Genomic DNA, 60,948 nt, shown 5'->3' with positions numbered 1-60,948 from the left:
TTTAATGATAATTACGTAACTGATATCATTCAATACACGCTCGTGCCCCCCCCTAACTCTTCTAGCACGTGCCCCAGCTGTCCCTTTTTAATACGCCCTTGTTACGTCTTCTGGTACTGTCTGCTTTCATGTACCCGATGTGCCATGATTGATAAAAAGAGGAAGCCCCTGAATAAATTGTCATGAGGGCGAAGTGACTTTAGATAAGGCGCTAGGATTATGTGTTTCCGTGATAAATCATGCGTAGTTAAAAAAAATAAAACTATTATCGCTCTCGGTATTGCACTTCCTGGATTGAAAAAAGATATGGGAACCCCATAATGTCTTACATAATATAACTTTTAATAGTCATATGATTTCTGTATGAAAATATCATCCAATAATTATCCAATTGCGAAAATTTATCTGGGGTGCTATTGGATCCCATATTCATATACGTATGCATGAATTTAATTCTTCTGACTCATTCCACTATTTCTCCTTTATCCATGTACAGAAGGCCCGGGTTTGAATCTGTGCCGCCGCATCCAGTATTAGCTTGATGACTGTTTCTGGAGCTCAATTGTAAATAAGCAATTTGAAGGGGGTTTCGGGTGATACCTTTAAAACCGAGGTATTCATTTGGAATAAAGAGTAAAACGGTTCTCCGTATTTAAATGACTCAGATCAATAGATAAACTTGTAGAAAGTGTGGCCAATATAATTCAGTAGATACCTAACTATACACAGGAATGGAGCAGTGGATGATTTTTGTGGTATTAACAACTCAAACACTTGCATTTTTACCATCCCAAGAAAGTACCAATGGGCGTCCAGATTTCACTCATGCCAGTATAACACAGGCTGGGATATACTATGCAGCTGCAGATGTCATAACGAATGTATTATCCCCTGGAAAATTCAACGCATCAGATCCAGATTCAGTCATCATCGGTTTCTTTGGTAATTACATTTCTTCAGTATTTAATTAACTTTGTTTGTAAAAGCATTGATATCGGGGTAGCCAATCTATTTGTTATTGTGTTAGAAATTGTGTATGGGGAAACGAGAAGGTTTTCTATTATTCCTTAGGTAGAATAATCCTTATTGGTCAAATGTATAAACGCTTTGAATGAATATTAAATATCCTTTATATCAAGGTGTTTAAAAATGCAACCCTTCAAAACTACTGACCGCCGTGATCTATCAACCCTTCAAAACTACTGACCGCCCAAAACTACTAACCGCCGTGACCTATCAACCCTTCAAAACTACTGACCACCCAAAACTACTGACCTCCATGACCTAATAGTTCGGACCTTTTCCCCCACATCTGGGATGTCCCGGGGTTGATCCTGCAATAAGATAAATATAAAGTGACTGTTCTTCCACTAAACGCACTGCATTAGAAATACTACGATGTTTCCATTCAAAACTCAAAATATGTGGCACTTCATGTACATTGAACAGCTGGTGACGACTCCATATGAGTGAAGAAATGCATCTAATCGGACATAAACATCACGCTATCGTATCACGAAAACCGGATGGGTTCATTTATCTTGTTATAATATGCTAGTACCACGTATAGTGAGTTGCTATCTCGAGAGTCGTAAGTTTTATTTAACTAGATAATTATCTCGTTATTTTGACAAGATATTTAAAATAGATAATTGCCAACATTCGATCGTGAATCTATAAACATCGGCTGGGGAATTATAACAGATCAACCCCAGTACTGACCAGATCTTGACAAAAAAAAAACTACAGTAAACTATATTTAACTTTTCTTTTCAGTAGTATCACTGTATTAAAAAATTAAAAGTTTTTACTATAGTAAATCAAAGTAAATTATCCCAAAGAGGAAATCAAAGTAATGTAATCCCGCAGTCAAAGCAAGAATATCGATTATTCATACAACATATCACGTATCAAAGACCACAATCAATTTGTACGGCACACAAAACCTGTGCTCTAGAAAATGCAAAAATCCGCTCGGACAAAAATCACGCGACGCGACAGAGAGAATCTGCGCGATCCGCACTCTACCGCCACTGCTATAGAGCGGTACCCCAGATGGATTGCGCCAACACATATTACCCTCCCCAATCACTAAGCTACCCCTTATTTTGTAAAAGGAGAAATGTATTAATTAATCTCGATAATTACCCAGAACGCTCTTCACACAAAACTGAAGTTACAAAAGACCATGTATACACGTACTTTAGACTATAATTTAAATAAAAAAATTTCTTTTATTTTCTCGCTATAACATAAAACATTTAAACAGGTCATGAAATTACAGCCCATAAGCAATTCACATCACATGTTATGTATTATACAACATCACATCAACCGTGCATGGGTAGGAGAGTAACATCAAAGAACAGTTACAGATCAGTGGAACGGCACGCCATATCAACGCCACGTCACGTGTCATAAGGAACTGGTATCCAAATGTTCCACCATCAGTATATAGAAAATAAATAACTCACAAAATGTGGAAATACTCTACATTAACCAAGGTAGAATCCATAAATCTTTATATAGACGGACAAAGAGACCACCAATCAAAACTTCTGTACCGAAACATACATCCAAGCAATGCCCTGAACATGATCCACATAACCTCCCCTGCTACGCGAAAGGACGCGACATTAACACGCACTCATTTCAATTACTGGACCTGGTCCGCCCTTGGTTCACTGTCACGTGACACACACAAGTATACAAACTATCCAAAAACAAGTCAGAACTTGAAAAGGCTAAGATATCCATACCCTCATTAAATTTTTACAAAGTTTGTCGGGGGACGCTTCTTGGTCTGAGAGATAACACTCTTATGAATAAGTAAATATAATGAATAGTGATTTAACTCTGGCAACATGGACTCCTGGACATACCAGAGGTGGGATCAAATGCCTAGGAGGAGAAAACACCCCCCTGTCAACCGGTAACACTCGCCGATATCCCTATATCTTGATCAGGTAAACAGTAATCCGTACTCACAATCAGCATGTAAAGAATGGTCCAACATTGGTACGAAACACGTCAGACAGCATTCGACCAATGACATTTTGTAATTACAAATTAGATCATGGAATTGGCAACCACAGAATTTGCGAAATGCAGATTTTGAACAAGATTGTTGAACTTATTTGTCAGTACCTTGCATCGATTTAAAAATTGGTCATACGCAAATCGTCCTTTGCATATCGAGTCAATTGGGAGATACATACAGCTGATAGTGGAATACTGCCATACAAATACGGGAAGTTGACGATGGAGAAGTCATGTTCGTTTATCATAAAGGTGTGTTGTTAGTTTGTCTTTTGACATTTATGTTTGATAAAATATCCATATTATCTTGAATTCAAATAAATGAAATTCCATGATCTCCGTGATGTTGTGCTATTGGCAAGCAACTGAAACATAGATTGGAAGTAACGTAAAACAAAGCTGCTAATTATATGTTAAACATTGGTCAAAGTGTCAGCATTCATTGTGACATCTTAGACTCTTTCGGCATGTTAAAGTACCTAAAACAGTTTTCTCCATAAACCTGAGAGATCATTGTATCTTTAGACATGGCTGAGGGACCCGATATGGTAAGACAGCACCTCATGGCAAACGTTTTCATCACAACCATTAAAATATTCACACTATGAATCTAGCACCAGTGCATAAATACCATGCCTTTTTTGTGATAAATCACGCTCGCTTACATGATACTCTAAACATTTTCGCTACAAGACTCATCCTCTGCATTAAAGAACTGACCATTCGTTGGATCAGTGGATGCCAGAAGGGAGTCTGTGTGATCTCTACCCTCCGTTGCCCCGTTCCAATGATCTGATCATCCAATTCACACCGGTCTGAACAACATACGATGTTAGCTGGAATTTGTTTTTTAAAACAACATACAGAATATTTGCAGAGCTGCATGTAATGTAATATGAATATTAAATTATATGTAATTTTTAAAATATGTCATAAATTATATCAAGAAAACCCGCGTCTTTCATCACTTTCGACAAGGTATCGCACTCTTGCTGTAAACAAAGCCGACAAAAATTTCTAGATTCGATGATTTAAATTATTTATTCACATAATAAAACAATTACCGACACTTTCTCAGTCGATAAGATGATTAACCTGCCATCGAGGTACAATATGAAATACTTCTTAAGTAGCTAAATCATCGCATTACCCCAAAAATATCAACTGTTATTAATCATTTATTAATTACACGTGTATATCATTTAGCCATCTATTTGTTTCGGTAAATTTTAAAAATCAAGTGTTGATTAAGTTGTAGTTTTATTGCTTTAAGGATAAAAATTCCTCATTATTAATCATGCATTGACACATTCAGAGTCTTTTAGGTTAAAACTGTTGCCATTTTTGTTTGTCGATGTTTCGTAACGATTATCAATACCCTTATATTTAATCCCACTTTGTTCTACAGGTCAAGATGCCTTGATATACTTCGCGAACGTTGTCGTGTATATTGTCACGCAGAACAATTTGGCTCAGAAGACTTACAGCGAAGTTGCATCAAGAACGATGAATAGTGAACAAATTCATGCAGGTGAACATACTTTTATATGAAAAACTGTTTAGCTGAGAAACATTTGCAATTCCATAATGAAATCCTTCTTAGGGTGAAACCGGCACGCTGCAGATATTCTCCATCACCAGGAGACTACATGACAACGTGTAACATTATCAAAATATTATAACATTTGTAGAAAAATTGTGGTGGATTCACCTTAATTTTTAGTATGACATCATTTGAAACCAAACGATGGTTGAAATGCGCATTTTGAAATTAAAACCAACATTGATTGATAAAAAACGTAAGAATGTGATAGGGATCATTAAAGAAAACATAAACTAGTAAATTGATACATCAGCAACTTCGCATAAATAAATGTACGCATGATTTGCTTATTTCGTATATATTAGCATTTAGTCCAATGAAATAAATGATGCATCTAGTTGAGGATGTGGAATTTGTCACCTTTTGCAGCGCTTCATTTGACAATAGCTCTGTAAGGATGTCGATTTCATACGTTATTCTCAACTACATGCAAGGTACGTCAATACAAAGACGGAACAAAACAATTAGTTAAAACTTCATCATTTCTTATTTTGCAACTCTAAACTTCACGATGAATAGATGTATCGTAGACAATTCTCATTATCATGCGAAAACATCACATTACAGATGTACATTGTATCAATCTAACTAAATAAATCAAGAATATTTAGTATTTTTAGACACTGTAATAAATTTGTTTTCATCCGATTAGGGAATATTGAGCTACATAATTTAAGGAAAAATATCATAATGGAAGCAAAGAAAGCTTCTCCAAACTGGAATGCTAAAAGAGAATTTGTCGGCGAGTATTTGTTCACTCTTCAGGAATTCTACAGCAATACCAACTGGGTTGAAATGTTTAGAAATCAAAGCTGTAAAGAACTAGGTAAGTCTTATTCTCTGGTTTGGTGTTTCTTCAAAAGAAGAATACTTTTTAAGGTGTCATGATTATAAAGACGAGGTTAAACCGAATGCTAGGAGGGGAGTCAACTTAAGCATGCACAAGTGTACGTTTCCAACGGAGCAAATCGGAACATCGGTCGGCCTTTTAAATTTCTTCTCGACTTGGCGGAAAATGCCGATCGATGTTCTGATTGCACTGGACAATTTTTGACGCGACCATTATTTATAGACTGGGGCCTAGGGTAAAACACTATCGTACATATGTGTGTGAGGGTGAGGTCAGCTTTGTCATGCAGTTTCATATGTTTATCGGATTCAGTATTGAATTCAGCTGTGAGCTCGAAATAAAAGACACCACAAAGTCCAGTGGCGTAGCTACATTGTAGCACTGTATGCACGTGCTTACAAATATTTTCGTTAAATTTTTATTACATATTAAGAAAAATGTCATCAGCTTCTTGGGAGGGGGGGGGGGGGGCTTCCGCCCCCAGTTGGGATCGTCCACTTTTGCTTCATACATGTACTTATATATTTTATTGAAAGTAGACATTGACGGCAGGATGACAACTCAACTGTATGACAAACGGGATGATTTCAGCTTCTCCATTGTCGACTTCCCATATTCATGTAGCAATGCTCCATAATAGCCTGCATATGGTGTTTATAACTCTCAAATGATTCGATACGCAAGAGCTTGTCTTGCGTGTGGTCAGTTTTGAAATCGAGGCAAGCTACTGACAAACAAGTTGATGGTACAGGGGTTTCAACAGTCTCGATTGAAATCAGCATTTCGCAAATTATATGGTCGTTATAACGATCTAGTTCGTCAATACAGTCTATCATTGGGTCAAATACTGTCTGACGTGTTTCATGCCGATTGTTAGGTCGTTCTTGGCACACTGATTTTGACCACTGTCATTGACTACAGATAACTCCGTTTACCTGATCATGAGATAGGGCTCACGGCGGTTGTGACAGATCGACAGAGGATGCTTACTCCTCCTAGGCACCTGATCCCACCTCTGGTATATCCAGGGGTCCGTGTTTGCCCAACTATCTATTTTGTATTGCTTATAGGAGTTATGAGATTGATCACTGCTCGTTTTCTTCACCTTTCATTCATAAACAAGAGAATTTTAAAAACTGTTCTTTATGGTAAGTGAAAAGCAGTTTTCTATTCTTAATAAAAACGATTAATGGTATAGAGTCTAAATTCATTTATACATAGCTCCATGGCAACATATTCACCTCAGCAACCTTCAGCGAAGGAAGTAATATATTGTTCATATCATTTGTGACTCAGCTTTTGAATTGAAAAACGAGTCAAGCTTTTTGTTGCCAGATTTATATCATTGGATTAAGGTATTTTGTTGCCGTATCTATATCATTTCTTTAAGGTATGGAACTCAAACCTAATTATTTAGATCAAATTGTGCCCCATGTTGAATTTGAACTTTAAGGTCCAGACCAAATACAAGGGCGATTCTTAATTCTGAGATTAAATGTCGAAGGTATACATATTCCATGTCTATTAAGTCTATATGTCATTACAGCTGTAGCAGTAGGACTGTTGATGAAATATTTGCATGTTTCAAATTAAAAATAGAATATGTTTCAAAACACATTATATAACCAAGAATATTAACGGTATTTGTTAGAAACACGTGCCTATGATTGACGTATTGCAATCCTTTATTAAAGGATAGCAAGTTGTTTATTTATCTTGTTGTGAAATAATTCCTTAAACAAATTTTATATTCTTTAATATCAAAAACTAAATGTAAGTTTGGTGGTTATATTAAATAAAAATGAATGAAATGATAAGCAAAATATTCATAGATGTCACAAAATCGATATTTTGATAGAAACCTATCAGATCTTATCTTCAGCAAATCAATTTTTGATAGCAATTCATCGGAAATATTAGGTGTTTTTCAAAATCTTGATATCCGATGTCAGAAGTTGAATTCTGATATTACAAAATTGCTTCATACACAGTAATATGACCCTCTGTAGTAACACATGCAAGTACCTTTACAGGGATATCTGGAAGGTCTTTACCTATTCCAGTTGCCAATGGCTACATAGTAACCTGTGTGGATTGTGATTATACGGTGCAGGCGTAAGTATAAATACACTGAGGATCATGGTTAAAAGCGATATTATTTTAATCTTTGTTCTCATTCATGATGATATATGTGAATAATTTAATTCTTATTGTATCCTTGTCTCTGATTGGTCAAATTCCAATTGAGGAACGCATGTTATTTTTTATAACCTGGTTTGGTATGGGGACACACCCCCTTGACAACCAGATGCCGGAACTATTTTTTTATCTCTAAATTTACATCGCAGCACTGTTTTCAGCCTTCTATGGAATAGAGTCCCGTGGGGACCCGGGTTAGAATACATATGTAAGTCCTCAGTACCCTTTGCTTGTCGTAAGAGGCGACTAAATGGGGCGGTCCTCCGGACGAGACCGCAAAAACTGAGGCCCCGTGTCACAGCAGGTGTGTCACGATAAAGATCCCTTCCTGCTCAAAGACCGTAAGCGCCGAGCATAGACCTAAATTTTGCAGCCCTTCACCGGAAGTGGTGACGTCTCCATATGAGTGAAAGATTCTCGAGAGGGACGTTAAACAATATTTAATCAATCAATCTATGGAATAGAAGGTCAACGTGTACAATCAGATACTTCGGTTTGAGTTGTATTTTTTCCGAATTTATGTACATTTTGATAAACGAAGGTTAGTATTTTTGTCTTCTGTATTAAATTATAAGGAATGACTCTAATTCTGGTGCAAATGATTCGAGTATAACCTGGTTTGGGTCCGTTTACGTTTTTTATACTCCGCTTCGCGGAATTAAAGTCATTCCTTAAATCTAATATTACTTTTATTTGTCTTCACACTACAGAATCAAACAGCTTTCGTGTGCTCACAACATAAAGCTAGATGGCCGTGTTCTCACAAGTGGCTACACAAGTTATCAACATATTCCTAAACCTTTAGGTAAACTGTCAGAAGACAATTGAAATCCTCTTTATTAACGCTTTAATAATTACACTGTCTGTGGAGCATCGTGACATCAAACACAGAATGTACTCCTTTCAAATATTCAAAGAAAAACAATTAATTTATATATCAATGTAATTCTGCTGGTTTTTAAAAATTCTAATATTGATCATTGTTCGTTATCTTCACCTTTCATTTTCACTAAATTTACGCAGTTAACATTGGTTCTTCATTCATCTACTATATTCAATTTTGTTCGATTAGCATTTTCATTCATATGTTGAGTCGATATATCCCTTCTACTTCGTACTTAGATATTTATTGAAAATAGATATTAACAGCAAACTAACAACCCATATTTATGACAAACGGAATGATTTCACTTCTCCATCGCCAACTTCCCATATTCGTGTAGCAATATTCCATTATCCCCTGTATATGATGTTTATATTTCTCAGCTGATTCGATACGTAAGACCTTGTTCTGCGTGTAATCAATTTTTAAGTTAAGGCAGGCTATTGAGAAACAAGTTGATATTACAGAGTGTTGGAACAACAGTCTCCTTTAAAGTCAGCATTTCACAAATTCTATGGTCGTTATAATGATCTAATTTGACAATACAGCCTATCATTGAGTCAAATGCTGTCTGATGTTTTTCATACCGATTGTTAGGCCGTTCTTGGTACACTGATTTTGAATACAGATTACTCCCCTTACCTAACCAAGACATAGGGCTCAGGGCGGGTGTTACCGGTCAACAGAGGATGCTTACTCGACCTAAACTTCTCTGGTATGTCAAGGAATTCGTGTTTGCCCAACTCTTTATTTTGCATTGCTTATAGGAGTTGTGAGATTGATCACTGCTCGTTATCTTTAATCCAGATGCAAACTTTCCCAAATTGTGTGCGTTCAAGGTTTTTTTTTATGTCCATGCGAATGTAATCGAGAGCATATTGTTTTGTCCTGACTGTTAGCTTGTCCGAAAGTTTAACCTTTCTTATAACTTTTGAATTCTGGGTGATGGGACTTTCATATTTCCTTGTGACAAAATCTTACTTTAGAGGGTTACCAAAATTTTAACCTTCTGACCGTGACCTTGGAATTTGACCTACTTTAAAGAAAACCTAATATATCAAATATCTGCTTAAATACATGTAATGGTATCATGTGTGAATTCTGTAAATGAGGTCATGGAAAATAGTTGGCTATTCTCTGTGCCTCCTGAGCATCACAAAAGATTAGATGGTCTCGTGTATGAATTCTGTAGATGAGACCATAGGAGCTCTTTGGACGAATAAGGCATGTCCTAATTCGCTCCACTTTTAATATTGATTGGCAAGCCTAAAGACCAAAAACATGTAGTCTGCGTTGCAAATACGTTTGTAGATTAGTGTAGTTGTAGTGCTAGATGTATTTATATGTAGTTTTTGTTATTATGCTCTGTTGATATTGACCACATTATGTAATTCTTTTCGTTTGTCCTGAAGAAGGGACGGGGCGTCCCGAAAATTTGACAATCTCGCTGTTCGTGTCGTTGGTCTTTTTAATGCTTTCTATAATTTTTTGTATTTGACCTTATATCCATGTTGTGGATCCGACAATTTGAGGTATCGGGTGTTGTTGGAACTTTAATGGTTTATATATATATATAAATCACATAAATAGCAATAAACTCTTAAATGAACATAACTGCCCTAAGTGAAGTAATAATTAATAAAAAGCACAGAAAATTTCACTTTATTTGGATACCCACTTCCGCCCCTACCCGGAGTTGAACTCACATACACACACATACACACACACACACTTATATATATATATATATATATATATATATATATATATATAATGAATGTAGAGAGAGAGTAAGAGAGTATACAAAGTGAAAATTTTAACGCAATTCCCTAAAAGTTGTTCTCCGATAGGTTCCTTGCTTCGCTAACAAAGGTACATATTCTTCTGACGTTTTGTGTGTCTTGGATGCGAGGACGAAAAGTGTAAATACTATTGAGTGTCCGGGTGTTTGTAAAAAATATCTCTAATTATTTTTATCCCCCCTTTTGATAACAGAAACTTCTAGGAATGGTATACAAGATGTACTGTAATCCATTGTGAAATGCGTTTAAATTTTAACATGGTATACTGTTTATTTTATTTCTTTTAATACTAAGTAACTTATACGGGACACTGTGATCTTTCTTTAAAATTTATATATATATATATATATATATATATATATTATATATTATATATTATATATATATATATATATATATATATATATATATATGCATATATGCAAAGTGAAGATAACGAACAGTGATCAATCTCATAATTCCCATAAGAAGCAATACAAAATAGTTAGTTGGGCAAACACGGACCCTATATATATATATTGGGTTTAAATAAAAAGAAAGAACAGACTTGGGATGCAACGTTTATTATTTGTTCGGTCTGCCTTTTGCACTCTTGCTTTTTTCTACCTCTTTTATAATGTTATGACCGCATATCTGGAAATCCCAATTCAGTATTCTCTGCCATCTGTTCCAAGTAATTCATACTATTTCTGTTTTCCGTTTTGCACAGTTACAATTTGTACCTTTGCAGTTTTTGGAAATTTGTCTCTCTGTAAAGACGAGAAAAATACATTTCAAGATTCTTTATCTATTTACATTAATAAATATTCCGGTATTAAAGAATGAATATGGCTTTAGATAGTGAGTAATTGATAGTCACCTTTATTCATGGTAGCATCTGGCAGCATTTTTCATTTAAAATGATTTTTAAGCGATGTTTGATACTGAACTGTCCAATCGTTTTATTCCTTCAACAACGAGGCATTTGTAGGGTGTAACATTTACCTTTTCACAGAAATTACGCAATTCATAAATAACATAAAACCTAGTGGATTGTTGAGGAATAGTTTGTATACGTTTTGGCATCTCTAATCGATGTCAGATCCACTGGTTTTCTTTTTGTTTATGAAATGTGTAACTTCTACGAAAAGTTATTTAACAAAAAAAAACTCTTCCTCCTAAATATCCATAGTGTCTAGTATAGATTAAATCGGCGGTTCATAGATTAAATCGGCGGTTCTCTACCTGGCCCATGAGTAATGAATGTTTATTTGTACTCATTCTGAGTTGCGTTAAATCGATTGTACTCTCTTGAGTTTTGATTAAATGAAGTATGGCATGAATGTTGACTCAACTCAACAGTGTAACAAAATTCGCAATAAAACTCAACTTTTTGTGTTTTATATGCAACCTCGTTAGCAAACCACAATAAAATTGTTCATTCAACTTTGATTTAATTAACTCCTAAGTCTACATTGATATACACCCATATTTAGGAGCCTCTGCTGGTAATTTAGATGTGCGAGATTCGATCAAATGTCATCATAACAAATGCAAGATCTGATTCAGAACCTTGTTCCCGACAATAGCTTGCCTTTATCTTATTTTTCTATGCACCAGAAGTAATATACTCGACATTTTTGTTTTAAACTTCCTCTGTAACCTCGTTTTGTAACTTAATCTACGATCACAAGCTAGCAATTTTTTTTTGGTCAGAAAAGACATGCTTCTGGGTGAAGGCTTATATATGTTCTGCCTGCTGCCCAATCCTATTATGTTACACATGATAAAATATGATTAAATTATTATTTCAATTCATACTCTGTAATTTCTATAAAATACAAATTTTAGTTTTGATTTTCAATTTTCAACATCCGGAAACAAATTCTCAGGCGATACCCTAGTTTGCGGAGCAACCAGAAAACATTTTCAATCAATAGACTGCACCTTGGATGAACTTTTTCTGCCCCCAAGAAGGCGGCTATATCAACCATCATGGGGCAATACAATAGCTTATTAGTAATAGAAAGGGAAATCATCCCCAGAACCCCCTCAAACCCACTAGTGCATTGTACAATCATTGAGAAATTGAAAAGACAGAAAGTTTTGATAAGTGGAATTCGAAAGATATTGAGGTATTAGAAACATTTACACCACTGCGTGATAATTTTAAGAATTGCACAGATGTTTTATAAGCTGTATACATGTAAGTTGCACTGTGTTTGACCAATCAAATCATCGGATATCAACTTGTACATAAAAACAATTCACAGCGGATATCTAATCTGGTATGCTGAAAAATCTTGACTTCAGACAAAACGTTTTATCTAGCAGAACGATATCTCATGGCAGCCATTTGGGTCTTGAAATTACTTCTCAGACAAATATTTAGCAAACTCATCTTTTCTGAGAAAAACCCAAGCCTTTTTCCAACTTGAGTAAGACTTAAATTTTGTGGTACACATTATTAAGTTCAACTCAACCATTTGAGATAAATTCTCAGATTTGAGTCAAAAACTGAGGTGAGTTCAACTCGAGACAGTCGTGGCCTCGGGGCCTGACCTAGATTTCTCGGTTGGGGTAGGGGAACTTTAGTTAATACTTGGACTCAAGTCTCAAGTCTTAGATTTACTCAGATGTTGACTGTATGGTCAAAAGAAAGAAAACTAAAATTTAAATTTTACAATTTTTTGAGAAATCCAAGCCTGGCGTCGTTTCTCTTTGATTAAAAACTTAACAAATATGATGTAAAACAGCTAGCAAACAATTAGGATCTGGGCACGATTCACATTTCATGTGCGTTCTTTCCTTACATCGCATTATATATTGTTAGAAAATACGTGAATTGGTCGAACTATTTAGGACGCCATGGAACTGCTCAATCATATGGTGGCAATGATGAGTAAGTGAAACAAGTGAAAAATGTTTGCATGACAGACGTAATCTTTGATATTTGTTCCCGACTTCATTTATGAACAGAAGTACATTTTAGATACACTACAAGTTAACCCTGTGTTATGAATTCAACTAAACAGTGTTTTCAGGTCTAGAATTATTCGCAAGTGGGAGTCAAATTGGCCTCTAATTGTACCTTGTCCTTCATATATATAGCTATGATTACAAAGGCATGAACCTTCGTTTATATCTGTAGAAGACAACTGCATTCAGAGAATGGGACTACTCCTTTCCAGGGAGGAAAATACCATAGAAATGTTAATTTAAAAGGATATTATATATTTATTGAATTTCATGAGACATATTCTGGAAAAACAATACTTGATCGATTGTTGTTGTTCGTTTCCTAAATGAGCAGATTACTTTTATTTCTAAATTTATTTTGATAGGAATTCATTGTGAGCATTCGTGGCATTGTAAACGGTACCGATTTCACACGTGAAAAATTGGATCAAGTTATTCCAGCCTCAGGCAGATTGGAATTTGTGTCCCAACCAGGTTGAATGAATTAGATATCATTAATGATTATTATAATTATCGAGAAACAAAACTAAGATTACCATTACGTTAAAATATTTTCTTGGTAATAATGTATATGTATTTGTTGCAATATTGTATTAATCATTTTATTTCGATGAACATGTATCTATTTATTTATGTGTTATTGTTTAAATCAAATTATTCAACGATTGAATATTGATCAAATGAAAAGAATTCATTCCCGAAAAAAAATACTCTTCTTAAAGGAAACGAATACATTTTTTATGAATTCAGAAAAATTGGTTCCGATGACAGAGACACAAATTCTGATTAATGTTACGAACACCGGAGACAAAAATCAAACGTTTCATGTCGAGCTCTTTGACTCTAGTGGATATCTAGTGGAAATTGTGGATAAAGATTTGTTACTCAAAGGTCAAGAAAGCAGAGAAATAAATGTCATTATGAATGCAACATCTTCTGAATTAACGTACGTATCTTAATTAACATTCATTTCTTAATAAAGTAGCAAACATAGATATAAAAGTCGTAGATCCAACAACAAAATCTTTTTTATATATTCTTAGAAATAGCTTACAAAATTATTTGTTCTATGCATCTTTACGAAATAATACATTTCTTAATACACTTTGAATTCCTTAAGCTATGACATGATGTATTTTGTATTACAGGAAACTTGCAGTGACACTGTCCCTGTCTGGAAAAGCTCTGCAGACAATAACAAGGACCTTCATGGTACATACCAACACTGTACATATATGTATGCATTTTAATGTGCCAATCAAAAGCGAGATATGAACACGTCACATTCTCAATAAAAAAACTAAATAGATATCTTAATCATGATTAATGAGAATATTGATCCATTTACTTCTGTCTCAAGCTTCAAACTGAAGGGGCAAGTGAATAAATTTTTATGATACTTCGGTCTCACCATCTTCTTAAGTCAACGGTTATTGATTCGTTACCTCGCACTAACCCTTGACATCAGTCACCATTCAAAACATGTTTTTGGGACGGGGATGACGCAATAAGCTAAAATTAAACCATCCAATGAGATTCCTTGTTTAAGATGCAAGTTTGATAAGAGGAAAAACAGAAAGTAAACAATGGTTTTCGTGGGATACCTCTCAACATCATAAACATTGTGTGTTGATTTTATACGTAACGTAATTGATAATTCATATTTTTGTCCCTTAAATGTTGTAGCTATTTATTAATCTATTTCAAATTTAAATAACTTTAATTTGTTGAAACACAATTGAAAAACGTACTTGGGCAATCCATCGTTTTCATGCGACTCTTATTCTAAAACTTGTTTCTTTGAAAAAAATAAATTTTCGTAAATCAATCGACATTCACAAATTCTACACCATGTTTCCGATGCCGCGCCATGCATGTTTAGTTTCGTTTTCGACCGATTATAAAAGACGTTGTCTGATTGGATCCACGCTATAGGCTGCAAACCAATCATATACTCCGTCTCAAACCCATGTTTTGAATGGTGACTGACATCAAGGGTTAGTGCGAGGTAAAGAATCAATAACCCTTGACTTATGACGATGTTAGTGCGAGGAAAACAATCAATAACCCTTGACTTGTAAGAAAGTGGTCCCACGGCATTTTTTCTCTCTAGATTTATCTATACACTGTACGACGATGGTGTAGACTGCCCAGTAGGGGCCCTGCTACACTAGTATATACTGTACACACACATACCGTCTTCATATAGACATTCCAAAACACGTACATATTTTCGAAGGGTCTTATTTACACTCAAATACAGACATCCAATAACTTGGTCCATTTGTTTTAAAGCTACGAACTTTTGAGCCCGTAAACATTAGCGATCATACAGAACATGTAACCTTTTTTTCTCAGGTAACCGAAGTTTTCCCGCCATCTGTGACTATAGATCATAAAACCAGTGATTGTGCAGCAGAGATTATGAAATATTACAACTGCTCGCAGCAACAATGGGAAGCGCAGATAACAATTGTCCTCCCCGTTAACAAGCAAGATTTATATGTTACACCAAATCTACCGGGTATTCAATTTAACTATACTAAGAAGAGCGCTGATGGAATGACTCTGAGTGCGATTTTGAAGTATTCTCTCTCTCTCTCTCTCTCTCTCTCTCTCTCTCTCTCTGTGTGTGTGTGTGTGTGTGTGTGTGTGTGTGTGTGTGTGTGTGTGTGTGTGTGTGTGTGTGTGAAGCAACTAATGTATACGTACAAGGTTTTCAATCATCTTTCTTCTTGCAGAGGCAATTGTTGCTTCTACAGAGTATCTCTCCTGGCAACTGACGTGCGTGAAAACATCATAAGGAAGACCTTTGATTTCTCTGGAGGAGCCGTTTTCAATACGACAGATGTTGATTTAGCGCTGCTTACTAAACCTAATATTAAGCAGGTTTGTAGGTGCTACTATGTTTAACTATTCATACCTCAATATTATTTGTTGATACGGTATTCTAAATAATTATACATTCCGATTTTATTTTTACCTGATAAAATTATTAGTTCATCAACGTCGAATGCTTAATTCGATGACCTTTCCTAATCGAAAACTGTTCATTTTAGTTACTTTCTACCGTCTGTGTATTAATGTGCATGTAGTTCAAGGACGAATGTTTGATGGCTTGGTGTAAAATGCTGACTCTGGAGGTCTGGAACTCCAAAAATGGAGAGAGGGTGGAGCTTCTTGTCATTACAGATTTTCAGGGATGGAGCTTCTAAAGTGAATTTCAATACATAGCTTATTCTATCTCAGTATCAAAGTAGACTGGTTCGCAGATTAGCAGTATAGAGTTAGTCCAATGTATCAAACCACATGGTGACTGAAATTGACGTATACTTTACATCATATAACAGAAATTTTCTGTATTATTTACTGAGCTGAAATTCAAGATTTTTTTCAAGTTCATAATGCACCATAAAATACATTGGGGATGATAATTAAAAAGCAAAACACTTTTTTATATAAAATTCTTGTACATGCATGTATTTAATAAATGTTCGTGTTAAAAACAATTCAAACCATACGTTCAACATGTGATCAATATTATCATAAGAAATTATATACAAACCTTTACTTAACATACCAAAAATTCTCGGTGTGTACCAGGTATGTGTTAAATATGAGAAACAACAAACATGCCCTTTAAAACTGCCCAGTTTGTGTTTTAGAGTTCATTTCTTTAAATATCAGAGTATGACTAAACTAAGCCCAAACTTGAGAGATGTATAACCATAGTTGCCTGAAAAAGATATTCAATGAATTGAAACCTAAGGTCGGAATATTCTTATATCAAATAGACAAAGCTAGGAAGTCTACTTCGATGAATGCTAAGTTCTTATAAAAGATGTCACGTTTGATTCACTTTTACCTTACGTCAACAGGCAATTAGGTCCACATCATATTCGTACAAACCTTTACTCTGTTACATTGAGAGTTTTACATACGTTATTTGAAGAAATTACAACTAGCGTATACTTGGATTTTTCAACACCTGAATATAGACTGAACTCTATGATTATGGATGTTGCCTATCACAGGCTCTTTAAACCAGCACGGGTCATGAGTGATATTCCTTCCAAATCATGCCGCCAGTTCCTTAAGCTCAAATTTACAAACAAAGGAATAGATGCCGTCAACATAAGCAACATTCTTCGTTATAAAAGGGTTCAGTCGTGTATTCTTATACGTAATCCATCAACGTGTTCTTGTTCATCGTCTTGCAAATATAGTCCAGCTGGACATGTCATTACTGGTAATGTTGATATAGTTGAAAATGAAGATCTCAAATTACTTATTCTAATGGGTTCAAAATACAGAGAACGTTGTTCTTTCAATTGGCGACAGAACTTCATCTCTATAATGAATTTTGTAAAAGATAATGCCACACGATGGGCTAAATATGAAGAAGAACTTGACACATTTTCAAAATGGGTTAAAAGCAAAAGAGGAATATTAAAATCCCGCATTAAACATATTAAAACAAAAGTACGTACCATCTATCCTTCTGTGTTTAGTAAATCAGAAGTGATAAAAGAATTAGATAGGTTAAATGAGGAATATGTTTTGGTTCCAGCTGACAAAGCTTGTAACATTGTCTTTGTTTGTAAGGCTCATTATTACAACTGTATTTCAAACTAACTTTGCATTAATTCCACTTTTGGTAATAGTGCTTATACTCCAACTGCTCTATCGAAAGATGAAAGTCTTCAAAACCATGCTTCAGTTTTTGACACATCTAATGTCCCAGTCAATGGGTCGAATGAATATGAGTTAACGTACCTATACTGGATTCCTAAACTACATAAATACCCTTACAAAGATACATTGCTGGATTCAGTAAGTGCTCTACCAAGCCCTACCTTTGCTCCTCACGAAAATAGTAACAGCTGTGAATGAGAAACTTCAAACTTACTGTACGACTACATATTCCAGAAGTGGTGTTAATCAAATGTGGATTCTACAATATTCTAAAGAACTTTTAGTAAACTTGAAATCGCAAAACTTTTCCCAAATCAATGAATCAAAACCTATGACTTTTCAACACTTTACATCAGCATTCCTCGCAATAAATTAAAGACTAGACTTTTTGACATCATAGACAGTTGCTTCTTTAACAAAAATGGAAAACGGAAATATTCATATCTAGTGATCAGTCATCCAAAAAATCCCTTTGTTAAACATCACTCTGATTCCACGCACAAGTACTCTGAAGTTGAAATAAAAAATATGCTTGAGTTCCTCAATGGCAATATTTTCGTGGTCTTTGGTGATCAGGTCTTCCAACAGTCTATTGGAATTCCCATGGGCACGAATTGTGCTCCTTTGTTAGCTGACCTGTTTTTATATTCATATGAAGCAGAATTTATTCAAAAACTTTTACGTGATAAGAAAAAATCTCTTGCTGTGGCCTTGAATTCGACATTTAGATATATCGACGACGTTTTGTCTATTAATAATAACTGTCATTCATATGTCGATTCGATATATCACTGTGAGCTCGAAATAAAAGACACCACAGAGTCGTCCACTTCTACTTCATTCTTAGATATTTTATTGAAAGTAGACATTAACGGCAAACTGACAACTCAACAATGCAACAAACGGGATGATTTCAGCCTCTCCATCGTAAACTTCCCATATTCATGTAGCAATATTCCATTATAACCAGCATATGGTGTTTATCATCTGATTCGATACGGAAGAGCTTGCGCTGCGTATGGTCATTTTTTTTTTAATCGCGGCAAGATACAGACAAACAAGTTGATGGTACAGGGATTTTTTCAACAGTCTCGATGAAAGTCAGCATTTCGCCAATTCTATGGTCGTTATAACGATTTAGTTTGCCATTACAACCTATCATTGGGTCAAATGCTGTCTGACGTGTTTCATACCGATTGTTACACCGTTCTTGGCACACTGGTTTTGACCACTGATGGCTCCGTGTGCCTGATCAGTATATGGGGTTCACGGCAGGTTTGACCGGTCGACAGGGGATGCTTACTCCTCCTAGGCACCTGATCCCATCTCTGGTATGTCCAGAGGTCCGTGTTTGCCCAACTCTCTATTTTGTATTGCTTATAGGAGTTATCAGATTCGTTATCTTCACCTTTCATAGATAGATAAATAATGTTATTAACCCTATACAAATCATTAAAATTAAGTTTACCATTTCAGTTACAATACTTGTGATAATGTGATAGGGATATGGGACATAAATCTATTTAGTGTAAATGCGTTCAGTCTCTGTTATATGAAAACAAGAGGCCCACGTCGGTCACCTGCGTATTAGTTAAAACTATCACAAGTCCCAAGGGCTAAAAATTTAGGGGGGGGGGGATCCTGTTCTGAATATCTAAGCTAAATTCCAATATTCAGCAACAGAGTAAAACAAGATATGTTCTTAAAAACTTCAATGCCCTCAAAAGTGCATTTACCGATGAAAGGCGTAACATAATACGATATGTGTATTATCATTAAACGATATCGCTAATTTGGACCCACCCTAAAATCAAAACCCTGGGGTTCCGAAATTCACCATTTTTGTACATGATCTTTTCTCTTTTTCCTAAATATGCATTTAGTTTTTTATACTGTATGAGTAAACTTAAAGAAGTCCTTCAAATGATAAAGAAAATAATCACTATAATAATTTTGGATCTACCCTGAAACCAAACCCTTACCCTTAGGATCATGAATTTTTCAATTTTGGTAAAGGACTACCTACTCCTTGTAAATATTCATTTTGTTTAGTATCAATGTCATTAAAGCAAATATCATTTACATGTTTACACATATACACTATATTTACCAAGTTTGGCCTCTACCAAAATTTTATGCAATTATAGAGAATACTTTTGAAAAATTGTCTATTTTTGGCCGTTTCTGCCCCGCCCCTAAGACCCCATGAGTCCTGAAATTTATTATTTATGTCCTCCTTGTTCCAAAGATGCTTCATACCGAATTTGAAAATAATTTGAAAAGCAGTTATAAAGAAAGAGCTAAAAATGTTCTATTGTTCACACATTTATTAACTGACCATTCTGGCTCCACTCTGATACCAAAACCCCTACCACTGGTATCATCAAATTCATAATTTTGAAAAAGGACTACCTGTTCTTTTCTAAATATCTATTTAGTATCAATAGCACTAAAGATGATGTTATTTTACTGTTTTACACATAAACACTATGTACCAAGTTTGGCTCCGCTCTCGGGTCAGAACTTCTACCCCTTGGGATCATGAAATTTACAATTTTGGTAGAGGCCTTTCTGCTTCATATCACTATACATTTAGTTTTTCTTACACATGTGTGGTTCTAGAGAGGAAACGTTTTGAAATATTTGTCAATTTTGGTAGTTTATACCCCGCCCCTTAGGCCCCTGGAGTGCAGGAGACTTGATATTTACAATTGATGTCAGCCTTCCCCTAAAGCTGCTTCATACCAAATCTGAAAATGATTGGAATGGTAGTTATCAAGAGGAAGTTAAAAATGTGTTCCATTGTTAACACACGACAGAAGACGCACAACGATAGACACAGACCAATGCAATAGGTCACCTAGTGACTCGGGTGAGCTAAAAAAAAATCAACCTGCTTTTAGTTTATATGGAGCTTCAAAGGACGATGTTTTGTTTGGATAACTTTATAATTTAGCAAAAACATTCCATTCCAGCCAAAATGCTGGAAATTGAAATGACAGAATAAGCTGTGTGTTGAAATTCACTCCTAAAGCTCCAACCCTGATAAACTCTTATGACAAGAAGCTCCACCCTCTCTCCATTTTTGGAGTTCCAATTTGGAGCTCCAGAGTCAGCATTTTACACTAAGCCATATTTGATTCGACACTAGAATTTAATGAGCACACAGTGTCAGCATTACAAATTGGCATTACTAGCATCAATAGAGTTATATTATTCACAGCATTCAACAGCATTGAAACATTGCTGAAACGTAATAAAACAGAAACTGATATTATTTTAGATATAGGCAAGGTCACGTTTTCTTATGTGGATATTAATGACATAATAGATTAATTGTGACAAACAAAGAAGAACGTGGCTGATTGATCAAAATATTTTAAATACAAAGAATCTTTAAACATATCAGCAAGAACATAAAGAGCTCAAGTTGTAAACAAGAAATCTTCTAGAGAAATACCTCCGTGGCAACATTGAAAATAGTTAACTTTAAACTTATCTATGATTACAGTGAACAATTTGGTATAACTAAGTTTGGTGTCTGTCAAGGTACTGAGTGGACAAAACTTGGTCTACCGACCAACCGGTGGAAACCAATGCGCCCACTTTATCATGCCAATATGCATAATAAGTGCAGTCATCAGCACATTGTATGAACGTTTATATGTTTGATTTTGATTTCTCAGTATGATTGAGTTGTTATTCATGAGTCTCTTGTTTTACCCTGGTTTTCTAATCTTCTTTAGAGCAAAACACCACAAACATTAAAGACAAGCAACTTCCTGTTGTATATTGGAATCGGCACGGGAGTCTGCTGTCTAATTTTGGCAGTGGTACTCATTATCGTCATTGCCAGAAGAACAAAGTCTAAGAAAGTCTAAGAAGACCCCATCCATTTACAAAGTACGAAATGTAGTAATGAAGAACGAATTGTGTTTGGTATTAAAACACTCTAATGATTCTAGACACAATGTAAAGTTTTCTGATGTATAGATATTACCTTATTTTGATGAAGAATGTTAAACTCTCTGATATACATGTACATGTAATGTTATCTATTGAAAAGCAGATGACTTCAAAAATCTACGCCTTGTCAGGATTTTGGAATTTTGATGAAAAGGTGCATATTTTCACCCTGTCCATAAATATAAGCTAGAGCGCCACTATGAAAAAGATTCAGACTGTTAATATGTATTAGTATCGATATTTCAAAAATATATGTTATTGATTTTTAGTTTGGTTTTTTTTGTTTGTTTTTTTTGACAATTTCTTTGTAAATAAAGTGCACTGCAAATGTGGTTTTCTTTAAAAATAAAACACAAAACGGATACAGTGATAAAAACCCGGCATAATGTCGTGTGTGGGGGTGGGGGTGCGTGTGTGGACGTGCAGGTGGGTGGATGTCTGTGTGTGTGTGTGTGTGTGTGTGTGTGTGTGTGTGTGTGTGTGTGTGTGTGTGTGTGTGTGTGTCCTACCGCTCAGAAAAAAACGGGAATATGAGGTCATGTACCCTGCCGAGAACAGATGGAATACAAATGGCTTCCATAGATCTATATACATGTGTACGTTTTGTAAAAAAAACATTTTTAATTGATCGCTCTGCAGTGGACCATATATATTAGTTATATGGATTATTAGACTCGCATTCCCTGTAAAAGTATATTTTTCCATACGTAACGGCTCTGGAGAATACCTAACGCGCGTACACACCGTTGCAGCTATGAGACTGCAGCTTTAAAAAAAAATACTAATTCATTGCTTGATTAACTGAATAATATACGAACTCGCTGTCTCGTGCGTTGGGTATGTGAGATGATTAATTATTTAATGGAAAACGTGAAAAAGTATCATGTTTTTCACTGTAGTTAATTACTCATATACCCAGCAAACAGAACGATCTATATCCGAAATAAAAATAAATAATATATAAAATCGACGTATCATTGTATAGCACATAGAAACTATTTGTAATTTTCCGCTTTATGAATGAATAAAATAATAATGATATCAAAGAAATTGAGATACAGATAGCATTCCATGTTAATTCACATATAGTACCCACCCATTCACGTCATTCATTTGCATGCAAAGGGAAATTCACATCCAATTGTGTACATGTATCTGGAGAAATTAGCACACTGGAGCACATTGAATGGGTATCAAGAGACTGACATCCTAGAGCCAACATCCGTGCATCAAAGAACATCATTGGAAGTAAGCGTGCATGGGGTATCCTTCATATGAACCTATATCTGTGTGTACCGAGTAAACCTTCATCATATCCCTCACAAACAAAGTCTGGGGTATATTGGAATCAGTATGTCCGTCTGTCCGACTGTCTGTAGACATGTTTTTGTCCGTGCATGTTATAAGAAATTAATAGATAGATTTTTCTGAAAATTTGTAAATTCATTACTCACCACATGAAAATGTGCACCTGGTACTGTCATATTGATTGAACAAAGTTTCTTCAATTGCAGGCTTCTTTCTATTAGAAAGTTATGTTAATTTCTATTTTGTTTAAAGGGGGGGGGGGTCTCTTTGGCTGGAGAATATTTCAAAAACAAATTAAAAGGTTTGAATCAGACCTTTTACATATACCTTACATTTTGATTTAAAGTGAATTAATGAATATTTCCATTTTCTATATATCCATTTTCTGTTGGCGTAGGAGGGGTGTTGGGGGTGTGTGTTCATACTCTCGAGCAATTTTTAAACCATGTACCCAATTACGAGAAATGGTAATAAACAATCAAATTCTCTGAAAATCCTATTCATTGGTATATATATAGTGTAAATATTAAGGATTACCAGAAATATTTGAATATTTGATTGATTTATTGCTATATTTTTAAAGCACCATTTTCAATTTTTTTTAAAAAGATATTTATACTAGATGACCATTTGATTGGACAACTTTTGGTTTGATCTGGGGAAGTCTGATTTTATCCATTATATAGTTATTAATCCCGAAAGGACAGCTCTAGTTTATTTAGAAAACAATTGAAAATGCACATGTATGGATACATGTACCAATGGTTTGGGGAATATATTCCCTGGTAGCATCCATTCAACTTAGTTAGAACCAATACTTTCAGAATTAATTCCAATGTACACTGGGGTGTGTATATTTCAGAAAAATAAAATGTTGGGAAATAGGCCTAATGTTTTACTGACATTATGTCCTTATTTCTCGGTACATCGGACCTGACCAGTAGCAGTGAAGACCTTAGTAAGAAGCGCGTCACATTGCTCTAATGATTCACCAGGCGAAAAACTTCCACAAAAATATTTATAATGTGATGCATGTGGTTTGATGAGGAATATACGGAACTCATGTGGGACTGTCGACAAAGATTTCCGGAATCGGACAATCTGCAGTGCGTGACTTCATCACTAGTTTTCTCACACGCTGCCTCTCAGCCGTGTCTGTGTGTTATACACTCAGATTGTAATACCACCTTAATGATTCTGCTACTGGCATTGGTGTACGAGGGATGTATTGATATCAAATGCTAAAGGTAAGTTTGTAAATCATTAACTTCAAACTACTTCTACGTATGAATATGTATTTTAATCATAAGGGAACTACTAGAGGACCCAGTAACCTTGACAATGTCTATAGGTACAGATATTTAGGAATAACCTTCTTTGTTTCTGGTACTTCCTCCCAGGCCATGCATTGATTTCCTGTGAAAGGTCGAAAAGCGTATTTAAGGCTACAGAAACATTTCTATATCTCAATTCTAATGTATAAATAAATTTTCTTGTATTTAGCAATGAAATTCTTGATTTGAACATATTTTATTGCATATAATATATACAGAAGGATCAGAAGCAAGTTCGTAGAACTTACACGTTCTTCTCCTTAAACCCTATCCAAGCAACATTTAGAAAAGAACACAATATATTATATTGTTGATATACACAATGAATAACTATGTGAAGCATTTCGCACCTTAGCTTGTAAGATATTTAGGAATACTTCAGGAAAGCAGAGTTTACAGTATTTTCTTATCAAAATCAGGACACCCCCCCCCCCTCTTTTTTTTTTTTTTTTTTTTTTTTTTTTTTTAGCGTTTTGAAGCAAATGTTAAAATACCAGCACATATTGGAACATTTACCAAACACTGAAGGCGTAATCTTATTGAATGTTGCATAGTATCTTACCTCATGATACAGCTCTGTTGAATATACATGAATATTTCTACAACATGGAGAACATTCACAGCTTTATGTAAATCTTAACGATGAAATGAATTCTTTCTTTTTTCCTATAAAATTGCATGGGGAAACATTCGATAAATAAAATAAAGGTAAGTGATACTATTTCTTTGAAACCAAAAACGTATTTTGTATTGCATTGTACTTTATTTGAAAATATTTTGATAGAGGACGAACAATAAGCCCACTACGTATCTCCTCACATAAACAAAACATTGAATACGCCGGTTTCGAGATACACCCGAGTTATTTCCCTTTGGAGAATTATCTTACATAGTGAGGTGCGAAACAATTTGTTTACACGCGGGAATGGGACTAATATTCATCACAGCGTAAGTGAATGTACACAGTGGGTTTCTCATACACTGTTAGATTACCCGAATTCGACTGATACACAAACTGAGTAAGTTATAAGTATTTAGGGAGTAATTAAATACATAGAATTCTTATCATATCACGTTATTTCGATGCTCATAAATACGATATCTAAGATATTACTTGCAAATACGACATTGTTTTTATGTTTCCACTTTAGTAAAACATTTCTTTCGATAGTATTTTGTATTTCCCACATTTACATATCAAAAGAGAAGCCACTTTTATTACATTTCATCGTCTTCCTCGTTGACTGTAAGTCCATTCTGTCCCACTTAGTCAATCAAAGTTCCACTAAATGCACCTCCTACACAGAAGAGTTCGTATCTCGAAACCGGCGTATTAGGGCAATATGACACTATACCGAGAGAAACAGGGACGTGTCAGGAGGGCTACTCGTGAGTGGTCAGACATCATTTCCGGTCCTCTTGAATATTGTCAATAATCTATGTTCAAAATAAAATGTAATTCAAATGCAGTACAAATGATATTATCAATGTCTGACGTGTAGAACATATAATAGCAGGTGAATAGAATAGCTTCATGCATGTATATTCTAAATACTAGTACCCAGATGCATATATTACGAAATCACAGTTGAACGTGGGGTTAACTTTTTGTGAATACGAAAGAGATTTTTTTCCTTTATCAATCAATATGGCATTAAACAGTTGTGTGTAAAAATGATTTTAAAATTATCAGATTAAACACTTCTTCACAACCAACACTAGCCTCTATTTATATACATGTATAATTATTATCCATTTACAACATTGTTGCTGTACAATTTGCTGTCTAGAATGTTGTATTGTAATGGGGCCAAATTTGAATCAGACATCTTATTATATAAGTACTTAGCGGGACTAACAGTAACAATTGTGAAGATGGAGTATACATACTGACATAAAAACACAGGAAATGTCAGATTCGTAAAGTGGCGGACTCTCCACACATACAGGACTACTCAAAAGACCGAGACAGTTTTACTATTGAAGTGATTTGAACTAATTCAATTGAAAATAACATTTTTCCATACCTTATACATTATTTCAAAACAGAAGCATTCATAACAAATTATATGGGGAAATGTAATAATTTATGGTACTTAATGTAAGCAAAGCACCATCTACAGTGTACAGTGTATAGGGAAGTCACAAATATTTAAAGTGAAAATGAAGATTGTTGTTTAAGTTCTCTGTTTATTTGTATTTTGTCCCGTTTGGTTTAGCACGATTAGATTAATCTCGTGAAGGAGACAAAATACCAGTTGAGTGGGTGAGGGAATATATTTGTTGTCCTTATGAATGATACCTAGTATCTCAGGAAATATATTCGTAAAATTGATCAGATATACATGTACCATTATCAACGTGGAAGCTTTCCACACGAAATCACTGTTTTGCAGACGGAAGCATGTGGTACTTCTATCGTACTTTCTGCTTCTTCCTGGAGGGAAATATTGAGGTAAATTCCGACGCAGTGCAGTCAATTCTTTAATATTAACTCTTGAATGAAAAGGTTTGCAACTAAAGCTTTGATATTTTTGGTAAACCACGAGTAGCTCTATTGACTGCACCTCCGCACAGGAAACCTGTAGTAGATACATGAACAGTGTTCTTACTGGATTTGAGATAAAGCTTTTAGAGCTTTTATCATTCCTAAAACGTACTCATTTGGTGATTTTTTTCCTTTCAATCTATCCTTATCTTTTGAATTTTTCGTCCATATAGCTAGATCTTCACATTTCTATCCTGTGATAAATTCGGTAAAAACTAAAACAAAAAAGAAATAAAAACTGTCCTCTGAATTTGAAATCGATATCTTTGATTTACATTGTGAAGACACCCGGCATGTGATTGTAACAAAATTCTCTCAGGGTTTTTTTTTTTCTATTGTATCATGTGATGAAAACGTACATATGTATTTAACAGTGCAAATCAAGACATCCCTGAATCGAGAATCTCGTGGCATTTTCCCATCAATAGCTTCTTGACCCAAATTTATATAAGTTATCCCAAAGCCATGACTTAACTTATTAAATACATGTCTGTAAATACACATGAGCATGTAATCTTGAGTGCACATTTGTCATACTCGAACACGTAACAAACTAATCAGGGAATTTCAACTGTCAGCGTTAAATATACTATATTTGGGGGAAACCACAAGATGCTTCATATAACCATTCCCAATAAATATTGTATTGTTCAATGGTGTGATAAAGACATGAGGGTAAGTTGATGTCACACATTTCCACATCATGATCAGACGCTCTTTCTTTTATTATGAATATTGACGAACCCCAGTACACTAATTTCAAGTGAAAATATAAATGGAAACATATCAGCTGTAAGCACTGCTATACATCTTTAAAAGAGGGTGTAGACGCATACACACATGATTACTTCTTTTTATTCTTCAGTTTTATTCATTTGCATTTATATTTCAGGAACCATCCAGAAGAGATGGATTATAACTATACAAATGGAACGGATGCTCTGTTCACTAACTTATCGATGTTTTCCAACGGAACAAGAAATAATTCTGATAGTGGGCGATCATATACAATATCGAATCCACACTTTATATCATCTGGTCCGGTGTTTGATGACGTAAATTGCAAATATTTGACGTCAGTGTTGTTGCCATCCCTGGTTTACGTCAGTATTCTGCTTCTTGTAGGCATTCCGGGGAATCTTATGGTTATTTACGTGTACTCATGCAGATGGAGTGCGAGCACGTCTCGAGTGTTTATCTTGGCCTTAGGATCGTATGATTTCATCAACTGTTTATCGTCTCTGACCACAGAAATTGTCCTCCTATCCCGCTTTCTGAATTTTGACTTTCCAATCTGGTGTAAGGTATCCAGATTTGTGACAGCTTCCATCAACAGCGGTTCCACCTTCATTCTGGTTGCCATCGCGACAGATCGTTTCCTTAGAATCTGTAGGATACACAAAGACCCAATATCTGTGGAACTGTCACGAAGTCTCGTTATCATTTCTGTGTTCTTTGCGGCCATGACGTCATGGCCTACATTATTACTGTACGGGACATACACTGTAATTATCCCACTGAAACCGCCGATTTATCTAAAAGGGAAAACATGTCTGATCACAGACAGTATGGTGGACACAAAATACCCGTTAGAATTTGTTATTTTTCTGTTTTCCTCTCACTTCATGGTGTACTTGGTGCTGATCGTTTTATACTCTTTTGTGGGCCGAGCTATCTGCCACCAACAAACTTATAGAAAGTCTCTAAGACCGACATCCAAGGCAAAGAATGTCCCCAAAACAGAAGTTGACAATAAGACAGAAGGTTCGCAGACAAGTACGGAAGAGGACCCTCGACGGACTCCGATGAGGCCCAGAACTGCATCGTCAAACAGGTTCTCTTTTGTGTTTTGGAAAAACTTATCTTTAAAATCTAAGACAGCAACTGTAAAGAAGAAATCCACCGGATCTGACAAGAAATTAATGAAGGAACTGAAGCAATCTTTGAAAACGCGTTCGTCATCAGACTCAAAAGTCCCCAAATCCCGGAGGAATATTCACGCTGGCAAGACCACGTTAATGCTATTTCTGGTCACCCTCCTCTTTAATCTATCATTTTTACCTTACTTGATCATCGTTATTCTCCGTTACACTGACCCATATTTCTACACGCGCCTGACTTCCGGTGGTAAAGCGGTGTATAATGTAGTCCTTCGGTCGTATTTTCTAAACTCAGTAGTGAATCCCATTGTTTATTGCTTCATGAGCAAGCATTTCAGAAAACTCAGCAAAGAAGCGCTCCAGTCATTAATCTGTTGTGCACGTGATTAATGATAAACACATCTCAGCAAACATGCTCACCAATCGTTTTGATATGGTGTGTACATTGTGATTGATTAATTAAAAGCTGGAATTTACAATTACATGTAGAGATTGTTATTTTATTATACGTGTTGATTTATTTTCGCTGTTTTTCATGGTACCTCCAAGAGAACAAATTACATTCAAAATCTGACATGACAATAGTTAGCTTATTACATGTCATTGTTCTAAATTAAGATAAATATATATTCCTTGAGAAGTGACCACTTGTGTTTACATTGTTTTTCAGTATCCGTTTACATCCAGACTCGAGAAGATTCCAAGTAGAGTGTTCAAGTTCACGGTTAACAACCGTCATCATTTCAGATTTAGAATACGGCAAAGAAAATTAATTGTGTAGACAACACTGTATATACCATATGCACAAGAATGTTTGTGACATGTCTAAATAAATGTAATGATAAATTATTGTTTTGTGAAAATAAAGATGTCAGTACATCGCTGTTTATGAATGGATATCCATTACCCCATCCCACACAAAATATTGTTCTAAGATGACCCGGAACTAAGACATGCACTCTTTCACAAAATTCCCAGATACAGTTGTTCCTCGTGTTGATTATGTCTCTATTCTTACCACACTGTGATTATCCCAGAGAAACGATGATGTAGTGTGCATTATACACCATAGCTAAAGCTCTTTACACCGTGTTTCCTATGTTCTAACCCGTGTGTATATTCAGCAAACCCATTTTCCCCGCTTCCAATGTATACCAGTCTATCTCCTCCTCCGTACAAAAGAATACCCAATCACACGTAATCAACATCCACGGTATTCAATGTTTGTTGCAGCACTGAACATGAAGCAAGGGACATGGGTGTGAACGGAGAAAATTTTGGCTTCTTAAAATTCATTTATTTCCGTGCAGAAATATTTGCTCCAAAACTTAATAGATTGTATGTGTTGAATTATACAGATTATTTTCAGTGTCGATCTGCTTTTTCTCTTGAAAACTAATAGGAAAACTATCCATGCCGTGCGGTTTATATTTTAGCTAGAGTAACTGCAAGATTGGTAAAAATGCGGGTTTTATATGAGTTTTTACTTCTGAATTTTATTTTCAATTTTCCAAAACATTAATCAAATACATGAAATTGTAACTTTAATTTTGTATTTGCACATGGGAAATCTGAAATAGTATAATCCTAAAAGATCGACGCAAACGCTATACGCAGGTACCTGAACTGTGGGTATTTTTGCAATTATTTTACATGTATAGGCGAGGCTATGATTCAGGGAAGTCACCTATCGCTTTTGTATTGGATCACCGACCCTTGTTTGTATTCGATAAGTCATACTGTATCTAACGGTAATTAATTGTTTACAATATACCAGTATTTCAGTTGTCTATTGTCGACTCAGTTTGCAGAGGTCATCACCAAATAGCAGGTTGAAAACATTTCCCCGATAGCGAGATCTCGCTGAAACGTCCCTCTTTAGCGAGAAAATAAGCCAGATAAATTGTTTTGATTGAAAATAATGACAAATCCATGCAATGCTGAATAAGTGCGATACACACTGAACATGGCATTAATTGTCTCCATAAAATTGATTATAATCAAGAAATTGTTGCTTTGTAAGAGGGAAGAAAGCTGCTATCCAATACAAATCGTGAGTACTTTTGTTTTGGTTTGTGTATTTACAATAGTATCGGACACTTTTCTTCTTTAACACGTAAACATGAGTAGATGTACTCATTGTGTTTTTCCCGGTTTTACGGGATTTCAACGACAACAGCGTGGGAACGATCCTTGAAGTCATTTAGCTAGCGTGAAGAGGGGCCCATAAAGAGACCTTTGCTCACATCCGATCATCACTGCAATAAGGTATCTCTCTCTGCTTTGTATGCTTCCTAACACATTTCGGGGGAGCAAATAGTTGCTGTCGTGTTTGTCCGTCCATCTGTTAGTCGGAGCTCATATCTCCTAAACCTTTCATAAGAAATCGATATAATTGATCACAAAGATTCAACTTGTTGAATAAAGTCTCTTAATGTCATTTTTGAACGATCACTTGGTACACTCAAAAATTCCATTTTAACAGATTTTAACATAAAAGTTCCCCAAAAACGCGGAACTTCTGTACATGTATGTGGAAAATTTGTGAAAGGGTTTCTTGGTTCCGGGTCATCTTAGAACAATGCTTTGTGTTTTATGGAATATTAATTAATATTCATTCAGAAACAGCAATGTACAACCAACTTTATCTTCACAAAACAGCAATTTATCATTACATTTGTGCAGACTGTATGTACAGTGTTGTCTACACTATGTGTTTTCTTTGCCGTATTCTAAATCCGAAATGCTGGCGGTAGTCGGCCATGAACTTGAGCACTTCTCGAGTCTCGATGTAAACGGATACCAAATAATAATGTAAACACAAGTGGTCACAACGATAGCGGGCCTCAGTACTTAAACAGAAGAGCAGACGTTTTACATTCACAATATCTTATAAAGAATTTCTTCTTTAATACACTATACTTGGATTTTCACTTGCGGTTACCAGCTAATTCATCCTCTGAAATAATTTTCTTCTGTTTTCACTTTGGTAGGAACGGACTTTTCAGAGGTCTTCACAATCTAAATCTAGAACATTGACAAGTAATAAGTGAACTATTGTCATGTCAGATTTTAACGAAAGCCCAGATGGCTCATTCGAGATTTGAAATTCAAAATACGAGATTCGAAATTCAATATACGAGATTCGAATTTCGAAATTCAAAATCCAAATTAACCAATCAAAATGTAGATCACAATAGATTAAAGGTTAGAGGGTACATATTGTATATGTATATAAACTTAGAATATGACAGATAGCTTATTATCCTAATATGTTTACCAAACATCGAAACATTTCTTGGAAAACTATAAAAGTAATGCTGTATACTTAGCATGCAGACAGGCCCGTAGAAAGCGGGAAGGGAGGGGGCAGAAAACTTGTTCCAACTTCTGCACTGTATGTGATAACCAGGTCAAATACTGACGAATACACCTCATAATATGCCTAAATTGAAATCGTATTTGAAGCATATTAACCGATGATACCCCTCCAACAATTGATCCTAGTTTGATTTTTTTTCTTCAGTTAAGTACTTATCAATAGGTTAAATACTAGTATATAATCCTTCTGCTAGAGCTTCAGAGGCGACACTTTTATTATGTTTTCATGTAGGCCTATTTTTTTCTTTTAATTTCATTACGTTTTATTTTCATCTTAATTCATTTTATTTTATTTATCTATTTTCATTAGGAGATCTACAAGGAACGTAGCCCTGGACGTTGACGGAGGCTGTGGGTGTATGGGGCACGAAAAATCTATATATAAACAATTGAGGAAATTCGAACTATGAATAAATATTTCTCTCCGATCTATACTGTATCTTTCTACATTTTTTTAAGTTCCATGAAGTGTGTCATTGCAACAGAATACTAATCTATACACGTTTTAAAAATTATCTTATCCCACTGATTCATGAATATTATACCACAGGAACCGGTGATTTTGTGTTTAACATAATAATAGTAGGGGTCTATACTATACCACCCCCTAATTTTTATTAGGGGTGATATAGTGTATAACCCTACTGTTATTATTACAGACAAAATTACAGTTTCCTGCGATGATACATACATGAACATAGAACATGTACATTATATTTTTTTTATATTTTATTTATTCATTCACCAATCAAGGACCCTCAGGGGGCATGTACATGTTAACAGGCAATTAATTATAACAATGAAAATAAATAACAATCATTTAGAAGTACTACCGGTAATACTGACAGAGTTCACACTTCTGCACTGCACATATCTATAATTATATATGAAATACTGATTACAGACAAGATTTATTTAAAAATTAACAACATGATAAATAACATAACCCAATTGCTTCACACATCAGTTTCTGGGATAGCAGATAATGATCTAGTGTTGTGTGAATACAAATAAAATTGCAATTGTAATCAAATCGGTATAATTATATTTCAGTAAGAACAGTATGCAAGTATAAAACACATGTACATGTAGGATCCAGTTGTTCTGAATGTTTTATGCTAATGCAGGGAGATAATAGAATAATTATATAAATGAAAACAATTTTTACGAAATGTTAAAGAAGGCGTGAATTGTTTACTTGATTGCAGGGGCACCAAGGGATAGTGCCTGTTAACAGTCTGGTAGTAAATCTATTGTACCAGACTGTTAGTCTTGTACTCCCAGCAACCAAGACAGCTTACAAGTGTAAAGCAAAGACATGTACTTGTAGTATCACATTTCACTGTTCAAAATCATGTTACTGAATACAGCATGCAAGTATATTACATATGTACATGCAGGATCCAGTTCTGAATGTTTTATGTCTAAAGCAGGAAGGTTAGAATACTTATATAAAAGAGAATAATAGCATTATATGAGAGAATAAAAACACAATATGTTGACCTGATTACAGGGAGCACCAAGGGACAGTCTGGTAATAAATTTATTCTATACCAGACTGTTGATCTTGTACTCCCAGTAAACAAGACAGCTTACAAGTGTAAAGTAAAGGAAATGTGTATAAAGCAAAGACATGTACTTGCAGTATCACATTACCCTGTTCAAAATCATCTTACTGAATACAGCATGCAAGTATACTACATATGTTCACATTATGAATCAATGAAATACCAGTAAGCTATGTTATTTTAAAACGTGGATGAATTAGTGTTCTGTGGTAATGACGCACGTAGATAAGCTTCCCGAAACATAAAAAAATATAAAAAGAGACAACATAGATCGGAGAGAAATATTTATTCATGGTTCGAATTTCCTGCAGGCGCCTATAAAAGATGAACGGGTGGGGAAGAAATTTGCACCGGCACCTGAAGTATCGATACTCAACACCCACCCATTCCCTTTTCTGATTTTTCCCCCGACGATAATTCTTCCAAAATATGTGGATCCCTTGTCAATTCCCATCCCTATTTCGATTTCTATAATCGTTTCACGCTTTTTGTAAGCTTTAGAAATTGGCCTTCTAACGGTATAATAGTATATACATTTATCATACCAGTAGAAGGTCAATCTCTAAAGCTTACAAAAAGCGTAAAACGATTATAGAAATTGGGATGGGATAGACAAGGAATCCACACATCTCGGAGATAGTATCGCAACAACAACAAACAAACAAAAAATCAGAATGGAGGGGGGGGGGGGGGTAGTAGTGTCGATACTTCAGGTTCCTGTGGACATTTGGTCAAACACTAAAATGGATGGTTTGCTCCCAGTTACTATTCACACATACCCTTTTTTGAAATTGCTGGCCGGTTACTGGTCTGGTTAAACACACGATAATCAATATACCGGCAATGCTTGAGTTCAGCACCCCACCCACCCCCCGAATAAGCTACATGAGTTCAGTTATAAGCATGTTTGTTGAACATCCCTTTAATGTATATCAGCAATGTCTTTCATGCCCCATAAGTCTAAAATAAGCCCTTTTTATAAATACTGGATAATAAGGGTATTCATTAAAAAGACTTATTTTGAGTTATTTTGGACTTTAGGAGTATGCAAGACATTGTGACATGCATTAGAGAGATTTCCAACAAAAATAAACTCGTGTAGGTTATTCGGGTGGGTGGGTAGGGGGAGGGTCCTAAACCAATGCACCTGTGTCATTGCTAACTCAAATATATATGTAGTTATTTTCATTGAAAATCAATTTTATGAATATGATCATTCAGGCAGAAAAAAAATGATATGCGGGTAAACCGATAGATCAATCTAAAATCAGAATCCATTGTCACAGGTGTCACTTAATCAGTTAATATTCTTCAAATAACCTTCAATTCTATTTTTAGATAATTCAATGTGTACTATTTGAGGTGCATTCGTCATTATTCGACCTGGTTCCACCCCCACCCCCTTTCCGCTTTCTATGAACCTGACTCTCTACAGGCCTATTTGCATACAATGACATGATTTATAATGTCAAAATATTTCTATCAATCCAAGGTAACATTTTCATTGTCATTGTACTTAATTGTTACTCTGATGAGTCAGTTGGCTCAAAGAAATAAAAAAAATCTGAATCTGAGCTGTTTGTTTCCATTAAATTGTAACAGAAAGCGTCATGTTAAGGTGTAAAAACTTGTTGTCTATTTAATTTGAAAAAAGTTCTATAGATAAATACAGAAAAAAAATGCTAGGAAATATAAGATTATTGTAAAAGATATACATAAAAATGCCATCGAATTATTATTTTTTTCTTGAAAATCGGAATGATTTTGGAAAATTCAAATTTTTTAAAAGGGGGGTAATTCAAAGCTTATTACCTCCCTTGTATACTTAAAAAAGTGGCCATGAAATTTATACACATTGTAAAGAACATCCCGATGGTGCTTCAAGAAATAAGGAAAAAAATATTTATTGATTAGTTATTTTTGGCCAAATCGTCCCACAAAGGTGGTGCTTAAAAATTATAATGACAAATAAGTGGGGGGGGGGTTGGTTTTTTGTTTTGTTTTTTGTTTGTTTGTTTGGTTGCTTGGTGTGGGGTTTTTTTGGGGTTTTTTTGGGGGGGGGTTGTTTTGGTTTTTTTTATTTGTTTTTTATTTGTTCGGTAAAAATATTAGAATAAATCCAGCGATTACTATATCGATAATTATTTGATTTGTTGGAAATTCAAAACAGAGTAGTTCTCTTATACCAGTAGAACGTTCTCTAAGCTCACAAAAAGCGTGTTACGGTTAAATATAAATCGAAATAGGGATGGGATAGACAAGAAATCCACACATTTTGGAGAAATTATCGCTGCTAAAAAAAATCAGAGAAGGGGGAGGGTGTTGGTAGCAGTGTCGATACTTCAGGTGCCTATGCAAATATTTTCCCCACCCGTTCCATCCTTTATAGGCGTCTGTGTGTAAACAATGGAGGAAATTGGAACCATAAATAATATTTCTCTCCGATCTATGTTGTTTCTATTTATATATATATTCTTTATGTTTTAGTTAAGTTTATTTATAAGAAGCTTGATTTAAAGTCTTAAAATAAATGTTTCTTTGTTTGGTAAACATATTAGAAGAATAAACTTTCTGTCATATTCTAAGTTTATATTCATGTATCCTCTAACTTTTAATCTATTGTGACCTACACGATGATGTCACGTTTGATTCACTTTTGCCTTACGTCAACAGACAATTAGGTCCACATCATATTCGTACAAAACTTTACTCTATTCCATTGAGAGTTTTACACACGTTATTTGAAGAAGTTATGGCTAGTCTATACTTGGATTTTTCAACACCTGAATATAGACTGAACTCTATGATTATGGATGTTGCCTACCACAGGCTCTATAAACCAGCACGGACCATGGATGATATTCCTTCCAAATCATGCCGCCAGTTCCTTAAACTCAAATTTACAAACAAAGCAATAGATGCCGTCAACATAAGCAACATTCTTCGTCATAAAAGGGTTCAGTCGTGTATTCCAAATTATTTCAAGTTTCAGTCTACACCCTGTATTTCCTATAAATATACTTCTACTATTGCATCCAAACTTTTTAATTATAAACAACCTTTGCAGTGCTTAGATATAGACCATCTTATACGTAATCCACCAACATGTTCTTGTTCTTCATCTTCTTTCAACTATAGTCCAGCTGGACATGTCATTACTGGTGATGTTGAAATAGTTGAAAATGAGGACCTCAAATCACTTATTCTTAAAGGTCCTAAATACAGAGAACCTCGGTCTTTTAATTGGCGACAGAACTTCATCTCTATTATGAGTTTTGTCGAAGATTATGCCAGACGATGGGCTAAATATGAAAAAGAAGAACTTGATACATTGTCAGAATGGGTTAAAAGCATAAGAGGGATATTAAAATCCCGCATTAGATACATGAAAACAAAAGTACGTACCATATATCCTTCTGTGGTTAGTAAACCAGAAGTGATAAAAGAATTAGATAGGTTATATGAGGAATATGTTTTGGTTCCAGCTGACAAAGCTAGTAACAACATTGTCTTTGTTTGTAAGGCTTATTATTACAACTGTATTTTAAACGAACTTGGCATTAATTCCACTTTTGGTAATCATACTTAAACTCCAACTGCCCTTTCAAAAGATGAAAATCTTCAAAACCATGCTTCAGTTTTAGACACATTTAATATTCCAGTCAATGGGTCGAATGAATATGAGTTACCGCACTTGTACTGGATTCCTAAACTACATAAAAACCCTTACAAACATAGATACATTGCTGGATCCAGTAAGTGCTCTACCAAGCCCCTATTTTTGCTCCTCACGAAAATGTTAACAGCTGTGAAGGAGAAACTTCAAACTTACTGTGCGACTACATATGCCAGAAGTGGTGTTAATCAAATGTGGATTCTAAAAAATTCTAAAGAACTTTTAGTAAACTTGAAATCGCAGAATTTTTCCCAAATCAATAACATTAAAACCTATGACTTTTCAACACTATACACGACCATTCCTCACGATAAATTAAAGACTAGACTTTTTGACATCATAGACAGTTGCTTCTTCAACAAACACGGAAAACGGAAATATTCATATCTAGTGATCAGTCATTCAAAAACTTACTTTGTTAAACACCACTCTGATTCCACGTACAAGTACTCTGAAGTTGAAATAAAAAATATGCTAGAGTTTCTCATTGACAATATCTTCGTGGTCTTTGGTGATCAGGTCTTCCAACAGTCTGTTGGAATTCCAATGGGCATGAATTGTGCTCCTTTGATAGCTGACCTGTTTTTATATTCATATGAAGCAGAATTTATTCAAAAACTTCTGCGTGAGAAGAAAAAATCTCTCGCTGTGGCCTTGAATTAGACTTTTAGATATATCGATGACGTTTTGTCTATTAACAATGATAGCTTTCATTCATATCGATTTGATATATCCCTGTGAACTCGAAATAAAGGACACCACAGAGTCGTCCACTTCTGCTTCATACTTAGATATTGTATTGAAAGTAGACATTAACGGCAAACTGACAACTCAACTGTATGACAAACGGGATGATTTCAGCTTCTTCATCGTCAACTTCCCATATTTATGTAGCAATATTCCATTATCACCTCCATATGGTGTTTATATCTCTCAACTGATTCGATATGCAAGAGCTTGTTATGCGTATAGTCAATTTTTAAATCGAGGTAAGCTACTGACAAACAAGTTGATGGTACAGGGATTTCAACAGTCTCGATTGAATTCAGCATTTCGCAAATTCTATGGTCGTTATAACGATCTACTTCGTCAGTACAACCTCGCATTGGGTCAAATGCTGTCTGACGTGTTTCATACCGATTGTAAAGCCGTTCTTGGCACACTGATTTTGACTGCGGATAACTCCGTTTACCTGATCATGATATAGGGCTCACGGCGGGTGTGACCGGTCAACAGGGGATGCTTACTCCTCCTGGGCACCTGGTCCCACCTCTGGTGTGTCCAGGGGTCCGTGTTTGCCCAATTATCTATTTTGTATTGCTTATAGGAGTTATGAGATTGATCACTGTTCGTTATCTTCACCTTGCATTTTCATTGGTTAATTTGGATTTTGAATTTCGAAATTCGAACCTCGTATTTTGAATTTCGAATCTCGAATGAGCCTTCTGGGCTTTCGTAGATTTTGAATGTAGTTCGTTCAACAATAATAACTTTCATTTATATGTCGATTCGATATATCTCTGTGAGCTGGAAATAAAAGACACCAGAGAGACGTAAACTTCTGCTTTATACTTACATATTTTATTGAAAGTAGACTAACGGTAAACTGACAACTCAACTGTATGACAAACGGGATGATTTCAGTTTCTCCATCATCAACTTCCCATATATATGTAGCAATATTCCATTATCACCTGCATATGATGTTTATATCTCTCAACTGATTCGATACGTAAGAGCTTGCTCTGCGTATAGTCAGTTTTTAAATCGAGGCAAGTTACTGACAAACAAGTTGATGGTACAGGGATTTCAACAGTCTCGATTGAATTCAGCATTTCGCAAATTCTATGGTCGTTATATCGATCTAGTTCGTCAATACAACCTATCATTGGGTCAAATTCTGTCTGACGTGTTTCATACTGTTACGATATTTTGTTATATATTTAAACTGTTGCATCAGCTGTTTTGTTTTTGTGTATCTGTGACGTCACTTGGAAAGCTTCGTGTGTGATCGGATGACGGGACGGGTGGAGGGCGTGATCGTCTGCAAGGAGTAGTGTTGTGGCTGGAGAAGAAGATGGCAGTAATCTCGGTAAAATGGAAGCACTTCGTAATCCGCCGGTCCGTGGAAGTGCCTGGCCCGATCATCTAGCTAGGATCGCGCATCTGATCTGTAATCCGTATAAACGTGTGTGCGAGGATTCCTGAACTGATTCACGGAGACGCTGATCATTATAAACAAGTTGAGTAGAACTTTAGATCTGTGTTGTGTACTTCTGTATCATTGTATGTTTATATATTTGTGACTAATTATGTAGAATTAAAATTTGTAAAAGTTTCAAATCGTTTTCACTGGTGTTGTTGTAAGTGTGTCAATTGAACTCGCTATAAATAGATTTGTGTATTCGGCGCACGTTGCAAATTGGGGGCTCGTCCGGGATAATCGAACTTTTAGCACTTTGTAGGTAATTTTCAATAGCGATATCTCGTATATTTTGATCACAAGAAATCATATGATTGGGAAGTTGATTTAATTCTGGACACACCAGTTAAGATGGTTTTTAACTTGGATACTTTTCTGGAAACGCCGCAAGCGCGGGTACTTGAAACCTTGAAAAAAGATGAACTGTTTGAGTTTGTGACAAAGTTTGGGTAAAATGTGAAACGTAGTGCACGGAAATTAGAAATCAGAAATGCTGTTGTACAATATTTGGTTGAACAGGAAATTTTGGATGAAAGAGCAATGTCATTGGTTGTAGATTTTCAACATGTTGAAATAGAAAAAAGAAATTTTGAGTATGAATTAGAATTAAAGAAACTAGAAATTGAACAGGAGAGAGAAAGACGTGAATTTGAAAGAGAGAAAAATGCGCATGATCGAGAACATGAGTTACAACTTAAACAATTGCAATTTGAGACTCAAAAGTTGAAATATGATGTAGAGGCTGAAGTTAGGGCTAGATCAAAATCTGACTTTGATGTGACAAAGAACATAAGACTGGTTCCTAATTTTCAAGAGAAAGATGTGGACAAGTATTTCATACATTTTGAGAAAATTGCAGAGAATTTAAAATGACCAAAAGAATTGTGGCCACTTTTATTACAGAGTGCATTTGTCGGCAAAGCTAGAGAAGTCTATGGAGCATTGTCACTTTATCAAAGTACAAATTATGATGTAATTAAGAAAAATGTCTTAAAGGCATATGAACTTGTGCCTGAAGCCTATAGACAGAAATTTAGGGATTTCAAGAAATTAAATGAACAAACTCATGTTGAATTTGCAAGGGAAAAGCAAAATATGTTTGATAGATGGTGTATTTCTAAAAATGTTGGTTCAGACTTTGAAAGGTTGAAACAAATTATTTTGGTGGAAGAATTCAAAAACTGCCTTCATCCTGAAATTAGAACATACTTAGATGAACAGAAAGTTGAAAATCTAGAACAAGCTGCGACTGCAGCAGATGACTATGCACTTACTCATAGAGTGTCTTTTGTAAATCCCATTAATCAACAGAAAATGACCAACTCTGATGGTTCTCGAGGAGGGTCAGACACTACACAAGAAACTCGTTCTAAGTTACATGTAGGCTACTCAGAGATGAAAGGTAATGATTTCAAGAATACTGAAACATTCAAGCATATTCCAACATGTAATTATTGTAAAAAGAAGGGTCACATTAAGTCAGAATGTTGGACATTACAGAAGAAAAGGCCTGTTAATACTGACACCCAGCCTAGCCCTAGTGCCCTTACATCTGTGACAGGTAAGTTTGCCTGTAGTAGGTTTGAAGATGCTAAGCAGTGCTTCTCAGTCTTTGTTATTAGAGGTGCTGCCACTGTCTGAGAAGACACATACTGGTTCTGATGTGTTGATTCAGGGTGTAGAGTTAGAGATTGTTAAAGTTCCTCTTCATGAGATACACTTGAAGTCAGATTTAGTCTCTGGACATGTAGTGGCAGGGGTCAGACCTACTTTACCAGTTAAGGGGGTTTCTCTTTTGTTAGGAAATGATTTAGCGGGAGGTAAGGTTGTACCTGACCCGATTATTTGTGAAAAACCTAGTCTTATTTTGGATGAAGAGAATAAAGAATTGTTTCCTTCTTGTGCATTGACAAGGGCTATGGCTGAGAAACTTGGGCATGCTGAACAGACAGTAAGTCAGAAGTTAGATATAGGAGATGACTCTTCTTTAGGTCTCAATGAGACATTTTTGTCAGATCTGTTAAAAGCAGAAAGTTATTCTTCTGAGAACCAACAGTCTCAGTCTGAACACGACGTGTTTGGTTTACAGGAAATGTTAGACAACACTCCTATTACTAGAGATAAGTTGTAATCCGAACAAGAGTCGGATGTTGAATTACAAGGTCTTAATGAACAGTTTTTGTCTCCTGAGGAGACAGATAAGATCTCTGTTTGTTATTATAAAAATCAGGGTGTTCTCATGAGAAAATGGCGTCCCCCAGACGCTTTAGTAGAAGATGAGTGGCATATTCACCATCAGATTGTAGTACCTAGGGCATACCGTAAAACAGTCATAGGTCTCGCCCATGACACACCAATGTCGGGTCACTTGGGTGTCAAGAAAACCTACCATAAAGTATTGGCTCACTTCTTCTGGTCAAAGATGAGAAGGGATATAGTGGACTACTGTAAGTCTTGCCATGTGTGCCAAGTCGTAGGGAAACCTAATCAAAAAATCCCTCACGCTCCTTTGAAGCCTATCCCTGCTTTTGATGAGCCGTTTGCCAAGGTCATTATATATAGACTGTGTAGGTCCTTTACCCAAAACCAAGACAGGTAATCAGTACCTGTTCACAATTATGTGTGCATCAACACGCTTTCCAGAAGCAATTCCTCTTCGCAATATTAAAGCAAAAACAATTGCCAATGCCTTGACTAAGTTCTTCACAAATTTTGGTTTACCCCAATCAGTGCAGTCTGATCAAGGTTCCAACTTTACTTCAAAGGTCTTTAAACAAATCATGCAGGAGTTAGGGGTTAGGCATCATACATCTAGTGCTTATCATCCAGAGTCACAGGGGGCCCTGGAGAGGTTTCATCAAACTTTGAAAAATATGATGTGAACCTATTGTTTGTCAAATGAAAAAGAATGGGATCAGGGAATCCCCTTTTATTTGCTGTAAGGAATGCAAAGCAGGAATCGCTTGGTTTTAGTCCTTTTGAACTTGTTTATGGTCACACTGTTCGAGGACCATTGAAGTTGCTTAAAGTCAAATGGTTGGGTGAAGAAAGTCAGCTCAATCTATTAGACTATGTCGCAAAATTCAAAGAGAGACTATCCCAAACCTGGGAATTAACAAGAGAAAACCTTAAGGCTAGTCAAGAAAAAATGAAAACGTGGTATGACAAACGTACCAAGACCAGAACATTTAATCCAGGAGACAAGGTCCTTGTTTTGCTACCTATTCCAGGTCAGCCATTGCGTGCCAAATACTTTGGCCCATTTGAAGTTGAGCAAAAGGTCAATGAATTGAATTACCTTATCAAAACTCCTGGTCGGCGCAAGAGTAAACAGCTCTGCCATATTAACATGATAAAACAATATCATGACAGAAATGACGCAAATCATCCCAAAGTAGAATCAGTCGCCACAACTGGAACTGAGGTCACTACACCAAATCAAGACCAACATATGTCTACTCCAAGATTGAAAAACTCGGACATTTTGTCTGACATAGAGTGTAAACTTGGTCATTTGGACGATAAAGAGAAAGAAGAGCTCATGTCTCTTATACAGGAATTTTCATATTTATTCCCAGATGTTCCTACTAAAACGACTCTTGTATACCATGATGTAGATGTTGGAGATGTATCTCCCATAAAACAACATCCCTATAAAATGAACCCCTTGAAACAAGAACACTGTCGTGCAGAACTGGCATATATGATGGAACATGATATTATTGAGCATAGTAATAGCCCTTGGAGCTCTCCTTGTCTTCTTGTTCCAAAACCAGATGGTTCATTTCGGTTTTGTACAGACTTTCGTAGGGTCAATACAATTACTAAAACAGACTCGTATCCCATTCCAAGGATTGAAGACTGCATCGATAAGATAGGATGTGCAAAGTATGTGAGTAAGTTTGACCTTCTCAAAGGGTATTGGCAGGTTCCCCTAACAGAGAGAGCAAAAGAAATTTCTGGTTTTGTCACTTCAGATGGTTTTTACCAATATAAGGTGATGCCATTTGGGATGAAGAATGCACCTGCAACCTTTCAAAGGATGATCAATCATTTGTTGTCTAAATTAGATCACTGTGAAGCTTATATTGATGATGTGATAATGCATAGCAATACTTTTGAAGAACATTTGTCACATATTAGGGCCTTGTTTGTGAAATTATCAGATGCAAACTTGACTGTTAGTCTTGTTAAAAGTGAATTTTGTCATGCAGTTGTCGAGTATTTGGGCCATATTGTTGGTAATGGCCATGTGAAGCCTGTCCTAGCTAAGGTTGATGAGATTACAAATTTCCCTGTACCACAATGTAAGAGAGAACTCATGAGATTCCTGGGAATGGCTGGATACTATAGGAAGTTCTGTCCAAACTTCTCAACCATTGCGAATCCATTGACATGTCTTTTAAAAAAGAATAGTCAGTTTAAATGGAATGAAACATGCCGACAGGCTTTTGAACAAATAAAAGCCATTCTCATGGTTTCTCCAGTTCTCTCATCTCCCAATTTTGATAAAGAATTTGTGATGCAAATTGATGCAAGTGATGTAGGATGTGGTGCTGTGTTATTACAGGAAGATGAAAATTTTGTTTGCCATCCTGTTGCTTATTTTTCTAAAAAGTTCTCAAAATGTCAAAGAAACTACTCTACCATAGAAAAAGAGTGTTTGTCTATGTTATTGGCACTGCAACATTTTGATGTCTATTTATATTCATCTGCACATCCAGTTGTTGTATTTACTGACCATAATCCTCTTACCTTTGTACACAAAATGAGAAACAAGAATCAGAGATTAATGAGGTGGAGTTTAGAGTTGCAAGAACATAACATTGTCATTAGGCATATCAAAGGTAGAGAAAATATCATTGCAGATGCATTGTCGAGAGTACCTGTAGAGTGATATGTTATGAATTCTTATCTGATTTTGTTGAATTTTATGTGAATTAATGGTATTGTGCATTGGTTATTGTGTAAAAGTTTTCATATACACTCAAACTTTTCTTTAAGGGAGGAGGTGTTACGATATTTTGTTATATATTTAAACTGTTGCATCAGCTGTTTTGTTTTTGTGTATCTGTGACGTCACTTGGAAAGCTTCGTGTGTGATCGGATGACGGGACGGGTGGAGGGCGTGATCGTCTGCAAGTAGTGTTGTGGCTGGAGAAGAAGATGGCAGTAATCTCGGTAAAATGGAAGCACTTCGTAATCCGCCGGTCCGTGGAAGTGCCTGGCCCAATCATCTAGCTAGGATCGCGCATTTGATCTGTAATCCGTATAAACGTGTGTGCGAGGATTCCTGAACTGATTCACGGAGACACTGATCATTATAAACAAGTTGAGTAGAACTTTAGATCTGTGTTGTGTACTTCTGTATCATTGTATGTTTATATATTTGTGATTAATTATGTAGAATTAAAATTTGTAAAAGTTTCAAATCGTTTTCACTGGTGTTGTTGTAAGTGTGTCAATTGAACTCGCTATAAATAGATTTGTGTATTCGGCGCACGTTACAATACCGATTGTTAGACCGTTCTTGGCACACTGATTTTAACTGCGGATAACTCCGTTTACCTGATCATGATATAGGGCTCACGGTGGGTGTGACCGGTCGACAGGGGATGATTACTCCTCCTAGGAACCTGATCCCACCTCTGGTGTGTCCAGAGGTCCGTGTTTGCACAACTATCTATTTTGTATTACTTATAGGAGTTTTGAGATTGATCACTATTCGATATCTTCTCTGAGGGCAGAAATTGTCCTCCTATCCCGCTTTCTGAATTTTAACTTACAGATCGGGTGTAAAGGTATCCAGATTTGTGACAGCTTCCATCAACAGCGGTTCCACCTTCATTCCATCTTTGATAGCCAAGGGTTTTCGGTCCACCCCGCTTCCCATATATGAAGATGCCATCCTCCCGGCTGCTATCGTGACGGATCGTTTCCTTAGAATCTGTAGGATACACAAACCCAATATCTGTGGAACTGCCACGAAGTCTCGTTATCATTTCTGTCTTGTTTGCGGCCGTGACGTCATGGCCTACATTATTACTGTACGGGACATACACTGTAATTATCCCACTAAAACCGCCGATATATCTACCAGGGTAAAAGGGAAAACATGTCTGATCACAGACAGTATGGTGGACACAAAATTCCTGTTAGAATTTGTTATTTTTCTGTTCTCCTCTCGCATTATGGTGGACTTGGTGCTGATTGTTTTATACTTTTTCTTACAATGTAGGCTGAGCAACCTGTCACCAACAAACTTGTAGAAAGTCTCTAAAACTGAAATCCAAGACAAAGAAAGTCCCCACAACAGAAGTAGGGTTTCCAGACAAGTACGGAAGAGGACCCTCGACGGACTCCGATGAGGCCCAGAACTACAACGTCAAACATGTTCTCTTTTGTGTTTTGGAAAAACTTATCTTTAAAATCTAAGACAGCAACTGTAAAGAAGAAATCCACTGGATCAGACAAGAAATTAATGAAGGAACTGAAGCAGGCATTGAAAACTCGTTCATCAGCAGACTCAAAAGTCACCAAATCCCGAAGGAAGATTCACGCTTTCAAGAACAAATTTCTGGTGACCAACCTCTTTATTTTACCATACTCCACTGTTGTTATTCTCCGTCACACTGACCCATATTTCTACACGTGTCTGACTTTCGGTGGTAAAGCGGTGTATAATGTAGTCCTTTGGTCGGTAAACTCAGTAGTGAATCCCATTGTGCATTGCGTCATCAATAAACGTTTCAGAAAACGCAACAGAGACGTGCTTGAACAGTCATTAATCTGCTTTGTACGTGATTATTGATAAAGAAACCTCAGCAAACACGCTCTCCAATCGTTTTAATATGATGTGTACATAATGATTGAGTTTTAAAATATATATTTACAACTGCATGTAGACATTGTTATGTTTTATTTTAGGTATTCGTTTATTTTTGCTGTTTGATGATACATTCACTGATTTTGACTGCGGATAACTCCGTTTACCTGATCAGGATATAGGGCTCACGGCGGGTGTGACCGGTCAACAGGGGATGCTTACTCCTCCTAGGCACCTGATCCCACCTCTGGTGTGTCCAGGGGTCCGTGTTTGCCCAACTATCTATTTTGTATTGCTTGTAGGAGTTATGAGATTGATCACTGTTCGTTATCTTCACCTTGCATTCAATAGAACAAACAAAATTCAAAATCTGACATGACAATACCTAAGCTTATCACACGATAATGTTCTAAATTGTGATGTCTAGATAGTCCTTCAGAAATTAGTACGGAAGAAAAATTATTTCTGAGAATTACTTAGCTGGTAACGGTAAGTGAAAATCCAAGTAAAGTGTATAAAATTCGTCATTAGATATGTAAACAGTATGCTGTTCTGTGTAAGTATTGAGATCCGATATCGTCGTGACCACTTGTGTTTACATTCTAATTCAGTTTCCGGAAACACAGCTTAGATGGTAGATTCCCAAACATGTCTCATTGTTATATGATAGTACTATATCTAATGTATGTTGTAAAAGCATTAATAGATTTCAAGCTGTATGCGGGAATTTTTATCTATCATTCAAATTTGGCTCTAAATTAACTTTTTCAGAATGTATCAAACAATCCTCTTTTCCAGACAGAATGAAAACATAACATAAATATTCAAACCTTTAACTAAATAATAAAAATGCTATATATTATCATTTTATAATGATTAAATAAGAAGTCAAACAGCTTAATCCAGCATAGTTGAATAAAAAATGTCATTTTTCATGTAAAAATTGACTCTTTAGTGACCCAAATGGCATGCACGTGTTACCATGGCAACGGAGTTGCATAGTAACCAACTTATGATGGTTTTACATTACTTGTGCCAGATTAAGTCGATGTGCCAAATTTGAAAAAACAAATCGGTGACAGTGCGTGCCGGACCCCTTATATAAATGTTTAAGTGGTTACAGATAATGGCTCTTAAAGATAACCCAATCAAACACTACTGGTGCATGAATCACATGCACTGTTCATTATCTTCACTTTTTCATGCATTCGGAACTTAAATAATCGAGTTAATAGTGTTAGGTGTAACAAGGAGTAATCACAGGGGCATCTTATCCGCTCTGTATCACACATATGATTATAAATGCATTTATATATGTGTGATAGAGAACAGAGCGGATAAGATGCCCTTGTGGAGTTATCGGGCGATTCGTTCCAGACGACAAAATGTATTAAAGAATTATTTGAAAACATTCAGTTAATAAATCACTGCTATGCGTTTCTTTTCTTTCTTTCTTTCTTTTTTTTTCGTTTTAGTATATTTAACAATCAAAGTATCAGAACTCTGGGTAGCTGGCAGTAGACATGGCTCGGCGACAGAAATACTTCACAGAGAAACTATTAAAACTGGTTCTGACAACGGATTACTTACCTAATCATAACCCCACATACTGGGTGGGGAATTTATTTCCCTATCTTACCGGAATCTCAGGACGCAACCAGGTTAGAAGTATAGGATCAAAGATGGTATTGTTAACGGAATCAACGTGCTGAGTAATGATATCAGTAACCATTCCGCCATCATGACATTCTGGGGGAAACTGAGGAGAGGACATGATCATCACAACCACTAGCATTCACTCGTACAATCCACCCATGCTACACTTGTGGAGAAATGGGGCACTGGTTGTCAGAATGATCTCAGAAAGGAAAGAAAAACATTCCTGTCAGCTGGGATGATTCTCCGGTACCTTTAGAGTCCGATGATCCAAGCAAATGGAGGCACCCTGAACTCCAAAGAAAAAGAGAGTTATCAAGAAAAATATGTGGAACGTTGTGAAATTGAATCAGACGGAAACTGTGTGTTACGTACGAAACATTTACTGTTTCAAAATTGTATGATTTCCGAGACAGCGAATGATTCACTCCACTTCCGAACGGGAGGTCAAATCAGTGCATTGATTGATTGATCTGTATATTGTTTAACGTCACATTCGAGAATATTTTACTCTCATGGAAACGTCACCATTGCCGGTGAAAAGCTGCATAATATTGGCCTATGCTCGGCGCTTTTGGCCATTGAGGAGGGGGGGGGTCTTTATCGTGCCACGGAGTCTCGGTTTTTGCAGTCTGATCCGAAGGACCGCCCCATTTAGTTGTCTCTTACGACAAACAAATGGGTACTAAGGACCTATTCTAAATCGGATCCCACGGGATTCAAATGGCCTCCCTATCTGAAGTGTGTGAATCATTCGCTGTCTCGGATATTGTAAAAGATAATCCTCTTTTTATGTTTTCATATTTCATAAACATTTAACTGTTAAAATTTTAGAACATACAATTTTGAAACAGCAAATGTGTGCACCCCGAATGGCCTTTGATCTGGCCATAGAGATGATGTAATGCTTTTTAAAAATAATAACGTCAAACATGAAAACTATTCTTAAAGTGACTTGAAATGGGGCGATCCTTTGGATGAGACTGCAAAAATGGTGGCCCCGTGTCACAGTAGGTGCGGTACGATAAATATCCTTCCCTGCTCAAAGGCCGTTAGTGCCGAGCATGGGCCTTGTAGCCCTTCACCAGCACTCAGGTGACGTCTCCATAGTGAAAGATTCTCGAGCGAGACATTAAACAATATACAACCAACCAATCATCTTATAGTGTGAAAGTAATCATCACACTTAGTTTAAGAGAGAAAAGCTAGTGTTGCAGGGTTGTTGTTATATTTTTTTTTCATGTGTATACTTACTCGTTCTACGTTCGTTGGATCGGCATGCGCACAAAACCTACATGGACACGATTTGAGCTGAAAGTTTTCAAATTTTATTTTTACATTTGTAATGCTTATAATGCTTAACTAAAGTATTTTTAAGTATAATTCTATGTTATAAAAATAAGGCTCGTGCAATGTGTTTTTGTTTACATAGGTTCAATATACTAGTAAAGGTTTATTTAAAGCAGATTTGTCAATTTACAAGTTAATTTTGAACACAATCAAATAGTTTCTGTTGTTTGCATGGCACATTTCATTTGTTTAAGACATGCAATTTTGTTTTAAGCAATGTACATGTATATGTAAACAAAAACACGGCACGGGCCTTGTTTACATAACAAAGAATTGTGAGTGATGCATCTCCAAAACTGATATTCAAATTTTGGTTGACCATTAGAATACTTTATCTAAATGTGGCAGAGTGATTTCTTATCTAATATGCATTCATATAATTATGCATTGTTATTTCATTTTATTTCAATTTAATGTCAATGTTATGTGTCTTGAATTATATAATTCTTCAATGGATCTGCAATTCAATATCTGGTCAAGCATAATGCTTAGAGAGTTCTTTGGTATAGAGTGCCTGAGGTGCCTAATTATGTCTTGGCCAAGTTGCCCATAAGTCTTTTAATTTCATTGGTGTTTTAGTTTTGTGTCTTGCGTTTTTATTGGTTTTGAGATTTTTTTCCCTCCAAAAGTTCTGTCAGTTCATTCTTGCATGTCTGAAATTTGAAGTGACCAGTCCATAGATCAGTATATTAGTTTTGACTTTACATAGACCTGATAGTCCTACCTGAGACTGACTTTTCCTCTAAATTGGTATGTTACTAAATTGATTACTAATGATAATATACTTTTAATATATATCTAAATGGTAAATCCTATAAGAAGTAGGTACGGTTTCTACAGTCATTTGGCTCAAAATATATTTCACTTGGAGCTCAAACCCTGGCATTCAAATAAGGAATGGATAAGCAAACCAAAAATCCGCTCAGTTTGATCTGCAAAATGATTTGTGTCATATGATGAGAGGTAGAAGTTGGCATAAAATTGCAAAAATGCCATTTTCAATGAAAATATCCAAATTCAGGTGGTTTTCCTTTCAGAAAACATACAATGCATGCGTCGAGCAAATTCATATTCAAGTATGTTTTTCATCTTAAAATAATACACAATAAATATCATTTTCATTTTGCTCGAAAAATGCGCACATCTTTTCCCGAGTAATAATCTGTATGACATTTGACAGTTTTCAGGCTTATTTTGAAAAAAAAAGGCGGGAAATGTCTTATTCATAATGCCATAATGCTATCCATTTAGGAATATCATTCTGATTTTGTTGACATAGTATACCTAGCATATATTTTACTTTCTGATTAAGGTTAATTCCAGACACATTTTATAGAGAGAAAATTTTTGGGCCTTTTTATGTATACAATCGTATTTTGTTCTTTGCATTAAGATTAATTTCCTATGCATTTCAGCCTGAGTAAAAGTATATAGTGATCGAGAGAGAATCATTTATTTTAACTATAAAGTGTAAATACATGTAGTTCAATTGTCTCACTATGATGTATCTTAATTAATGGCCATATTTTTATGATAATTGCATTAGCAGCAAGTTGTAAGTTATTTGATTAACTTGCAGGTTTGAACTTTATATGGTGACATTTATTTATCACATTGGCAGTTCACCATTGTATATATTGGCCTATTCCCATAGAATGGTATGTTTGAGTATTTTGAGTTACTGACTTAAATATTTCTCATAGAATGATAGTGTATATTTTATATCAAAGTAATAACTGTAATGTTTATATTATGATAAGCATAAATGTACAGTAAAGATTTTATCCATAGGCAAGAGTAAATATTGGGAGATGCATTTGTGTATTTAATGTTACATGTATAGCACTTTGTGTAAGACAAAGTTATATCCCTTGAAGTATGTAAATATTGCTACCATTAATTGTATATCAATTAGTCCTGTAAAAGTAATATTGTATTTTATGATTTATACATATGTTTGATTATTGTTATACAATTGTTACAGGGTTTTTCAGACAACTTTATAAACAACCTTAAATACAAATGTATATACTTTGCTGAATAAACGCCTCGTTCCGAACCTCAACAGGAGTTGGTCATCATTACCATTCGCAATCAACACCCTGTTACATAAATATTGTAAACAATAAAAATGGAAAAATAAAATTTGAAAATTTTCTGCTCAAATGGTGTCCATGCTCCTTTGTTGTTGTTGTTGACACATCGAAAGCATCTTCCCATACAGGAAGGGGATAACCCGCTGTGTAGTGCACATGGGAGAAGGCTAAGTTTTTGAACTTGTGCCTAATCCTTCTGGTGTTTTAATGTTGATAAAATAAAATATGTTCAATTAAAATCTTTCTTATTACATGACTTCACTCAAATCCAGGTGTTTGACACTAAACATTTTGCAGGGCTGTGACTGAATTCCTCTGAAATCGGAGGAAAACTGGTCAAAAATGGAGGAAAACACCTCACCTTACCTTGAAAAATATCATTTTCTGTCACTTTAGATCAAACCCAGAGTGTTTCATTTTTCAAAATTGAGCCAATCAGAGGATTTTCTCTGAAAGAAAAATCACACCCCTATTTTGTGAGAAATTATCACTTTCGAAAGCTTCCGGCACAGGCAAGTTTCACATTTTCTCTATGTCGACCGTACTCTCAATACAACAATTCAGCATCAGGCATCCTGCTCTTCAACATTTTGTTCCACGTTTTGAAGCATATGATAAATGCGTTTTTGTGTAATTGTTTGTTATTTTGTTTGCTTACTTCAAGAATTGGAAATAAATTCAGTTTCTTGTATTCTTTTGATTACTAAATGGCATGTGATGTGGTCTATAAAACTGTAAGCCTGGATGATGCATCTTTACAAACTTTGTGGGGACATCTATCGTTGTGGTTGTGATAAGTGCATTGACAAACAAACTCTCCATCAACATCAGAACTACTCCACATCCACAAAATCAGGAGTCTGGTTACCTCGAATCACCAATGTGTGATCCAGCCAAAATTAGGACACAATCAGGCCATTTTTCTAAAATCATCAACATGTGATCATGCAGCCAATCAGCTATCTCAATCAAATATGAAAAAAAAATCATTATAACACTACATGTAACTGACTTTCGAGGCCATGTACTCCAAACTATAGAGCATTATCTTAAACTTGTGTCTTCTCTTTCTTTTTCTCCATCACTGTACAGCTGAACACTTTGATTCCAAAAGATTGAGCAAAACTACAGATTCAAGAAATATGTTTATAAAATAATAAATACAATCCATTTCATATCATAATGAAATTCTTTTCGCTTGGTACATTTATCAACAAAGCACAAAGTGAACACAATTTTTTTCTTTACCTTGAATCTTACTCTAACAACAATTAATTTCACAATTATTCACTGCTTCACATCTGTTTCTCTTCCAATCTTTTATGCAGCTGGTATACAGATAAATTCTGTTCTGACATCAAAGCCTAAGTATACCTAATCAATCTAATCTCATTATTTCTTTTTCCCTTTCTTGCCCTTTCCCCCTGTCAGGGCCTCTGGATCCTGACCCTGAGCTACAGCCAGCTGTCTCTTCAGATCCAATAAAATGGCCACCTCAGAATCAATTTGAGATTTTTCTGCTTTCTGGGATTTCAGATCCCGCACCAATAATCCCTGAAAACAGTATTACATATGACAGACACCTGTTATTGTCAATTATGACCACAGTGTATTGTTACAAACTATAAATCTAATGCACAGCCCAATAAACAAATCTCCAAACATTAATAACAAAATAATTAACTGTCCTTGTTGGACATATAATTAAGCCATTCCCAGCTAAAAGGGGCCCTTAATTAACTTGTGTATGAACTATAGAGAATAATCCCTCACATTATCAGAGCAATACTGATAGTTGTTATTAATAAGATATTAGTCAATCAAAGATAACGGTCCACTAAATGGTGATTGGTAGTCTTTTTCACAATGCATGTATGCAAAACAAATAATGTCACATTTTTACATTTTGAAACATTGTTGGATAAGATAAGCTTTTTTGCAAGGAACAACTCAATTATAAGTTGGCTGAAATCCTGCAATATCAACAAAAAAACAGGAGGACAATGAACCACATTGCTCACCTGAGTCACCTTGGCCCATATCTAAAAGATTTTCCCTATATATTTGCATGTAAAATTTTATACTATTTTATTTATTTATTTAAGAATTTACTAACTTTAGTTGAAGATTCATATTCCATGTAAGGTGAAGATAACGAACAGTGATCAATCTCATAACTCCTACAAGCAATACAAAATAGATAGTTGGGAAAACACTGACCCCTGGACACACCAGAGGTGGGATCAGGTGCCTAGGAGGAGTAAGCATCCCCTGTTGACCGGTCACACCCGCCGTGAGCCCCATATCCTGATCAGGTAAACGGAGTTATCCGCAGTCAAAATCAGTGTGCCAAGAACGGCTTAACAATCGGTATGAAACACGTCAGACAGCATTTGACCCAATGCGAGGTTGTATTGACGAACTAGATCGTTATAACGACCATATAATTTGCGAAATGCTGACTTCAATCGAGACTGTTGAAATCCCTGTACCATCAACTTGTTTGTCAGTAGCTTGTGTATCTCTGAGATCGTCGGTTGGTTGTATATTACGTCCCGCTTGAGACTTTTTCAATCAACTATTGCTGGCGAAGGACTGCAAAAATTTAGGCCTCTGCTCGGCGTTTGCGGCCTTTGATCGGGAGGGATCTTAATCATGCTAAACCTGCTGTGATATGGAGCCTTGGTTTTTGCAGTCTTATGCGAAGGACCGCCCCATCTTACGACAAGCAAGGGGTACTGAGGACCTACATGTATTCTAACCCGGACTCTAACGGGATACTCTAAGATGGGAATGAATAGAAACCTGAAGAGCATTAAACATTTTTGTACATATAAGAAAAAGTTTATTTCAGCAGTTGTAAAGTGGAATTATTACCAAAATTGTTGATACAAAACACCTATATGGTGAACATATTTTGTAATAATCAAGACATGAGCCATGACCAACTATAGTATTTCATTCAAAATAAATTCAAGATGATCATAATGCTGTGTCATACGAGTATTTTTCTATAATGTTTGATATTTTGTACACGTCACCCCTTTTTATTGACCATTCTCTCCTCCCGTTTTTAAGATGTTTTAATGATGTCTCATTATTTATCCTTAAAGTTTTTAATAATTCTATTTGTAATATTTCTGACGATGTGTGAGCATCAAGGGCATTTTGGAACAAGAACCATACAACCCAGCCCTAAAGATTGAATCCCCTCCTGTAGGTGATAAATTTCACAATTTTCGTACATGTACAGGCATGTTTTTCTGACAATAATTATTTTATGTTATTTTCAAAGAGAATATTACATGCTAAAATCCATATCGTATGTCATATCAGCCCGAGTTCGGCCCTTGGGTTGATATGGGGCCCGAGGGCTGATATGATATGGATTTTAGCATGTAATATTATACATTTATTGCATGATAGTGAGGGAGATATGAAGATTTATTCATCCAAGAAAAATCATATTCCCCGAGGGCAACGCCCGAGGTGAATATGATTTTTCTTGGGTGAATAAATCTTCATATCAATTCTTAAATTGAGACAGGCTACTTAGAATTCATACTACAGGAGTCTTAACAGTGTCCTTCAAAGTAAGTATTTCGGGAATTCTATGGTCGTTATATGATATTTTATTTACAGGCTGGATGTTGTTTGACGTTTTTCATACCAATTGTGTGGCTATTTTTGACTCTTTTTGACCAGGGATTACTCCCTATATGTGATTAAGATATAGAGCTCATTGTGGTATGACCGATCAAGAAGGAATGCTTACTCCTCTTAGGTACCTGATACCACTTCTGGTATTTCCAAGGACCCTTATTTGCCCCGCTCTCAATTTAGTATTCTTGATGGGAAATAAAAAGAGATCAATCACTGTTCGTTGTTTCCCTTTTTTCATTTATTCTTATGCAAATATTTCACATATCTTGATATCATTATTATTAAAGCAAAATGGTGTTTGCTGTTATTCAAGACCAAAAACGAAATCAAAACTGTCTCGTATTTTCTTAGTATTTAATTTTGATAGCAATAAAACTGATTGAGAGTATGATTGTCTATCTCTTCTCTGTTTTTTTTCTCTCTTCAGAAAGTGATCGTGAAGAAGCACACGAGAAGAAATCGGAATATTTGAGTCGTGAAGAATTTTTGCAGCATGGTATAAAATTCAATATCGCTATTATGTTAATATTGTATTATTTAAATATTTCAATATACATTTGTATATCTATTTCATGGAAGTAATATAAAACATACGCAGAACAAATCAGATGTATACTAGTGCATTATTACATTAATTATTCAGTGGATATTTCCAACCACTGCTAAAGTTATTTGTATGTACATGAAAACGGGAGTAGCGGATTAGAGGAAGCATTCGACTTATCATTTGATACTGCACAGAACCTCTTGTTTTTAAAAGTCCTAAACAATTCTAAGAGTTGACATTGTGGTAATATTTGAATACAATAAAAAAGAAAAGAAAAGGGGTGTATAAGAGGAAATGCTGGTTATGGGAATTATTCCCCATTATCACTGTACAGTAGTAGATTTCTAGGAAACCGAGTCTGGGGTAGTCCTTCCTTAGCCAAACAAATACTCTATGGTAAGCTTTCCGGACAAACTCGTAATCTATATTTAGTTATGGGGAATATTTCGAGGGAATATTACTCGATAGGATCAATATACATGTACATAGCATCTTAGAAGAAAAAAATACGTCAGAAACTGACGTATGAAATATAATGCTTAATACTTGCTCCAATATTTTGTATTTCTGTATGTACGTTTAGTTGACTTGAGTTGTTTATCTATTTTCATTCATAAAGACACTTTCGGGAATTTCATTTGGTTTATTAGTGTCTAGGTATGATATATTTTTATATATTTATATATTCACATTTTCAATGTTTTTGTTCCTGGTATCGACAAATTGTAATGATAGCTATTTCCCTATAAATGCGTTACAGTTGTGAACAATGCTCGTATGAATTTTGATAATGTAGTACATCTATTTCAACAAAAATATGAGAAATGTATTTCGTTTTATGCAAGGTGAAGATAACGAACAGTGATCAATCTCATAACTCCTATAAGCAATACAAAATAGATAGTTGGGCAAACACGGACCAAGAGTATTGCAAGAGTAAATGAATGTACTACTGTTTTTGAATAGTTAATAAAATAACATAATTATTAAATCTAATACCCATAGGTTTTAAAGAAAAAGTGAAGATAACGACCAGTGATCAATCTCATGAATCCTGTAAAATACAAAATTTAAAGATAGTCACAAAATGGCCTCCTGGAACACTGGAGATGGGAGCAGGTGTCTGGGAGAACCCAGTGTAGACCTGTCACACCAGCCTTGACCCGTCTATCTTGATGAGATAAACGGATTAATTAATACGCACTCAAAATAAGTATAAAAAAGTGATCTTGCAATACGAAATAACGGAACCCTTATTTCGTCTACGATTCTGTCGCGGTTTTAATGTTTTGCATGTCCAATTTGATCTCGTTTTCTGCGTTAACATGAACAACTTTCATAAAACAGGCAAACGTACATGTAACTATCAAATATAGTGAGTCCAGGCACTAAGCGTGAAAGTGAAAGGTTAGAGCAAACGAAGAGAAAAGTTGACTTCGTATTTGTATGAAAATTGTTGGTTAGCAAGGAAAGCAGATGACAAACCCCAAAATCATAGGGGAGGGAGTATGTATCCTTCAGCACATTCAGTACACGAGTTCAATTCATCGTTTCCACAGTCACTCGACATTGTAAATATCTATAATTAAAAAATTGTCTTCCTATAAACAAACTCCTCCTAGGCACCTGATCCCGCCTCTGGTATGTCATGGGGGGGAGGGGGGGGCGTGTTTGCCCAACTTTTTATTTTGTATTCCCTTTTGGGAGTTAATAAATTGATCACTGTTTGTTATCTTCGCCTTTCATTCACATGGTATATCACACCGCCATCTTGGTTTTCTTTCTAACCAGTTGCATCACTTGCAATTTTCGGCGAAAAGTTCGATATAATATGATAATTAGACCCCTACTGTTTAGAAGCAACTCTGTCAAGGTCTTACATCTCCCATCGTCATTGTTAAATGGAAATACAGCCCATTCATCGGCTATAATTAACCGATTCTGAAATACAAAAAATCAGCAAGAGGGGGTTGGAAGTTCACATAATTTCAGGATAACCCTTTTTTTATTGATCGATAAGATTAAGAATAGTAAATATCATAATTTGCAGTAAATATGTTAGATAGAGAAGTAATGGATCTTGAATTATATTATTCTATTGGTATATACTTTTATTTTTTCATTGTTAAACATGATAACTTCACTTATTTATGCATTCGTTGTTATTAAAATTAGTTGAAACTAAATGTCATGCATAATATGAAAAGTTCCCAATACTGAATGAACACCCACAAACGCGTAAATACCCGCCCTGCGCGCTGTATATTTAGATCTAAAACTTCATAGTTATTTCGGATTTCAAACATTTCGGTTGAGCATCACTGAAGAGACATTATTTGTCGAAATGCGCATCAGGTGCATCAAAATTGGTACCGTATAAGTTTTACATCACACTGATTTTGACTGCGGATAACTCCGTTTACCTGATCAGGATATGGGGCTCACGGCGGGTGTGACCGGTCAACAGGGGATGCTTACTCCTCCTAGGCACCTGATCCCACCTCTGGTGTGTCCAGGGGTCCGTGTTTTCCCAACTATCTATTTTGTATTGCTTGTAGGAGTTATGAGATTGATCACTGTTCGTTATCTTCACCTTGCATCAGTATCTAACGAACGGTCTAATAGTTGATATGAACACTTGATCTAATGTCAGGTTAATTGTATTTGCAAATTAGATCATTATAACGTCTGCAGAAGTTTTTGAAATGCTAAATTTAAAAGATACTGATCAACCCCTGTAACATCTACCTATTTCCGATTTCAAAATTGATCATACACAGCATACGCTCGCGTATTAAATCAGTTGATATACTTAAACACCATATACATGTACAGGTTATAATGAAATATTGATGCCGGGAGTTAACTATGGAGAAGCTTCATATAAACGGATACAACCGCACAACATTAGATATTATTCAAGTCTATTGTCTTTCTTTCTATCTACATTTGTATATGCCCTTCTTCAAATGGCATCGTTTTGTTCATCCTCTGCATTTATGACTTCTCAGGAATAACATTATAATTTGCAACTATATATGCCACAGCATTTCCAATGAATAAAAAAAAGTTCGATTGCGATTTAGCTAGAATGAAGATTCATGGTCCTTCCAAGGGAATATTCTTAATGCATACCAAATTGCCTTGAAGCTGTACAGCTTTACCTGTATCATGCACGATAATGGTGTATATTGAATGGGATAACAATTTCATTACTTGAAGTAATTCTTGTATTTCCTTTCAGAGAACATCAATATTGAAAATCTCGCTGAGGATACTACTCTTGTCCTAGGATTGGCAAATAATCTGCAAAAACATCGCACGCTAGCTCTGACTGGTGAATGGGGAAGTGGGAAAAGAACGCTGCCCGTACAGATAGCCCTTCAAGTTGAAAAAATAGAAAATAAAACTTTCAAATTCAAGGTTTTGCAGGAGTTTGATGATGATAAACGCAGTAAACTCGAGGCCATAAAAACAACGGATCCAACCATTTTATTAATGCCTGATCTCTGTAGATCCTGGCATACAGAACATCATACGACAAATATAATGAATTGTGTGCGTTCTATTATATCATCCAATACTTACATTATAGCTACAATTCGAAATGCTGTATACAAATCGTGTACAAAACACATCCGTTCTTCTATTGATGACGTATTTACTCAAAGTGTTTTTATCAGGCCAACTCACGAAACGTTAAGCAAAATTGTTCACAAATTTAATTTTACAAATGATGCACGAACTGAAATATTAAAACTGAACACTGTAATTGGAACACCTTTTATAATCACTTTGTGCATGAAAAATCCTGCTTACAGAACAGGGAACTTTTTACATCATCCGTTATCATTCATCATATCTGATTTGAAGAAAATGAAAAGCTTCAATGATGTTAATGCCCGTCTGAAGTTTGAGATACTGGTATATATAATGCTTCAGGGCGGAACTGTAGCAAAATGCACATTGGAAAATTGTTCCGACCCTAGTCTGCTTGCTATCACAGGAGAGATTCCAAACATGTTAACCTACATCCAAGAATGTGTTAAAGAGTTGTGCGGTTATCTTGAAGAAACTGCTGACGGGAAATTCTACAGAACGTTGCATGAAGTCATCACGAAATGCATATTTCTCGCTGCTGCTGAACGAGAAGTTTTGTCACTCGTTGGCAAATGTGATGCTTTTCTTTTGTTTGACTGCATTCGACATATGTCTAAATGGGAAATGTTGGTGCACAGGTCTCCAATTATCTTAGATACTAAGGAATTAAAGGTCGGGATTCCTACTGTTTTATATCAGGGATTTTCAAAAGCCTTCAAACAACGGGGTGATGATATGACGATTTGGTTAAGAAAAGTTAATTGGTTTGAATAAAAATACATTCAGAAAGTGTGGATATCGATCAGTGAAGAAAGGGCTTAAATATACGTCATAGATGTTCTACACTATAGTGCATACATGTACATGATTTGTATATCTCATTATATAATTATGACCACCACGAACATGCATTTTCTCCCAATATCAAGCTGTTGTTAAACATTGTGATTCTGGATGTGCTTATATTGCAATTAACGATATAGAAGCTTTGTTTATCTATGAAATGAACTGCAAATAATAAATAATGAACCATCACAGAAAGAACAGAAGCCATGTTATGTTTTGTTATATGGCCTCCATGCAAGAAATGTTACGCTTTCGTAATAGGCATGCAATAGAATGACTGATTGATTTCATATTGTTTATCGTCCCTCTCGCAAATTTTTCACTCATATGGAGACGCCATCAATACCGGTGAAGGACTTCAAATTTAGGCGTTTGCACGGTGCTTATGGCCATTGAGCAGTGATGATTCTTTAGCGTGCCACACATACATAACACAGGACATTCGTTTTTTAAAGTAATATCCGAGGACCC

At 35.6% G+C, this 60,948-nt stretch overlaps 2 protein-coding genes and 1 pseudogene across 13 annotated transcripts; all 3 read left to right on the top strand.

The window, feature by feature from the left end:
- Positions 1-648: 648 nt before the first annotated feature.
- Positions 649-22,325, top strand: LOC130047368 (von Willebrand factor A domain-containing protein 7-like). 11 transcript variants are annotated; one of them, XM_056142127.1, is made up of 11 exons: positions 690-942; positions 4,448-4,570; positions 5,295-5,468; positions 7,526-7,607; positions 8,402-8,496; positions 13,700-13,808; positions 14,085-14,280; positions 14,483-14,546; positions 15,693-15,826; positions 16,076-16,223; positions 21,776-22,325. In XM_056142127.1, exons 7-11 carry the CDS (start codon positions 14,099-14,101, stop codon positions 21,908-21,910), a joined length of 663 nt encoding a protein of 220 aa, XP_055998102.1. In that variant the 5' UTR covers positions 690-942; positions 4,448-4,570; positions 5,295-5,468; positions 7,526-7,607; positions 8,402-8,496; positions 13,700-13,808; positions 14,085-14,098; the 3' UTR covers positions 21,911-22,325. The 11 variants fall into 11 exon arrangements, with proteins under 11 accessions (XP_055998099.1, XP_055998100.1, XP_055998102.1 ...); XM_056142122.1 differs by adding an exon at positions 3,565-3,587 and having other exon boundaries at positions 15,693-16,223; XM_056142120.1 differs by lacking the exon at positions 690-942 and adding exons at positions 2,341-3,291; positions 3,565-3,587 and having other exon boundaries at positions 15,693-16,223.
- A 2,071-nt stretch (positions 22,326-24,396) lies between these two features.
- LOC130047366 (cholecystokinin receptor type A-like) lies at positions 24,397-29,547 on the top strand. Of its 2 annotated transcripts, none has more exons than XM_056142115.1 (2): positions 24,397-24,550; positions 28,078-29,547. In XM_056142115.1, exon 2 carries the CDS (start codon positions 28,094-28,096, stop codon positions 29,453-29,455), a length of 1,362 nt encoding a protein of 453 aa, XP_055998090.1. In that variant the 5' UTR covers positions 24,397-24,550; positions 28,078-28,093; the 3' UTR covers positions 29,456-29,547. The 2 variants fall into 2 exon arrangements, with proteins under 2 accessions (XP_055998090.1, XP_055998091.1); XM_056142116.1 differs by lacking the exon at positions 24,397-24,550 and adding an exon at positions 27,595-27,860.
- Positions 29,548-45,000: 15,453 nt separating this feature from the next.
- On the top strand, positions 45,001-46,704 carry LOC130047223 (uncharacterized; annotated as a pseudogene).
- Positions 46,705-60,948: the final 14,244 nt, after the last annotated feature.

Source organism: Ostrea edulis, chromosome 6 (genome assembly GCF_947568905.1).
Source record: "Ostrea edulis chromosome 6, xbOstEdul1.1, whole genome shotgun sequence".
In the NCBI taxonomy this organism is placed as follows: Eukaryota; Metazoa; Mollusca; class Bivalvia; order Ostreida; family Ostreidae; genus Ostrea; species Ostrea edulis.
This window is presented reverse-complemented; position numbering and strand designations above follow the sequence as displayed.

Excerpts from the sequence above, each read along its gene's own strand:
- LOC130047366 (XM_056142115.1), top strand. The coding sequence starts at position 28,094 with ATGGATTATAACTATACAAATGGAACGGATGCTCTGTTCACTAACTTA.
- LOC130047368 (XM_056142124.1), top strand. The coding sequence starts at position 14,099 with ATGACAGAGACACAAATTCTGATTAATGTTACGAACACCGGAGACAAA. Across the intron at positions 14,281-14,482 it reads GCAACATCTTCTGAATTAAC|GAAACTTGCAGTGACACTGT; the intron begins GTACGTATCTTA and ends TTTGTATTACAG. Across the intron at positions 14,547-15,692 it reads CAATAACAAGGACCTTCATG|GTAACCGAAGTTTTCCCGCC; the intron begins GTACATACCAAC and ends TTTTTTTCTCAG.